General features: G+C 35.7%; 1 protein-coding gene across 1 annotated transcript; it reads left to right on the top strand.

Annotated features, from left to right (window-relative positions):
- The first annotated feature begins 9,910 nt into the window (after positions 1 to 9,910).
- On the top strand, positions 9,911 to 29,165 carry LOC114263945 (uncharacterized). Its single transcript, XM_082906885.1, has 7 exons — positions 9,911 to 10,104; positions 13,288 to 13,432; positions 13,593 to 13,844; positions 26,450 to 26,580; positions 26,643 to 26,715; positions 27,509 to 27,968; positions 28,434 to 29,165. Exons 1-7 carry the CDS (start codon positions 9,911 to 9,913, stop codon positions 28,859 to 28,861), a joined length of 1,683 nt encoding a protein of 560 aa, XP_082763011.1. The 3' UTR covers positions 28,862 to 29,165.
- The last annotated feature ends 42,924 nt before the right edge of the window (positions 29,166 to 72,089 follow it).

A 72,089-nucleotide genomic window follows, 5' to 3' on the forward strand; every position in this document is an offset into this window, starting at 1 on the left:
AGAGTTCTAACTCTTTTACATATAAAGCCCTCAGCTTGAAATTTTACATATACCACCAACAAAATATACAAAAACGGAGCTTTCAACTCCTCAACCTCCCAAGCTATGTCCTTGGAGGTGGCATATCACCTGTACCAGAAAAATGGTGTCCCAAGTAGGGTGAGCCAAAGCCCAATGAAGATATGCTAAACAACATATGAGAATTAATTAAGACATAAGCATCGAATAAATGTGGGATATTCTTAACCAATGCATATACATTCTTTCCAAGACCAATCAATATTAATAACCAATATCTCAATTCATTTCTATTTATCCATTCCGGGTAAATTCATCAACCAAATTCATTATTATCAAATAACCAAAATGAGGCTACAACTCAATGGTTCATAATCCAACAATCCAATACTTCTATTTCTGGCCATTTTACGGAACTACGTCCGAGAGAACCGGTACCCAAATATATACATATGATTTCGGGACTTTCACCTTGGATACTCCGGCCAACTTAATTATCAATAGAGTCCATCTCCTATCTCCTCCCAAACAAAGATACATATACAATGTATTTAAACACGTTGTCATATACAATGACCTATTCAATCACATATTCAATGTTTATACCCAACCGTCATATTCAATGACATATTCCAATTGATTAGTTTCAATTCACCTAATCATCATGCAATTTCTACAACAATCATGGCTATCCTCCACCGATAGCCCAAAATAAATATATATAGACAGATAAATAACTTTATCAACAGATAATTTATCACATTTTCTATAGGTGAGTGATTTATCAATCCAACTGCACTATTTGGTCACAATTTCCTCCAATTTCATAATTCCCAAATCAATTTCATATTTCCACATTCATTTCACTTTTTATACAAAATAGTAATTTAATTCAAATTAGGGCATTTTTCCTTTTCAGCATACATTGGACCCAAGACCAAATTTCATCAATGATACTCAAGTAATAGCATATTCAAGACCTCTCATACCCATAGGTAACCCAAAATAGAAAACCCCTCTTTCAAACATTTCAAATCTCAAACCTTAACTTCACCCAAACTTCCCAAATCCCACCATTTATACTAACAGACAAATATCAAGATTAAAACTCATATTGGAGAGTAGATTATCCCTACCTCAAATGGAGAAGCTCAAAGGAGAAGAAGAAGAAATTTGAAAGTGCTCCAAATCCAAACTTTTTCGGATCCAAAGATAGCCCACGTGATGCTCTAGCTTTTTAACAAAGGGAGTAAGGTAAAATGACCCTAGGTCAAGAGTATTTGTAGAGAGAAGGGGTATTTTAGAGAAAGAGAGGCTGTCGGTTTAGGGTTTTGGAAGAAGAAGAGGTTCAAAAATGATGTAAAACACACTGCTGCGAACTGTTATATGTGAGGCTCGCTCGAGCGAACAATACGAAGCTTCAGGTCTGCCACTCACGCAGATGCACGCTCGGGCGCAAGAGTTTTCCCTCGAGCGAAGGAACACAAAACACAAGGCTCGCTCGAGCACAAGAAGGATCGCTCGAGCGAAGAATACCAACCTTCAAGTCTTCACAAAGATGCAAACACACGCTCGAGCACAAGAGTTCTCGCTCGAGCGAAGAAGCAAATACCTAAGGCTTGCTCGAGCACAAAAACCCTCGCTCGAGCGAAGAAGCCAAATCCTGGGCAGCAACCTTTTGTTCCAACTCACAACCAACCTGTTCCAAACTTACTCAACACATCCCACAACTCAAATACAAAGAATAAAGGATGGAAATAAGGTATAGGCAACGACATACAACCACAGAGCCCAAGTCCGGAATAGAATAAATGACGGGGAAAAATCGGGATCGCTATAACCTCCCCTCCTCAAAGAATTTCGTCCCCGAAATTTTTATACAAGTTTCAAAATTGTGATTATTTAATTCTCAACATGATTATAATTCAACACTTATCATCGTGACCCATCCACCGGTCATTCCATCTCTTCTCAAGAGGACAATTTGCAATATATAGCTCAATATACATTATCAATATGCATTCTTTCGGAATTCAACTAATTTCACTACACATATTCCATATCTCCATAACATATTCAATGTTAATAACATGTTTGCATTTCTAAAACACATTCAACATATACAATGTTAAATTAAACTCGCATTTCCGAGACATATTTAACAATTACAATACTTCCATAGTCCAAAACATATACAATGTTCTTAGAGTTCATCGTTAAAACCATATTTCCAACATATGTTCAAACATTAAGAAACAGGTTCGGATATTTCTCTCGAACCTCCAGTTCACGTTCCCAAGTGGCTTCCTCAACTCCATGATATTTCCACAATACCTTGACCAAGGGGATTGTCTTGCCTCACAAGTCTTGGTCCCATCTATCCAAGACCCTCACCGGTCTCTCCTTATACGAAGCATCCTCATCTACCTCTAAGTTGGTCCAATCCAATAAATGTGATGGATCCGGCTCATATTTCCAAAGCATACTAACATGAAACACGTCATGCACTTCGAAGAGTTACGGCAGCAATGCTAAATGGTAGGCAACCTCCCCAATATGCTCAAGGATCTCAAAAGGGCCAATAAACCGAGGGGACAATTTCCCACGCTTCCCAAACCTCATCAAACCCCGCCTAGGTGATATTTTCAGAAAGACATGATCACCCACCTTGAATGACAAGGGCCTCCTCCTACGGTCGACATAACTCTTTTGGCGACTCTGGGCCGTAACCAACCTCTTACGGATAAGTGCTACTTTCTCCGTCATTTCTCGCACCAACTCCAGGCCCAATAAAGGTGCATCACCCACCTCAGCCCAACACACCGGAGATCTACACAGTCGGCCATACAAGGCCTCAAACAGTGCCATGCCAATATTCGATTGGAAACTGTTATTGTAGGCAAACTCCACTAATGGTAGGTGTCTCTCCTACGACCACTTAAAGTCAAGGACACAGCCTCAAAGCATATCCTCAAGGGTCTGAATAGTGCGCTCGGACTGCCTGTCAGTCTGAGGATGGTAAGCCGTGCTAAAAGTCAATCTAGTGCCCAAGGCACTCTGCAAACTCTGCCACAACCTAACAGTAAAATGTGGATCTCTATCTGAGACAATCGACACTGGGACCCTGTGCAACCTCACTATGTCCCGAATATACAAGTTGGTAACATGATCTACCAAATCTCTTATGCGCATAGGAATAAAGTGCGCTGATTTAGTCAACCGGTCAACCATCACCTACATGGCATCACTACCCTGTTGAGTCCTCGGAAGACCCACGACAAAATCCATCGTGATGTGCTCCCATTTCCACTCAGTTATAGGCAAGGGTTGCAACAGACCCGCTGGCCTCTGATGCTCGGCCTTCACTTGCTGACAAGTAAGGCACTTTGACACGAACATCGCCATATCCTTCTTCATACCCCTTCACAAAAATTGGCGAATCAAATCATGATACATCTTTGTGCCTCCCGGATGCACCACAAGGCGTGAATGGTGAAACTCTCGGGGTACTTCCTCTCGGCAAGACTCTGACACAAACAAGCGGCCTCGATACCTCACACTCAGGTTGGGATACACAGTCAAACCCTTCTCTACCTTCTCACTGGAGATCTTCTCCCGTAGGGATTCTACCTCAAAGTCACCCTTCTGTGCTTCTAGCACTCGATTCACAAGCGTAGGTTGTGCAACCACAGAAAACAAGACTGCAGATTCAACAGACTCACCCAGATGCAAGTCAAATTCACCAAGGGCACCCAACATCTCCCATTCCAGGATAGCAATACAAGCTACATCACTAATGGACTTCCTACTTAGGGCATCGGCCACAACATTGGCCTTCCCTGGATGATAGTGCAACTCGAAATCATAATCTTTCTGTGTAAACAGATACTTTAGACTCTTATGATTCGAGAACACCTCGAATCTCTCACCATACAGATAGTGCCTCCAGATCTTGAAGGAAAATATCACAACTGCTAACTCTAGGTTGTGAGTAGGGTAGTTTTTCTCATGTGTTTTCAATTGACGTAAGCCATAGTCTACTACTTTTCCTTCTTGCATCAATACGCAACCCAAGCCCTCTCGTGAGGCATCACAATATACTGAATAACCCAAACCCCTCTCCGGAATAATCAAGATTGGAGCGGTGGTAAGTCTAACTTTAAGCTCTTGGAATGACTTTTCGCAAGTCTCACTCCACACAAACTTTACCCCTTTCCGAGTCAATCTAGTCAAAGGCGAAGCTAGCCTGGAAAAATATTTTACAAACCGACAGTAATACCCGACCAACCCCCAGAAACTACGGATCTCAAAGACATTCTTAGGTTGTGCCAAATCCTGCACTGCCTCTATCTTGGATGAATCTACGGTCACCCCTTCCCCGGATACCACATGGCCTAAGAATTTAACCTCTCTTAGCCAGAACTCACACTTTCCAAACTTAGCATACAACTTATTGGCTCTAAGCAATTCAAGCACCACTCATAGGTGTCCCTCGTGCTCCTCCTCGGAAGGTGAATAAATCAGAATGTCATCCACAAAGATGACTACGAAACAATCTAAGAATTCTCAAAAAATCCGATTCATCAAATCCATGAACACAGCAGATGCATTGGTAAGCCCTAAAGCCATCACCAGAAACTCATAATGGCCATACCGCATACGAAATGCCATCTTTGGGATATACTCCTCCCTAACCCTCAACTAATGGTAACCAGATCTCAAATCTATCTTAGAGAAATAACGGGATCCTTTCAACTAATCAAACAGATCATCTATACAAGGCATATGATACTTATTCTTAACCGTAACCCGGTTCAACTTTCGATAATCAATGCAAAGTCTCAAAGCCCCATCTTTCTTTTTAGCAAAGAGGGCTAGTGCTCTCCAAGGTGAAGTACTAGGGCGAATAAAACCCTTATCTAGCAATTCTTGGAGTTGAATCTTCAACTCACTCAACTCGACTAGGGCAAAACGATACGGTGCCATGGAAATTGGTGCTATGTCAGGCACTAAGTCAATAGAGAACTCAATCTCTCGATGGGGTGGTAAACTACTAAGATCCTCAGGAAAAACGTCCGAGTACTCACAAACCACTCTTGGCAACTTAGTCTGGGTCTCATCACACTCACTACTTACACAGCTAGCGAGAAGACAACTAAGCTCACTCTGCTCTCGCGGATCATACACTGGTGGTAAACCTCTACCAACCCGATCTCCCAAGAAATGAAAACAATCGCTGTTTAAGGTACCTATAATAACCCTCTGACGATAGCAGTCTATAACAGCCTGATATGACGATAACCAGTGCATACCCAAGATTACATCAAAACCAGACATATCCATCAAAACCAGACAAAAGAAAATGGAAGCCGACGATCGGCGACCTCTATATCACAGCCTCGACAACCTTGTTTCAAAACCATCTCACCCCCAATAGGTGATACAACACACTAACTGCACCAACTCCAATCCCAAAATTAATGCAAATGCAGAAGATATAAAGGAATGGGATGCACCCATATCAATTAACACATTAGCAACCGAGTTACAAAACAAAAAGGTACCTCTCACTACTGATGGAGCAAGTACAAGATTCGGCGCTGTAACAGCATACATGCGCCCTGTAGGTCTCTGATCTACCTACTCACCTCTTGGAGCATGAGACTACTGCATGAACTGAGCCGAAGAGGTTCCCTGGTTGGCCCTCAAGGCCTGAACTGACTGAGCTGGCTAATAACTCTGTGTCTACCTCAAACCAGACGCACCAGATGTGCCACTCAACTACGGGCAAAACCTCTTTAGGTGCCCCGCCTGCCCTGATAACAAGTGAATGGCTGGCCTCTGTTCTGACTCTGGCTCTGAGAATAGGCTGAAGATGATGCTGCACGGTGCCCTCCTCCTCTCTGTGGGCAAGCTGGAGACTTGTGGCCCAACTGACCACATTTGTAACAAGTGATGTCTCCCTGACTGCCTCTCTCAGAACCCGAACTCGGTACTGGAAAGGTAGATCTCGAATGCGCTCCCTGGGACTGCTGAGGGTTAGAACCCCTCTGCCTCTTACCGTCCCCTTGACCATCCTGACTTCTTTTGAAGCCCCTCATCCTCTTCTCCTCTGCATGCATAATGGCCTCCAGATGGGCAGCAGCCTCCACAAGGCATCCATAATCTCTAATCATGGACTCGGCAACTTGAAACATGAGTCCGGTCCTCAATCTCTTCTCGAACTCCAGACAACGGCGTTCCTCAGTCGCTACTAACTCAGGTGCAAACCTAGATAGCTAGAAAAGTTGGCCTCAAACTCTGCCACTGGTGTATTCAGCTGCACCAACTTGGAAAATTGATCCCTCAACTTCTCCCTTACCATAGCAGGCAAGTACTTGTCCTGGAAAGCTTCAACAAAGGTCTCCCAAGTCCCTCCGATGCGCCCCCGCGCATACTTCCACCATTAACCCACGTCTCTCTTCAACTGAAAGGACGCCAAGGTCACTCGCAAACCTCCGTCTTCGATGCCAAGCATCTCAAATGTCTTTGTTATCTGTTCTAACCACTTGTCAGCCTTCAGTGGCTCTTTAGGATCTCCCAAAAACTCATCTGGATTCGACTGGAGGAACTTCCTTTTTAGAAAAGATGGCCCTACCTCAGTTACTTGGGCCTGGAGTTGTTTCTTAGCCCTGAGAATGTCCACGGATTCCCTCAATGCTCCAGCAATTTCACGGGCAAAGGCGCCCATGGCCTGTTGACCAACCGGTTCGGCCACATTGGCCTGACCCGCTCCTTCCTCCTGCGCCGGAATCTCATTCGGTATAGGCATCTCCTGCCTCCTAGGTCTACCACGCCTACCAGCATGACTTCGTTCTGACATCCTAATAAAGGTAACAAAAGAATTAGCACATTCACAAATGTGCCAAAGCTATTTCACTCGCGTCCTAATTCGATGGATAACTGTAATTCACTCTGCTTAAGCACATAATCACATAAACACTTACGAATTTCATTTCAGGATAATGACTGTCCTGCGGCGTTGCTAGAGTTCCAGTTAGAAACGGCAGTGATCAAGTGCCTTTCCAACAGGACTCCCAGAAACCCATGGATCCGATCAACATCCTAGAAACTAAATCCCATGCCCATAGAGTCACATAAACATGTTATCATATAAGCACATAGCATTGCACTTAAGTCTCTAACAAGCGAGACAAACCCATTATGGTACTAACCACTTCCCACGTACCCAAAGTATTCAAATCGGTACGCTCTGATACCAAGTTGTAACGCCCTCAAAATATAGAATAAGACAACCATTCACAAATTTCATAAACATGAGAGAAACAATATCTTTTCATTCATCAGAGTCTTCTTTACAAAATGTATCATGTACACTACATATTCATAAATGTTCTTAACTAAAATCAACAAAATAATGCCCTACGTGCTTAAACCTTTCCAAGTTGTCACTTGGTTACAACAAAAGAAGAGTTCTAACTCTTTTACATATAAAGCCCTCGGCTTGAAATTTTACATATAACACCAACAAAATATACAAAAATGGAGCTTTCAACTCCTCAACCTCCCAAGCTATGTCCTTGGAGGTGACATATCACCTGTATCTGAAAATGGTGTCCCAAGTAGGGTAAGCCAAAGACCAGTAGAGATATGCTAAACAACAAATGAGAATTAATTAAGACATAAGCATCAGATAAATGTGGGATATTCGTAACCAATACATATATATTATGTTCAAGACTAATCAATATTAATAACCAATATCTCAATTCATTTCTATTTATCCATTCCAGGTAAATTCATCAACCAAATTCATTATTATCAGACAACCAAAATGAGGCTACAATTCAATGGTTCATAATTCAACACATTCAACAATCTAACACTTCTATTTCTTGCCATTTTACGGAACTACGTCTGAGGGAATCGGCACCCAAATATATACATATAATTTTGGGACTTTCACCCTAGACACTCCGGTTAACTTAATTATCAATGGAGTCCGTCCCCTATCTCCTCCCAAACAAAGATACATATACAATGTATTTAAACACGTTGCCGTATACAATGACATATTCAATCACATATTCAATGTTTATACCTAACTGTCATATTCAATGACATATTCCAATTGATTAGTTTCAATTCACCTAATCATCATGCGATTTCTATAACAATCATGGCTATCCTCCACCGATAGCCCAAAGCAAATATATCTAGATAAATAAATAACTTTATCAACCGATAATTTATCACATTTTCCATAGATGAGTGATTTATCAATCCAATTGCACCATTTAGTCACAATTTCCTCCAATTTCATAATTCCCAAATCAATTTCATATTTCCACATTCATTTCACCATTTATACGAAATAGTAATTTAATTCAAATTAGGGCATTTTTCCATTTCAACATACATTGGACCCAAGACCAAATTTCACCAATGATACTCAAGTAATAGCATATTCAAGACCTCTCATACCCATAGGTATCCCAAATTAAAAAACCCCTCTTTCAAACATTTCAAATCTCAAACCTTAACTTCACCCAAACTTCGCAAATCCCATCATTTATACCAAATGACAAATATCAAGATTAAAACTCATATTGGAGAGTAGATTATCCCCACCTCAAATGGAGAAGCTCAAAAGAGAAGAAGAAGAAGAAGAAATTTGAAAGTGCCCCAAATCCAAACTTTTTCGAATCCAAAGATAGCCCACGCGATGCTCTAGCTTTTTAACAGAGGGAGTAGGGTAGAATAACCCTAGGTCAAGAGTATTTGTAGAGAGAAGGGGTATTTTAGAGAGAGAGGTTGTTGATTTAGGGTTTTAGAAGAAGAAGAGGTTCAAAAATGGTGTAAAAACACGCTGCTACGAATTGTTATATGCGAGGCTCGCTCGAGCGAAGGACTTGTCGCCCGAGCGACCAGACACAACAAAAGACCTCGCTCAAGCACAAGAAGTGCTGTTCGAGTGAACAATGCAAAGCTTCAGGTCTACCACTCACGCAGATGCACGCTCGAGCGTAAGAGTTCTCACTCAAGCAAAGGAACACAAAACACAAGGCTCGCTCGAGCGCAAGAAGGCTCGCTCGAGCAAAGAATACCAACCTTCAGGTCTTCACAAAGATGTAGACGCACGCTCGAGTGCAAGAGCTCTCACTCGAGCAAGGAAGAAAATACCCAAGGCTCGCTCGAGCGCAAAAAGCCTCGTTCGAGCAAAGAAGCCAAATCTTGGGCAGTAACCTTTTGTTCCAACTCACAACCAACCTGTTCCAAACTTACCCAACACATCCCACAACTCAAATACAAAGAATAAAGGATGGAAATAAGGTATAGACAACGACATACAACCGCAGAGCCCGAGTCCGGAATACAATAAATGACAGAAAAAAATTGAGATCGCTATACTCATACTTTTCTATATTCTAGAACTCTCTAAAGTATTCTAGTATATAATAGTGCTTTCTATACTTCAAAAATATTCTAGAACCTTCCGGAACCTTCTAGATTTCTACAAGCTTCTCTAATGTTATGAAATCTTCCGGATTTCTTTAGATCTTTCTTGAGTCTTCTAGATCTTTCCGGAGTCTTCTACATTATTCAACATATGCACTTAATAGCCTAGATAATTCTAGAAAAGTCAATGATGACTCTTAACAGATTTCATTTTCTGTGAATAAGACTTGTTGTCCAAACAAAGCTCTCTAATATTGTATAGTGCAACAAGCAAAATGGAGAGACACAGAGAGAGAGAAGATAGAGAGAATGGGAATGGAACCCTAAATGGTAACGCTGCCCTTTGAGGGGGGCTAAGGAACTTCAACCACCAACGTCAAATTTACCATTATTGAAAGATTTGGAGCTGTAGAAGCAGAACTCCAAGGTTTAGATGCACATGAAGATAGAGGCAAAGGCGGTAGAAAAGGAGGACGATGAGGAGTCTCCGACGAAGCTCAACACAATCAACATCTATGGTCGTTTCTTGAATGTGTTTCCAAACAAGCTCTGTGGTGGGGATGCGGTGGATCTGACCTCGGCGGATTCATCGGGGATTTGTCCTATTTATTTGCAACTTAGTAACTCGTAATCACATCCTGAAACTTCATCGAAGCAGAACGAGAGAGGGATAAAGATTTAATCAAAGATTCAAAAATGGCCAAATCCAACTGCCTTTTGCCCCATCAGGTCACTGACATGGCCTCTTTCAAACCTAAAAGAGACATGAGAGGAAGAAAAGATCAAAGAAAGAAAGTGCTGAAATCGAAGGAAGAGAAGTGTAGCTATGAGCTCTGCGAATAGTGCTCTGTAGAACGACCATTGAGCGCTTCGTCAAATTGTGGTGTGGAGGAAGATGACGGCGTTGCTTGGGCAATGACTAAGGCTCTCTCTTCAATGAGTCGACAGCGGTAGGCAGCGACGATGGGGGTGCCGGTGGCGACGCGGAGGTAGTAACGGCGGAGACATTGACGGTGGTGGCAAAAACGACGCACCTCGGGTTTAGATCGAGAAGAGAGAGAAACGAATTGTTTGATTTGTCATAGATCGGGCTTCATTAGTATATATATAGATGGGTATTTTGGCCATTTTGTTTCAGATTGTCCTTATGGATAAACTATTCTGCGACTGGTGGTGTTATATGCACCTATTAGCATACTCACTGGTGTACCAACGCTAGCTATGGCATTATTATTGACCCTAATTATTAATCACATTACAAATACTAAAATTCTCTTAAATTATGTCACATCATCAATTGGTACACTAGTTAGTATACTAATTAGTGCATATAGCATTATTCTTCTGCAATTGCACCTTTGGCCCAAAAAAATAATTTTAAACTTTTGGTTGAGCACCCAATAATTAAAGAGTAAAATAAATATTTAAATTATTATTGTCGAACTAGGCTAGAATGCATGCTTAAAGCCCAAGTCCAACTCATTTATTAAATGGGCCTAAGATATCAATCCAGCCTAATCCTTTCGATCAAAATAAGCCACCAAGCCATAAAAAAATAAGGCTAGACATGGCAGGCCAGTGGGCTAACGTCCACTCCTTGTATCAACATAATTAAATGACCATCAAAAACTCCAATCTCTTCAACCATAGAAGCAACCACTTCCCCATTGCAATCTCAAACAATGACCCCAATCCCAGCTTTATTCTCTTTCCTAAATGTTGATTCATCTAAATTCATTTATTGTATTAATTTTTATGCCTATTATTTTAAATTTTTGGAACAATTACAAAAAAAAAAAAAAAAAAGAAGACAACAACAACCAAGGTTTTAGCCTTGTAACAAAATAAAATTTGAATTTTCAATTTTATCAATTTAAACTCTAATATTTTGATTTATTTTCAATCTAAAGCATTCATATATTTTCAATAAGTAAAACTGACAGAAAATGAGTATTTTAGTTATTAAACTCATTATGGTAAATACATTACATGTGTTACAATACCCTTTTCATTGAGTTTAATGACTAAAATATTTATTTTTTCATCGATTTTGCTTAATAAAAATAGACAAATAATTTAGATTAAAAACAATTTAAAAGTTTAGGGTTTAAATTGATAAAATTAAAAATTCAAAAATTATTTTGTTACATGATTGACACATTGGTTTTTTTTTTTTTTTGTAATTTTTCTAAAATTTTTTAATATTATCCTTCTAAATTTTTATTTGTTTTAATTTAATCCAATTAACTATGATGTGAAAAAAAAAAAATTGATGAAAACCAAGAGCATGAGGGAGGAAAATTTCATGAAAAAATTTCAAATTCAGTGGAAGCTTTTTGGAAAAATAATTACAAATAAATAGTAAAGTTTATAAACATTAATAATTAAAATTACAAATTTTTTTCATGAATATATAATAATTTTGTATAATTACCACTGAATAGTAAATTTTGCAAAATTTTGTGAGTAGAATTTATAATACATACTCTTTAAAATATGCAAGTCATGATTTTTTTTTTTCTTTTTTGCGGTGTTAATGTCATAATTAAAGCCCTTTCAGTCTGTTGAATTTTTGAAAATTACTTATCAATAGGAATAATGTAATGGCATGACAGATGTGCTAGTAGTACAGCATGAAGTAGCATGGTAGCGTGGCATTTAAGGAATTAAATCATTGCCAAGAAAAACCAGAAGAGTTGGCTGTTGCAAGTCAGTTAGAGTCAATGCTGAAATTAAGAGATTGAAGACCAAGTTAGAATAGAATTTGTAGGTAGTTCCTAAACAAAGGATCATGGCTGCATCAGAAAGTGGCCATACCAGTATAAAAGAGAAGGTTTCAAAAAAAGGGGGAAAAAATCCAACACAACTCACATATCGTGATTATTAGGTGTAACTTCTATTTTAAGAGTAGTCATATCGTGATTATTAGGTGTAACTTCTATTTTAAGAGTAGTCAACTTAATGATTTTAAAAGTAGATTAGTGATAACTTTTCTCCCTCTTTTTCTTTGTCGATCAATGTATTTTTCAATTCTTTGTTCTTGTTTGAAGTTTATGTAACTTGTAACAAGTGACATTTTACTTAATTAATACAAATTCAATTCTATTTCTACCATATTTCTTGTTTATCGTACCTTCAAAGACGTCTTTAATAAGTTTAAGGCATAGAACTTGATGAGGACAATGACCCACATCGTCTGGGAGGGACTTCCACTTCCACCTTATAAGTGTACTGGCCCCTCCATCTTGTATGAGGCCTTTAAAACCATGAGGAGGGGACGACAAGATCCGTCCCTCAACCCCAAAGCGAACAATATCTACAAGGGCATGCCTAGCCTCTTACAGCCCTACAGATATTCTCCGCTTTGGGGTTGAGAGATGGATCTTGTCGTCCCCCCTCACGATTTTGTTTCTCCTCGACGGAAAAGGCCTCATACAGGGGGGAGGGTAGAGCATGTGGCTGTTTCCACTGACCCGTCTCGCTCACCTTGCATGATACTGTCCACTTCAGGGTTGAGGAACGGATCTTGTAGTCTCCTTTCCTTACGGTTTTAAAGTCCTCATATGAGGAGGAGGGGACTAGTACACTTATAAGGTGGAAGTGAGAGTCCTTCTCAGGTGATGTGGGACATTGTCCTCATCATAAACCTCCAACATACTAGGCCACAACAGTGAAAGAGTTTACCGGACTGCCCTCCTTCTAGTGCCAAATTTGCATACCTAGCCTCTCACGTCCCAGTAGATATTGTCTGCTTTGGGGTTGAGGAACGGATCTTGTTGTCCCCTCCTCACGGTTTTGTTCCTCGTTCAGGGAAAAGGCTTATATAGGGGGGAGGGCAGAGCATGTGACTGTTTCTACTGACTCATCTCGTTCACCTTGCATGATACTGTCCGCTTTGGAGTTAAGAAACGGATCTTGTCGTCTCCTCCTCACAATTTTAAAGGCTTCATACAAGGTAGAGGAGGCTAGTACGCTTATAAGGTGGAAGTGGGAGTCCCATATAGGTGATGTGGGACATTGTCCTCATCAAAACTTAACTCCAAGTCTGATCTATTTTTCTGTCAATTAGCTTCTATCGATTGATGGGCACGCCTAGTGGGACATTTCTAATTTAGAGTAATGGTGAAGAAGAAGTAGACCGACCTTGGTGTACTATCAAGAAAACAGTCGAAGATGTTGGCCTTCTTGGGAACCCCAGTAAGAGGCCTGTCGAAGACAGTTGTTTTTCCACTGGTCTTCTTAAGTATGGGAAAGATAGGGAAGTCATTGGTGACAATCAAGCAATGGATGCTGAGTATGGAGAAGACCAAGTCCTATTAAAGTCTGCAATCCCTAATCATAAATCCAACCTTGGACCAAGTTCATTGGTCATGGCACAACTGCATTCATAACACATTAGCCTAGGATTGGTAGAGGTAGAACCTAATGTCATCATGGTTGGTAGAGGTAGAGGAAAACATGTCGTAGTCAAACAAGAAATGCATCCCATTTTGAAAGTCTAGGATTTAAGAAATCCCGACCTTCAAAAATGCAACGCAATCCTAAAGGATTAACTAGATTAGATTGAAAAGTTGAAGAAATGCATCATTGCAGCCAACATAGAGCTTTCCCAAGAAATTTCTCATTCTTTGGCTACTCCACTGTAACGCCACAACTTCCGGACCGTTAAACACGTACAATAATACAACACCAGTAGGATAGATAACTAAAACATCTTAATATACATATATAACCAGAGTTAATATCACAAATAATTCGTTTACGTTCCATTACAGGATTGGCAAAACATTGCCAAACCAAAAGTCAAAAGGAAAAAAAAAATAACTAGTCTAAGTCTTCAAATGAACCACAGCTCCAACACTTCATCTTATTTGCCTTCGAATTAACCTTCACCATTGTAAACTGGGTCATCACCTGGCATGACATGCCATGAGCTAGGAATGCCCAGTAAAAACACACACACCCGCATTCTTTTATCAACCAATCAACCATACACAGAACAAATCGGGTAACATAACATACAACATTACAATAAGGTTCTATGAATTAGTAGTTAGACTAGACATCTAGAATCCCCCAAAGAGATCCTTCTACCCAACCACAAGGATTGAACACCGAACTATTCAAAACTCCTCCTTTTGCTGCTTTGCAGACCTTACCACCTATGCCCACCTCCCGGTTATTTACCGGTCAGTGACATTGATGGACCTCAAAAGGGACGGCCAAACAAGTGGGCTCGCTTACACCCAAATCGTGCCTAGGGCTCGCTTACACCCTGCACATACCATACCAAATCGTGTCTAGGGCTCGCTTACACCTGACACCACCGCATAGAGTCTGAATACATCCGTGTCAACCTAGGGACTCGCTTAGACTACTTGCGCTAGACTTAACTCATTTGGTTTTAATCTCATTCACATGTATCTTACATAAATCATTCTGAAGCACAAGGGTGAATGTCACCCATTACCAACCCTTTCCATTTCCCATTTATTAGATGTTTTGCCAAGCAAGTTAGTCTCATTCGGTAATTCAGTAATATAAAAGAGCATGAGACAAACATAAGAAAGTAAATATAGCCAATGATAGTCATACATAAGTATGGTAAGGCAAGCAAATAACATTAGGGATGCTTTGAAATACTTAGAGACAAACAACACAATAAAACACCATTTCCAGCAGAGTTCGGTTCTACAGGGCTAACAACAGTGCTTTGGGAAAAATAATTCTAGGTCAAATTAGGGGATGAAATTCCACAAAAATAATAATTAACCTGTCTAGTTTCAATTCCAATTCTCATGATTTGCACAGCGCCTCCAGAAATTCATCTACAAGCTATATTCGAAAACCTGTCCAGATTTGTCACCCTTTGGGAAAACTAGCTTTCCTCTCAATCTACCCAATGATTTTCGTCCAACTAAATTCCATTGAAAAGATGACTCAAAATCCTAAATTTTTGTAGGAGAACCAACCTGAGATGATTTGTCTGGAATTTTATAAAATTGCAAGAAGTTGACTGTTTTTCAAAGACACAGGACCAAATTTTTAAACAAAATATCCAAGCCCTAAAAACACACAATTAGGGGATAATAAAATTACCACAAGCCATAAACACACCAAATAGCCTACACTAAATTCAGATTTGAGAAATAAATAAATTTGATATTTCTTTTAAATTTGAGAAGTTACAGCAGTGCCTAATTTGACAGATTTGCAAGACAATGTCACTAACTCAAACCCACACTTTTATACACACCAAATGCTCTATTTCCCTCTAATATACAACACAAGAGGCATCCAAACAATAGGATGGGATGGTGAAAGAATTGGAGAAGACAAGAGGAAGAGGTGTTCTTACCTTCTTGAATCACTTTTCCTTCTTTTTCTCTTTTTTTCCTTCTTCTCTACTTCCCTTGATCACACTCTCCCTCTCTCACCCTCTCCTTGAACTGCTAAAAACGTGAGAGAGAATTGAGACAATGCTTCTCAATTTTATAGGCCAAGAATTGGATTAAAAGGACCATTATACCCTTCTAACTTAATGCCCAAGCAACTCATAAATATCTAGATATTTTTTTCCGACTAATTTGCTATTAATTTTCTCAACTAAAAATTAAAATAAATAATAAATATATATATATATATTTTTTAAATATTTTTATAGCTATTTATCTGCTCAAATAAATAATAAGGATTCAAAGAATTAGTAAATTTTCAACTAGGCTAAAAAAAATAGAATGTATGAATTAATTTAGAAGTTAGGAGATAAAATAAATAAAAGCCAAGTGTTAGGGTATTTCTAATTATAAAGCGGTGTTCCAGGATTTAATTATAATACAAAATAAAATACATAAAAATTATTCTTTATTGGACCATTTTGTAAAATTTTATGAAATTTGGGACTAAAATGCAATTAATCTAAAGCTTAGGGTTTCAAGTGTAATTACCAAAAATTAGGTTCTCTACAACCTATCCCCCTTAAATAAATTTCTTCCTCGAAATTAAATCGTACCTCACGTCTAAAATAGTTGTGAATAATTTGCACACCTCGCTTTTTCACATTCCCAAGTGAACTCTTCAATATCATGGTGATGCTAGAGTATCTTAAGAAATTGAATTGCCTATCCATAATTGCTACTGGTCCCTCCTCAAAGGTAGTGTCTTCGTTGAGTTGGATTTCTTCCCAGTTGATGATGTGAGAAGGGTGCATTATGTACTTCCGCAACATAGATATGTGGAAAAACATCATATATTCCAACTAATTGCGGGGTAGAGCCAATTTGTACGTAACCTTTCCAATTTTCTAATGTATCTCGAAGGGTCCGATATATCAAGGTGATAATTTTCCTTTCTTTCCAAAACGAATGATACCTCGGCAGGGCTGAATTTTCAAGATAACATCACCAACAATAAAAGTTATAGGTCTTCTTTATCTACATAACTCTTCTGACGATCTTGAGTTTCCACCAATCTTTGTCGAATAAGTTCCACCCTTTTTTTTTTTGTTGTTTCTTAATTTTGTTCCACCAGTATTGGTGTTTTAAGTCTTGGTACACTTTTGTCCCTCTTGTGTGCACTGCAATCAATGAATGATGAAACTTTTTCAGAACTTTTTCTCTAAGCGACTCATCTTATGGCACAAACACGCTGCGTTGATGTCTCAAACTTCCATCCGAGTGAATCGTCCAATTAGGTATAGGATCGCTGGATGCTATTCGCGCTTTTATGCACGTCACGTCCTGATTATACTTCTGTGACTCTATTACCTCGTTCAGTAATTTGGGCATAGCGATTTGAGCACCAAGGTATACCTTCTCGTCATAAGCTTTCATCTATACCTTGAACTCATTAAGTGTTCCGACCATGTTCCATTCCTTGAGTGCCAGGCTAACAATAATCCCCCGGTTCTTGCAACTTAGGGCATCTGTCACCATAATAGCTTTACCAGGATAATAAGATACAACACCGTCTTTGTCTCATCTTCAAGTCCTTCTGTGTGCACAAATATTTCAAGCTCTTATGATCCGTGAGAATCCCAAACTGTTCACCATATTACTGCCATTGCTTTAGCGAAAAACCATCGCTGCCAGCTCTAGATCATGTGTCGAATAATTCCTTTCATGAGGTTTTAGCTGCGTGGAGCCGTAAGCCACTACCTTTCCATTTTGCATTAACACACTACCCAGCTCATCCTTAGACGTATCGTAATACATTGTATATCCTTCGTCTTGCTCCGAAATGATGAGTATTGGGCACTAGTCAATCTTCTCTTGAGTTCTTGAAAGGATCGTTCACATGCTTCAACCTAATCATATTTTACCCCTTTTTGCACTAGACGAGTCATCGACTTGGCCAGTTTTTTTTTTAAAAATCTTGGAAAAAAATGTCAATAATAACCGGCCAACCCTAAGAAACTATGAACTGCAAATACTGAGGTTGGATGCTTCCGATCTAATACTACTTCTACCTTGGCCGAGTCCACTCCAATCCCATACTCAAACACTACGTGTCCCAAAATTTAACTTCCTTCAACCAGAACTGGCAGCAGTTGATTATGCCACCGCATTGTTGTGCTCAGACACTGCTCTCTATTCCCCTTAAATTGGAAACACCTCCCATCAGGTGTGTAAGTTGTCACCCTCTTCTGGTAGCAATCAATCATCGATCAGTGGGCAGATAGGCATTCCATACCTAAGATTATGTCAAAATCGAACATGTCCCTGACCACAAGGTTGCAAATCAAGTGTAAACCTGACACTTCTAATTCGCATTGACACTTCCTTCCAAAGGTGATGCGATACTTAAAGTAGTTTTTAAAGGTTCACATGTAAGACCTAACGATTTGACACATGATATAAAAAAAATGGTGTGCCATAATCCAATAGAGCGTGAACCCAAGAATTGTAGAGTACAATGTTACCTCTAATTACTAACGGGTCTTCGTCCTCTTCGTTTGATCGTAGGGTTTACCTCCTATTCGAACTTTCTTGCATTTTCCCTCTTAATTGACCCAATTGTTCCAAAATCTGGTTTCCAATGCGGCTCAAAATTTCAGCTGCGGGTATTGGTCCATTCTCAGGGTTTCAATTGCATGATACTTCATTCTTATTGCGTTATTGCTCGCGAGTTCATGTGTTATCGCTTGTCTCGGTGTAGCCGTTGGCTCGAGTATGGTTCACTATTTTTTTTTCCCTCGTCATAGTACGGGGTGAGGCGTAAGTTGGAGTCTAATTATGAAGGCAATTCTCAAGAGTAATCAACTAATCTTAAAGTTATGGTTTAATTATCCTACGGTGTTTAAAGCAATAAGATCAGGTAGTAAATAAAAAATATAGGGAAACACACAACACAACTTCACATATATATATATATAGGCAAAATAATAACTACAAGACTTTTAAACTAGATTAATAAAAGGAATGTGAAGTGAAGATGGAAGAATATTATAGTAATTGCGTCAATTGATTCAAGGATCATCTGAAATACGGATGGATTACAATTTACGACTTATATGTGGTAAAGGATATAGAGATAGTGACTAAGTTAGATATTTAACTTAAAACTGTGTCGGCCATCCGCATTTTAAACTAAATATCCAAGATTCATCACCGAATAAAGAAATTCCAATTTTCAGAAAAATTCTCATACGAGATGGCATAATCAAGGCTCAAGGTTGTCAATCTAGCAAATGGTATAATTGAAAAATATAAAGTAAGACTAGATGGTAATGACTTAATCATGAAGTGAACGACATCAAACAAGGTTACAAATATGAAATGAGGGTATGACGATCGATAGAAGACTCATAGAAATAACAGTATCCTCTACTTCTATACTGTATTTAATGTTTAACACGTTGCCCTATTCAAAGTTAAAACCACTTCCCTTCGTAGGTGATCGTCAAAATCTTTTAAAGTCGAAACGCGTAGGTAAGGGTTGAACCTAAGCTCTGATACCATTTTGTAACGCCACAACTTCCGGACCGTTAAACACGTACAATAATACAACACCAGTAGGATAGATAACCAAAACATCTTAACATACATATATAACCAGAGTTAATATCACAAATAATTCGTTTACGTTCCATTGCAGGATTAGCAAAACATTGCCAAACCAAAAGTCAAAAGGAAAAAAAAAACAACTAGTCTAAGTCTTCAAATGAACCACAGCTCCAACACTTCATCTTATTTGCCTTCGAATTAACCTTCACCATTGTAAACTAGGTCATCACCTGGCATGACATGCCATGAGCTAGGAATGCCCAGTAAAAACACACACACCCCCATTCTTTTATCAACCAATCCACCATACACAGAACAAATCAGGTAACATAACATACAACATTACAATAAGGTTCTATGAATTAGTAGTTAGACTAGACATCTAGAATCCCCCAAAGAGATCCTTCTACCCAACCACAAGGATTGAACACCGAACTATTCAAAACTCCTCCTTTTGCTGCTTTGCAGACCTTACCACCTATGCCCACCTCCCGGTTATTTACCGATCAGTGACATTGATGGACCTCAAAAGGGACGGCCAAACAAGTGGGCTCGCTTACACCCAAATCGTGCCTAGGGCTCGCTTACACCCTGCACATACCATACCAAATCGTGTCTAGGGCTCGCTTACACCTGACACCACCGCATAGAGTCTGAATACATCCGTGTCAACCTTGGGACTCGCTTAGACTACTTGTGCAAGACTTAACTCATTTGGTTTTAATCTCATTCACATGTATCTTACATAAATCATTCTGAAGCACAAGGGTGAACGTCACCCATTACTAACCCCTTTCCATTTCCCATTTATTAGATGTTTTGCCAAGCAAGTTAGTCTCATTCGGTAATTTGGTAATATAAAAGAGCATGAGACAAACATAAGAAAGTAAATATAGCCAATGATAGTCATACATAGGTATGGTAAGGCAAGCAAATAACATTAGGGATGCTTTGAAATACTTAGAGACAAACAACACAATAAAACACCATTACCAGCACAGTTCGGTTCTACAGGGCTAACAACAGTGCTTTGGGAAAAATACTTCTAGGTCAAATTAGGGGATGAAATTCCACAAAAATAATAATTAACCTGTCTAGTTTCAATTCCAATTCTCATAATTTGTACAGCACCTCCAGAAATTCATCTACAAGCTATATTCGAAAACCTGTCCAGATTTGTCACCCTTTGGGAAAACTAGCTTTCCTCTCAATCTACCGAATGATTTTCGTCCAACTAAATTCCATTGAAAAGATGACTCAAAATCCTAAATTCTTGTAGGAGAACCAACTTGAGATGATTTTTCTGGAATTTTATAAAATTGCAAGAAGTTAACTGTTTTTCAGAGACTCATGACCAGTTTTTTAAACAAAATATCCAAGCCCTAAAAACACACAATTAGGGGCTAATAAACTTACCACAAGCCCTAAACACACCAAATAGCCTACAATAAATTCAGATTTGAGAAATAAATAAATTTGATATTTCTTTTAAATTTGAGAAGTTACAGCAGTGCCTAATTTGACAGATTTGCAAGACATTGTCACTAACTCAAACCCACACTTTTATACACACCAAATGCTCTATTTCCCTCTAATATGAAACACAAGAGGCATCTAAACAATGGGATGGGATGGTGAAAGAATTGGAGAAGACAAGAGGAAGAGCTGTTCTTATCTTCTTGAATCACTTTTCCTTCTTTTTCTCTTTTTTTCCTTCTTCTCTACTTCCCTTGATCACACTCTCCCTCTCTCACCCTCTCCTTGAGCTGCTAAAAACGTGAGAGAGAATTGAGACAATGCTTCTCAATTTTATAGGCCAAGAATTGGGTTAAAAGGACCATTATACCCTTCTAACTTAATGCCCAAGCAACTCGTAAATATCTAGATATTTTTTCCCACTAATTTGCTATTAATTTTCTCAACTAAAAATTAAAATAAATAATAAAAATATATATATTTTTTAAAATATTTTTATAGCTATTTATCTGCTCAAATAAATAATAAGGATTCAAAGAATTAGTAAATTTGTAACTAGGCTAAAAAAAAATAGAATGTATGAATTAATTTAGAAGTTAGGAGATAAAATAAATAAAAGCCAAGTGTTAGGGTATTTCTAATTATAAAGCGGTGTTCCAAGATTTAATTATAATACAAAATAAAATACATAAAAATTATTCTTTATTGGACCATTTTGTAAAATTTTATGAAATTTGGGACTAAAATGTAATTAACCTAAAGCTTAGGGTTTCAAGTGTAATTACCAAAAATTAGGGTCTCTACATCCACTACGAGAGATAAGGTAGTCCCAATCTGTTTGGGTGAAGGCCATCACCAACATGATAGCTACTTTGGGTGAAATGGTTTTTGTGCCCCCTCCACCAGCTCTAGTTTTACCTACAAGACCAACCAATGTCTTTGTAGAACATAATCCACAAAACAAATCATTTACTACTTTTGAACCACTACTGGAGTTTTTTTAGAAATCTTCCTCTAACAGCCCCATTCTTAAGGGGCGCAAGGTGTTGAACTTGGGGTCAACCTCCTAGGTTTCAGCCATTAGAAATTAGAGACAGCTAGAACTCTCAAAACTTTCAGAATCAAGATCTTCAAAACTAGAACCTTCAGAATCAGTAGAATGCCCAGGGAGTTGGTCCTATGCCTATTCCGAATGGCCGGCCCCACTTACCTTCCCTGTGGTTTCAATAATTACCCTAACCTCCATTGCTTTTGAAATTATTATTAGGATTCTCCCACTGTTACCCTATGTTAGGCTATTGCAGAATTTGTTGATGTCATACTAATGTTATAGATTATAATACCAAAAATGACGAAATTGTCCATTATTTACCTTATCTATTCAAATGAGAAATTTCACTCACCTCCCCTAAAGTTTTGCATATATATTATCAAAGACCCATACACATTTTTGCATTATTTAATAAAATTCTTAAATTTCATGTAATATTAAATAAAGCCTTAAATTGTTAAGGCATTATTAAATCATTTAATGAAAAAAATAATAATAATTTCTATTGATAAAATATTTAAAAATAAACAATCTCTCTAAAATTAATGTTAGATAACATTCTAATAATTTAATATAAGACTTATTTCACACTACATAAATGATGTAAAATTTATCATTTTAAATACTCATTTATTATTTGATTTTTTTTAAAAAAGTTGAAATAAATGGATTTATTTTTTTCCTGACAATTTACATTACTTGTTTATTCGTATGTAAGAAAATATATATTATTTTATATTTTCTCAATCATATTTTATTTTCAAATTTTAACTTTTATCTATGAGTCATTAAACTTCTACTTAATACATATTTAAAAAAGAAAGAATTACATGCAGGTAAAAAGAGAGAAAAAAAATTAACAACACATACAGGTGCAAGTGTGTCTGTAATGGAATACAAATAAAAGACTGTAAATGCAAGTACACTTGCACCTCTCATATGTTGATAAATTTTTTTCCCAATTCTCAATTACATATAATTCTCTTTCTAAAAATGCAGGTTAATATTTTTTTATATGATTTAAAAAATAAAAAAAATAAATATATATTCTCAATCATATATTATTCTATGTCCTTCTCTGTTCAGCATATTGTGCCTGTTTGGCAGAACTTAAAAACAGCTTATTTCAGCTTTCAGCTTAATTTAAGCTATTTTGATCTGTTTGGTTTAGCTTATAGCTTATAGCTTATAGCTTTTTGGAAGTCTGAAATCAGCTTATTCTTTGAGTGGGGCAGGAGATGCTTAATTTATAAGTCAGAAATCAGCTTATGTTCATAGTTATAAGCTATAAGTTGTTTAGGCATAAGGTATAAGCACTTTCCCACAGCTCTACCAAACAGGGCCATTGTTTCCATAGTTTGAAGTGAAGAATTTGCAGGGGAATGGAATCACTTTCGATGAGGCATCTGATTTTTGCAACACACAACAACATGGTTAAAATTGGTGGCATTGGATTGCCAAATAATGGTTAAAATTGCTTATTGATGATGAGATAGATGCATGTGGATCATGTTTGAAGTTTAGGGATTTTTAAGAATTGGGTAAATTACACTTACCTGCCCTCTCCTTTAAGTTTCTGACAATTAACTGTGATTTCAATAATAACACTAATCTCTTTTACTTTTAAACTATTATTAAGATTCTTCACTGCTAATTGTCTGTTAGTTTATTTCACAGAATATGCTTATGCCATGTATTATGAGTCAGAAATCTCAATATTGCCCTTACATATTCAAATAGTAAATTTCACTCATCTCGTTGAGGTTTTACAAAAAGAAAAAACAAAAAATAAAAATAAATAAAAATAAAAAAAATTAACAAAGTCCCATGCATAGTTTAGTAATGTTGAACAAAATTATTAAATTCTATACAATATTTAAAAAAAAAATCTAAATTGTTAAGATATTATAAAAATATTTAACCAAAAAAATATAATTTTCATTGATAAAATACTTTAAAAGAAACCATATCTCTAAAATTAATGTTATTATAGATAATATCTTAATAATTTCGCATAAGTTTTATTTCACACTACATAAACAACATAAAATTTATCATTTGAACTAATGTATTTATTGTCTGAACTTTTTTTTTTAAGTCGGTTAAAACAAATTAACTTCTTTATTTTTTTTTTTAAACAAAATGAACTCCTTGGATCCATGAAGCAATCCTTGAATATTGCATATATTTGTAATTGAATCATGTTTTACTCTATAATTTGGATATGTTTTCATTGCTCTATATTTTGCTCTATAATGTGAGAGAATCTTTTGCCTTTCGTATTCAGCTCATCAATATATATAAATTTATAATAATTAAAAAAAAAACGTTAGAGATTAACGTATTATGTCTTACATGTGTTATTAATCCGTAACAAATATCAATAAATGTGTTCAAACAATAAATAAAAATTCAATCGATTGTAAAAAGGGAATTATTGCTCATTTCATCACATAGAACCAAAACCCTTATAATGACAAGCTTATATATAGTAGAATAACCACCCATTAAGAGCCAACAAATTGATCACCATCAAACGTTATACTAAATTAAATACAATCCTTTTGCAAATTACAAAACAAAATATAAAAGATGAAATTGTGGAGTCTTGATCTTCCCTGGCAAAGGGGTCGCTTGATTTGCAAATATTTACTATGCTTCTGTTATCAGTGTAAACGGTCATGTGTTAGAGGCATTTAACATAAATATTACGACTAAGCAACAAAAATAATTTTTACATAATACTTGTGAGGATTTGAGAATTCAGTCATTGTATTCATCTCAATAGAGGTATATAGCTGTTGGAATGAGTATAAAAAAGGCATTATAGAAATTAGGTGTAATCATAATCAAATGTAATCCTAAATCTAGGCCTAAATATATGTAATAGAATATTTGCAAATGTACAAATAAGGAAATAATCAACAGATAGTTAAGGGGGCTGCCTAACACTATTTATTAATGCTCCACTAAACACTCCCTATCTTAGACTCTTCTATGTGCCCTACCCCTAACCCTGCTTCATGAATAAGTTTTAGACTCAAATCACGTTAGTATATATGATAGCCTTAGTGTTTCCCTTTGCACCAATCAGCAGCCCCTAAGTTATATTTCCAAAGATATGATAATAATAATTAAAGAAATGTAAAAACAACAACAACAACGAAAAATAGGAAGAAGAAATAGAAAATAAATGAAAAATATGCTTCACTTTTCTTCTTTGTTCTTATGATTATACATTCACAACCTAGTCTATTGGACTTACTTACACTAGTCTTTTATATAAATAGTTTGGGAACATACTAAAATAGCTAAAAAGTCACTTCCAAAAAGTCAACTCTTCTCTTTATTTTTTGCACCTCTTTTCGTAAAAAGCCAAAAAGTCAAAAAACCAACTAAAATAACTAGTTCCCAAAACAACCTAAAAACCAAATGATAGTGATTATAATTGTAGGGGTTACTAAGCAGGTAAATACAGGAGATGTGATCTATAACGACCGGTGGAAATCACCAAGCCTTAACTTCTGTTTTCCCGAAGTGTAAACATAGGCTTGTTGTTAGTGCTTTTAAATGGGTGATTTCAAATAGTTTAAGGTTATTGTTTTGTTTCAGATATGTCACCACTATGAGTGTATGCTTTGGAAATTACTACAGTATACAACATGTTGTTGGAGAAATACCAAAACCAAAAAGCATTTATTATATTGCATAACGCATCCGCGTCAATATATTCTAGTGTTTGTCTAAGCGTTTGTTAGGATTTCCGTTAACCAAAACATTTGGAGTCCGTAATCTGGGGGTGTTTGGGTTGGCAATATTTTTAGTGTCTTAGAGTGATTGAGTTCACCACTTTGAGAGATTCTCTTTGAAAAATGTTGCAGCGATTGCATTGCTTGAAAGCTATATGACTCGGTTTGAACCCGTGCATAACATTGTTTGTGTCTCTCTCATTTTTAGGCACTAAGCCATTTCTAGGATTTTACTTAATTGTACTTCAAGTCCCTCATGCTTGATTTGAGCTTGACAAGAGCTCAAGCGCCTGAGATCTTGGAAGCAGGGCTTGATGCGCACTTGACAAGAGCTCGAGTGCTTAAGATGCTGGGGATAGTGCTTGACAAGTGCCTGACCTAGGCTCAAGAAGCTCGAGCATTGTTGGCGTACTTGTGGTTTATTTTGTGACCATTTTGCCCTTGAATTGTCTTAAAATGTCAGATTTCATCATTTCCATATATGATAGATGGTTATACATTTCTGAGATCTATTTTCTCTCTCTCTCTCTACAAGCTTCATAGCTTGTTCATCCAGACTTCATTGATGAATCTTATTTGCTCTGGAATGTAAATCTTTGAAATATGGTTTGAAATGAATTGTTCTACCTAGATCGATTCTATACACATCAAAACTTTCAAACATCTTTTCTTAATCATTGGAGCTGTTGAAGGCAGAGATTGGAGTGAGGAGCTTCGTGATTGCTATTCAATCAATGAAGGTTGACATTGTCAAAGCCATTTTGGACTGGGGATCAAGCTTGTTGAAGCTTGTGGTGAACTCAGTGGTGAACTCAATGGTGAGGTAAACTTGGGTAGGGGTTGTATTTCCTTAAACTTGAGTCTTTTAACTGTCTGATTCATTAGTGGATTTGTTGAGGGTGTTGGGATTGTGGTTTTCATCCCTTGGGAGAGTTATCTCATAGGCTTTCCATTCCACGTAAATTCTTGACTCTCATGATTGATTGCTATGTGTTGATTAAATGACTCAATGGGTGAATTCATGGATTAGATTGTTTAATTTCCATATTGTTAGCTTGATTAATTGATTGGTTAATGATTGTGTTTTTTATTGGCATGAAATCAATTAATCATTTGGGTAATTTCATAATTAGCATCAACTATTAAAATTGGCCTATTCACCTTTTCTAGGCACAATTCCGTTGGTGCTTTGTCATTTCTATTGGCATTCGGTCTTGATCTAGATTTGTTGGATATGTTAAGAAACTTATTGTACTTCAACATTTATCCTTTATTTTTGCATCAAGTCATTGATCCTTTTTTCTTGACCATGTTCTGTGGAATAGAAACTAACTTTAGAGATGTTATCAACCTGAACAACTTTTGCTTTTAAAATCAAAATGGGACCATGTGACAGTTAATGAGCGTGAAAGACTATAATTTATGATGAGAGAACAGTTAATGAGCATGAAAGACTATAATTTATGAAAGAGAGAGAGACAGAGACAGAGAGATGTATGCATAACTCCTTGTCCTTGTATCTTTTGGCTTGAAATTGCTTTTTAACACAACCTAAATCATATTTGATTCATTGACGACCTAGGTATCTATAGCAGGTTACAGTTCTGGACTCCAAAATTCCATGGTTGCGTGGAAATAAAAGGGAACATTCTTGGGGTCACCGTGTTCATCCAAGCACCCCACTATGCTTAATGTAATTAACTAGCATTGGCACATATAAATTATTTATTTCTGTATTTTTCCTATTTTAGATTTTGCAAAATTTGTTGATTTTTTTCATCATTGAATTGCCACTCATTTTCAGTAATATACTACTTTCTGATTCAGATTTTCAGAGCTATGCAAAACCTTCACGTCTATTGCTAGCTACAGAACCTGAAGTTTGTGCAGATTCTTCACTGGAGAAGATACTTACATCTTTCAAAGTGAGGGGATGCAAGTGTTTATACAAAGTCAAGCTACATACAAGTAATATCTATGGATCAGGTCTTAGTGATTTAAATGCTGGCATACTACTTTGTTTGATAGATGAAAATGGTGACTCCATCTTACAAAGGATACCGGCGAGTCTGATTAAAGAACATTCTAATCAATTAGAGGACAAGATTGTTTCTGATGTACTCCATTATCAACGGGGTTCTGTTGGTGAGTTCGCCTTTGAGGGACCTAAACTGGGGCAAGTTGAAGCTCTATGGATCAGTCTTGAATCAGGTTAGTCTCTTCGTGAAGCAATGTGTTTCAAATTTCAATTCAATGCAAGCCAGATATCTAGCTGGTTATAGGCCTAGCTCAGGATAATAGAGAATTCCAGGACTGTCAAACAAACACTTTCAAGGGTCTAAATGCATTTATTATATATATATATATATATATATTGATATATTCTTGAGCTCTATAGGCAATAATTATAAAGGGAAAACAAATAAATAAATAAAAAACCCCAACAAGGTATATCTGCATTGGCAAATCCTTTCAATACCATTAGTTGGATTGCTCTAGTATTGTAGACAATGTGGATTGAACAACCAGCTCCAATTTCAAACACTTTATTTAACAAAGACAAGCCTTGTTGAGAAGTAAGAGATTAGAGTTTAACATAAGTTATCTTGGCCTTTTGAAATTTTAAGCATTCTTTTGTATTTCTCTCTCTCTCTCTCTTCCTTTCACCAATGTCAGGTCAGTGGAGACTAGGAGATGTTAGCTTAATTGTCACTTTCCTGTATCAACCAACATCAAGAGAAAATGGCGGAAAAGAAATTCAATATATTGGTTTTGAATACAGATTTGAGGTTGAGGATACCTTTCTCTGTGAGGGAAGTGACATTTCCATTCCGAAACTGAGGCCTTGCCTAGTTAGAGAGTTTTCTTGGGACAACTTGACCTTGTTAAGTGAGTACCTCTTGCAACCTACATCAATTGTGAGTGACAGTGGAATAACAAATGAAGAAAGCATGAGAGAGTATGCGGATTTGAAGTATTCTTTGTTACTTAATGATAGTTTGCTTGTACTTGTTGGCTCATCAATTGCATTCTTTTCAGTTGGGGAAAATGCTGCATTTGCGTTCTTAGGTTGTGGGATTGGTTTATATCTGTTATTGCTGTAGAGGTCCATTGATGGATTACCAACTTCTGCTGCATCATCAGCATCAATAAACAGAAGAGGGAAATTTTCTCAAATGTTCGGAAGATTTAGGGGTCTAGTTTCAAGCCTAGTATTAGCTTTTGTATTTGCTACTATTGCAGTGTAATATGGTTCTGGAGACAGTGGTGGCATGGTGTTAACACCGAAAGAAGTCGTGTTTGGGATGCTGGGATTTCTTGCATGTAAAGTGGTTGTGGTGTTGGCAGCATTCAAAACCATGCCAATGGGTTTAAAGGAGAACGAGTAACAGTATATATATTTTTTTATGTGTTTATCTATTTTGTGTGTGTGTGTGTCTGTGTGTCTGTGTGTGTGTGAGAGAGAGAGAGAGAGAGAGAGAGAGAGATATCATATTCAAGAAAATGCTCGACTTACCAGCAGTTCTGAGAAGTCAGTTATGGTTGATATTTAAGGTAGTTGTGATATTTAGCTGATCAATTAATTACCTTTCGAAACAAAATGATAATTCAAGTCCACATTAACCGCTTTAGGAATCTGATAATGTATGTTGACCAAAAACTTGTGTGTGTAACAGAATCTTTTGTTTTTTTCTTTTTCTTTTTACTTTTAATAGTTTGAGACCAAGCCATTTTGTATGGTGCCCTTACATGGACCAGAAGCAGGAACTTGTGCAATTCACACTGCAACGAAGTCTTGTTTTTTAAAGGCTTCAAATTCGACATTCTTCTGATAAACAATTCCAGTTACCATCTCGACCATAGCCATCGCCGCAATCTCTTTTCCAGTCACTCCTGATTCCACGACCCTCTTTTGAAATCCCTATGCCAGCAACCTATATCATCTTCTTTGCTTCAAATGGAACCCCCACAGTTGCCTCTCGTGTGTGTGTGTGTGTGAGAGAGAGAGAGAGAGAGAGAGAGAGAGAGAAAAAGAGAGAGAGAGAGAGAGAGGTTTCAGATCTAGAGTTTGGAATAGAAGGAGATGAAAAAGAATAAAGAAAAATGAGAAGAGTTTGGAATAGGAGAAGAAGAAGAAGAAGAAGAAGAAGAAGAAGAAGAAGAAGAATAAAGAAGAATGAGAAGAAGAGAAGGTGGTTGTGGTAGTGGGGAGGGAAGAAGGGGCTCGGATGTTGGCAAAGCGGGTGGCAGCGGAGGCGGGCAGCGACAAGTGGTAATGGATGTGGTCCGGTGAAAGGGATTGAAAAAATGGCGGGTGAAATTAGAAATTAGGGTTTGAATTTTTATGGTTTAAGAGGTTTTTAGTAATTTTAGTTAGGGATAAAATTATAATAAACTTTTTTTGAAAATTTTGGAGCGTAATTAGATAGAAGGGATTTCTGGTGAAACCCCTCTTTTTTGTCTTTTTTCTAGGATAAAAGACAACTTAACTAATCTAGTTTCAAAAAGTCCTTGAGAAAGAGGAGAGTAGCTCAGGAAGGACACACCACAATTTTTCCTCTTTTTTATTGACTATATTGCCCTTTCACACACACACACACACACACACACACACACACACACACACATATATATATATATGTATATACATATATCATATATATGAAAATCTGATCCATATATACACGATCTCATATATTTGAAAATCTAATCAGTGAAGATCTCACAAAAACTCGATCTCAAAATCTAAAGATCTAGCCGTCGACAATCTCACCATGCTTACACCAATGATTTTTCCTTTACTATTTTCGTCAAAGGTTACGTAGCTTTATCTCTGGTCATGTGCCTCGAACATGCACTATCAAGATACCATCTATCGTTACTGAATTTTTTCTTGAAACATACCTACAAAAACTTGATTTTTCTATTGGTACTCATATTTTCTTAGGTTCGTAAAAGTTAGAATTTGACACCTTTGAATTGTCTTTACACTAGGATAGAAAAAGTAGCCATATTAGGCCTCTTAGCCAAGGTCGGTATCCCTCATATGCTCAGTATGAAACTTATTCCTTATGCCCTTCTTTAGCTATTACACTCGTTAGCATGTTATTAAAGGAAAGTCTTATTGTACTGTGATATTCCTATCTATCTCTATCTAGTCAAGGAAAGATCTCTAGTTAGCCCTACTGTTATTGAAACTAGGTGGCTATTAGGAGAATATGATAGACCTATAGATATTATCGTACAAGTACCCTAAAATGATAAACTTAACATTAACAAATGAAATATCAGATTAAGGCCTTTACCCCTGGCCTACTCTAGGCTTTTGTCTAGCTCGCTTTCCTTCTTTCCCAGTCTACCATTGAAAGCAATAGCAAAAGGATTTCTTTTAACAGGACATGAAGGTGAAATATGACATTTTTTACCACAAAAATGATGCGTAAGATGTGAGTGTCTAGAAGATGTATGAATAAAACTATTTTTGAAAGTTTTTCCTTTTGAAAAAGGTTTATACCCAATTCTAGCTCTACCAAAGGTATAATTTTGACTTTTAAGAAGCTTATCTGAAGTGTCTCTTCCTTGAGTGAATTTTGAAAGAATGTTTTTAAATCTTCTATATTTTCGTTTAAAACAACTTTATCCATTTTTTAAAGAATCATTTTCAATTTTGAAATCATTTAATTCCTTTTGTAAAATAAGGGATTCTTTTTATTTTAAAATTTAATTTTCTTCTTTTATTTATTTATATTTTTTTTGTAATACTTCAATTTTATTAGATAAAGATTCTTTTTTTTTTTTGTTGAACTTGAAAGCAATTTTTTAAGAGCAATATTTTTAGTGCCAAGTTTTCGAAATTCATCATGCAATTCTTCAAATACGAATTGTAATTCATCAAAAGAATAAGACTCATTGTTTACCTCATCATCATCTCCAAATTCCATTAGGCATAGGTTGGCAACTTCATGGTTGCTATCATCATTTTCTAAGTCACTTTCGTTGCTATCTCTCCATGCAACAGTCATGGCTCTTCTTTTGTCTTTCTTGTATTGTTTCTTGATTTCCAAACAATTGGCCTTGATGTGATCAGGCTTGTTACACTCATAACAAGTGATTTTAGTTTTCTTATTATTTTTTTTCTTTTGTAAAATATTTTCTATTATATTCTCCTTTGTTAATATCTCATTTGAAAAATCTTCTTTCTCTTTGATTCTTTTTCATAAATTTCTGGAACTTTTTTGTTAAGAATGTTATTTCTTCATCATCAAATTATGAATTATCTTCATAATCCTTTTCATGAGTAGTAGTGGTTTGAAAGCTATTCCCTTCTTTTTCTTGTTGTCTTCTTCTTCATCTTTTTATTTCATGATGAGCTTATGTGTGAGAAAAGATCTCATTAGCTCGTTTAGACTTAGCTTTGATAAGTCCTTGGCTGCTGTGATGGCAATGACTTTTCTCTCCTAACTCTTTGGTAATGTCCTGAGCACTTTCTTACAATTTCAGCATTAGTATATATTTTACCAAGAGAGATAAACCATTTATAATATCAGTAAAACGAGTAAACATTTGAATAACTAAAGAGCTCATAATTATGGACTAACAAGGTAACTTTAGACTCTTTAACTTTGTCTATTCCCTCATGAGTCACTATGAGTTTATCCCAAACTTCTTTTGTTGTCTTATTTGTAGAAATTCTATTGAACTCATTGGCATCCAAGGCATAGTACAACATATTTGTGGCTTTAACATTGGATTAAGCATTCTCATATCAGCTTCTGTGTACTCATCTTCAGGTTTTAGTATCTTTTGGCCTTCTACGGTTTTGATAAGGGGTTTTGGATCATTGCAAATGATTTTTCTAGCATTATAATCGTTAGATTGTATGTGTATGGTCATCTTGGTTTTCCAATAACTAAAGTTTGCACCGCTAAACAATGGTGATCTATTAGATGCTTGCCCCTCAGGTAATGAATAACTAGGAGTTCCATAATCTATTCTAAGACGGTTCAGTAAAAAATACTAGAGTCCTTACTCTGATACCAACTGTTATTCCTGGTAAGCAAACCAAAAGGAGGGTGAATTGGGTTATTAAAAATAATTTCATAATATTAAATATAATAGCCAAAATATTCGAATTTAACAAATAAAAAATAGAAGAATAATAATTAATATAAAAATAAAAGCGATAACGAAAAAAAATCAAACATAGCGATTTATAGTGGTTTGGCACACCGGACCTACGTCCACTCCTCAAGAATCCTCCTCAAGAATTTCTTCACTATTAAAATGAATCAATACACCACCAAAGCTTCACCAAACTTGTGGATTTTACACAAGTCTTACTCTTATCCGTTGAGCCTCACTCAACAATAGATGCCCCACCGTTACAAAATCCTCTCATAAAATAATCAATAAAGATAAGAGGTAATTCAACCTCTTTTATAATGATTCTCTCACAAAGAGTAGATATGAAAGTGTAAAAACAAAGACAACACTTAGATCTAAAAGTGAAAGAGCAGAGTGAAAGTACAATCAAGATTTCTGTGCACAGAAATTTTTTCTCTCAAAGTTCTTGATTTTTCGCCAAACAAAACACTTATATTTATACCTAAAAATCTATTCGTTGGGAAGACAGACACTATCACACCCCAAACCCGGGTATGATCGGTCGTGGCCCACAGGGCCTTAGCCCAAGGCACACGTAAGCCTAAACACGAATCCATAAACACATTGAATAACTATAAAATAGTCCATTAATAAATAATCAAAACTCAATCCAGTGACATGCCACAAGTATAAACGGCAAAACCAACCATAAACAATATCATCCAAAAATAGCCCACATATCAAAATAATCCTAAATGAACCTCAATAAAAATAAAAGTAAATATGCACAAACTTGACATAACAATCTAAAACAAAATAAATCAATGTCCTAAACGTCTATGCAATTGAGTCCCCGCTACGCCATGAGTCCACTCTAAGTCATTCTAGCACCTAGAAATGGTAAACAACTAAGTTAGCTGATAGCTCAGTGAGTAGCAACATGGATAGTATATACAGTTTTGAAAACAGGGATCAATTTCAAAATAAGATATATATCACAGAAACTAGATTGACATACAGTTTGGTAAAGACAATCTGTTTAAAAAGAAAAAGTTCCACAGTTTAACAGTTAAAATACTCATGTCTCTCAAGAACATGATAAATGACACTTTCCACTTAAAACAGATTACAACATGAATACCAATAATTTTCTGGGTACCAAGAAATAACAAGTAACATGTCACACAGTTCTCAAGGCTATAAGCCTCGTTGGATCCAATACCGAACTAAGAGTCATCCTCAGGTCGGCAACCCTGGCCTTTTCTCTAAGATGATCCGATTGAAGGTCACCTAGCCTAACCAAGGTCTTTTCCTTACAATCGTTGAGCACTATAGTCATCACGGCCCAACCCAGATCTGTTCCCTAGTGGCCAGAGTCCCCACCACTACAATAAAATAGGAATACAACAACATTTGTTTAGTAGCGTTTGTTAAAACGCTATAAAATATGAAAAATTTAGGACACGATTTTGTTTTTTACACGCCGGTCATTGGAAAATGGTAGGACAACATTTTTGAAACGTTGGGTTATGGTTAAAACGGTGTAGTTTAGTTTAGAAAAAAGTATTTATTTTTCTTTTAGTTTTCTTTTTTGCTTTGAGTCGTGGGAATCTAAGTCAATCAGAGAGAGAGAGAGAGCGAGGCGACTTGAGAGAGAGAGAGAGAGAGAGACAGAGAGGGATCGACACTTGGTGCTTCGATCTGGATCGATTCTTCATCATTTTGATCTTGAAAAGCTGGTTCTGTATTTGATTTGAGCGTTTATCTTAGTTATTGTTCGAATCTCTGTAATCTAAATCGATTTAGGGCTCGTTCTTCTTTGTGTTTGGGTGCAGCACGGCTCAAGGTAAGGGATTTGTTAAATTCATTGAAGACCTGTGTAGTTTCATGGCTAAAAAGTAAGGATCTGGAATGTATTTACGTTGATGTTTGTAAATTCAATTTCTTCTTCACTCGATTTGGTTGATATCTAGTATTTTTTACTTTTGCTTCTTGTGTTTTGCTTCTTTATTCTAATTTTCGTTCTCTTCCTCTTTATGGTCCATGCATTGGGATGGAGTTCTTGATCACCAGCAAATGGAAAGAATGGAGTGGTGATAGAGAGATGTTGCTGCTGATCGAGAGTTGCATCCAACAACCTCGGTATCACAGAACACTAGTTCAGGGGCTTGAAGCGTGGTGCTGTGTCCTTTGTCAACAACTCAGCCTTCTCAATCTCTGCTTCAAGTAGACCAATTTCAAGATCATTCGATCTCTGCTTCAGTCTATACACCGCCATTGAAGAGCTTAATCAAGTTTGGCCAGGTCAAAAACGAATGTTTCAGTGTCACCGTGATCCAAAAGGTAAGTTAAGATATGTCAAGCACATTTATGCAAACTTAATAAAAATCACATATTTTTTCATCAACATACAATAAATTCTATTTCTTACATAACTTTTTTCATCCTCATAATATGTGGGGAATAGGAGGAAATCGACATGGTAGAGCCAAGGCCAGTAAAGCATAGTCCAAGCCCCACCTCCGAAAGGTCCTATTTCTTGTAGAATTTACATTTCTGTGGATGTGGTTTATGGATAATGACCAGCCATTCCATGCACCTAACCCAAGTGAATTTTCCTTCATTTGCTTTTTTGGTCAATGATGCAACTTGTCTTGCAGCTTGAGGCATCTACATTAGTTTAAAATTCTATTTCCAGTCTGAGTCTCTTCGTCTTCTATACTCATAAAGAATCTATTATATGTCAAACATTCTGTTTGTGCCTGTGGTGCAGTGAATTGGACTCACGACTTAGCTCTGTAGTTCAGTCCGTAGTACCGTCAAGATCGTTGTTAGCAACAACAAAAGGTGGTGCACTCTACGACTACCTGTCTTCATTGGGCCAAATTTCAAGATCAGAAGCCTCCCGTTTATCTGAAAGCATTGACAACACAAAACAAAAAAGGTATGTGCTTGTCTTGTGAGGCTTAAAGTGTAGTGTGAAAATGTCATTGCACAAAATTTGATGGCGCGGATTAAATTTTTCTGAGTAGAGTTGCACAATGACATTACAGGGTACGTGTTGCTCGAAACTACTTGAGTACTGGTACGTTGATGTTTTCTCCCAATGATCTGTCAACGGTTGGTAAATATAATTGCTATGGAAGGGGTTCATCTCAATCCATGGATGCAAGTTGGAGATAATCAAGGAAAACTAACAGTTAGATGCATCAACGATTCAATTAAATTCAATGAAGTGGGTATTGGCTCAACACAGAAAAGCAGCATTCAATGGAGAGAATTTTAGATAGGACCTTTTGCCATAAAAAATGACGGAGGTGGCTATTTATCTTGCCATGTGTTGATGGCCATGCTCCCTCACCAAATGGATGCCAAAATTTTTGGATGAAGAATGAAAAAAAAAAAGTCAACAGAAGCAGGTACATTGAGCCTAACATAGGATAACATTTATTTATTTTCCTCATTGTAGATCTTATGGTTGTTCCTTTGGTTTTTTAGAAATGTAAAACTTCGAAAGTCATTGATTTTTTTTTTTTTTGGGAGGAAAAAGTCAGTGATTGATAATAGAAAATGTTGGATTTTTTTTTAAAAAAAATTATTGGAAAAAAGCATATATCAAAATAAAGAACACTCCAAGGTCAATTCAAGTTTCCAACATGTCTCTCTACAAAAAAATTCCAACATGGTATAACCCTCACCGAAAGTTCTTTACCCAAGTTCATATATATATATATATGTATATATATATGTATGTATTTGTGTAATATAACTGCCTTAATTTATTTTTTATTTATTTATATGTTGATCTAAAGCCCTGCCTAAACAGCTAAGAAATAGTTTTGTATTTGTTCACATTCAGTTTGGTCAAATAAAGACTAGAATTTTAGCTCTTTGATATGTCTCCTTTAATCTCCTGTACTTCTCATTTGATTTTCATTTTGGTAATCTTAGTTTTGCGCTCTTGATTTGTAATTTTTCTTCGGGATTTTTCAATCTCCTTTGATCTTCTTCCATGTAGGGTTTTGTTCTACATCGGGTTATGGCTTTGGATTGCTCTAAATGGCATTTATGAACTTGATTAGTTGAAATCTGTATGTTGGCATCTATATATATAATCAAGTTCTGAAATTTACATAGGGTAAAATTTACATAGGGTAAAACATGCAAAAAAATGTATAGAACTCATGACTCAAAAATAGAGTAGTTTTTAATTTATTTGTGTAATTTCTTTTAAAGTTCTGTGTTTTGTATTTCTGGGAAATTTCTATAGCAAAACATCTACAGGTAACTTATGGATTAAATCATATGTTGCAGTTTGGTTGGACAAGGTGATTTGATTGTGACTCATCTCTAATATTTTTCACATTTCAGTTGTGTGAAATGTTGTCTTCTTTTCTCTTTTTTTTTTGGCAAGAATGCAACTTATATGAACTCAGGAAAAATTGGGAAACTTTTCTCCAAAGTTGAAGAAGTTCGAAATTGATGCTTTGAAGTGTTGTGTATCAATCATATTTGTACTTTTTTTTATACATTTATTCTTTTCTTAGTATTTTAAATTTTGAGATGATGATGGAGTATATGAATTTGGTTGTGATTTTTGTAATTTCAATTTTGATGTGTTTGGTTGAATATATATATATTTTTTGAAGCAGGAGTTAAATATATTTTGGAGAATTTTAACTAGTAGCAAATAAAATATTATTGCTGAATGGTTAAAATTTCATTAGGTTGCATTCTTGCCACCAGGAAAAAAAAAAAGAAAAAAAAGGTGCTTTTAGTGGCGTTTTTTTAAAAAACGCCGCAATAGGGTCCATATGACGTCATTTCGCCGGAAGGAATCACCGACGGTGACTGTAGCATGACGTTTATAAAACGTCGCAATAAGGTCTACAACGGCGTTTTTAAACGTTGCAATAAGGTCTACAACGGCATTTTTTAAACGTCGCAAACATATAACGACGGCTGTATCCACGACGTATAATAAAAACGTCACCACAGGATTTAGCGACGTTTTTAAGACATTTAGCGGCGTTTTTAAAACGCCACTAAAAACTGTATTTCCTGTAGTGCACACACAGTGGAATAATTTTCCTGGACTAAAATATACAGATGGTCCCAATAATCAATACACATCAGTTTCGCAAAACATGGTAGTTCACCATTATAAACATGAGACCAAAACAAATAGTTCACAGTATGCCAAGTTCACACATGTTTCAGAAATAATTTGATTCCATTGATAATATAATAATTTATCAAAACAGTTTAGTCTTGAAACAACAATCAAATTTCCCACCAATTCAGGGTAGGGGAACATTTATAAAAATATGTAGCATGAAACTACTCACCTGAAAATCAAATAATATAATCCTCGAATAGAGTATGAAAGTCCAACTAGTGCCCTGAATCAAGTATGAAGACTGCACATCACTACTAATTTAAAAATGCTAAAGAGAATAATAAACTAAGTACCCCACACTAAAGCGCACTAACACAACTCAACCCTACTCACTGTTACTCTTAAATAATACCAAAGTTAATGTTCTTCAAGGTCTAAAATTACTCAAGACATGGGTTCCAATCAAAACTTAACTAAAAGTAACTTTAAGATAAAACAGAGTTTTAAACAAGTTTTACCAATCTAATCGCTAACTTCGAAAATCACAAAACCCACTCCACACTATTCGAAAAATTCCAAAACCCTCCAGATATCAACTAATATATCCTAAGTTTCAAATCCAATTGGTTTTACTTGATTTTCTTTTCAAAATAATTATTTGCAATTCATTACATCTAAACTGATTGTTTTCTGCAGCACTTTAAAGAAATTAATGGTTCTCTTAGTATACATGAGAAATCAATGCAAGGACAAAAATGTACAAAACTAGACTCATAACCGGTTCTAATGGCACTAATTTGATAATTGTTGGATCTATACCCAAAGAGAACGATGCTTCCGAACTTACTGTTTTAAATTAGTTTTCTGGACAGATTTGAACGCATTAGTTTATATGCATTTTGATTCCCAAAAATTAGAGAAAATTCAAATATGAAATTCAATATGTAATTAATCTACTGTAAAAATTTCAGTTTAAAATTCATCCTCTAACTATGTTTTCTTGATTTTTAAAGTTTGTGATTTTAGGATCAAAATTTCCATCCACCATTGTAACCCAAAACCTCCCATCACCAACCCCTAGCTTCACACCACCGTCCATCATCCACACAAAACAATGACTTCAGGAACTCAATGATTACCATGGTCTAAATTAAAGAAGACAACATACATGCTTATATATAAAAATATTTACCTGCACAACTCCTTTTTCCTTCTTTAATTTCCTTCACAAAAGACACCTTCTTCTCTCTTTTCTCTATATCTCACGGCTGCTGCTAGGGTTGTTTAGAAAAGAATTGATATCTCACCATAGGGTTTTATCCTCCGATAATAAATTTTCAAAATGATTCCTTACTAACTATATTATTATTATTGTTGTTACTATTATTAAGATTATTATCAATAGTCTTTAAAATTGTGGACTTCCATAAAAAATTTATTATAGTTTAAAATTAATTAAAAAATTGTTTGGTAATATTTAATTGCACCTTAAGATTTACAAATAAAATATTTGAAATTTGTAAAATAATTATAATTTAATTATTTACTTAATCTGTATATTCGGGTTCTCACAAACACTCCTCTGCACAACGCTTGAATAAACGGCATGCAGCTAACTTTACTTCTTTTTTCTTTTTTTCTAACTTTCCAGCTTTGCAGCTGGCAAATTCAAACACTTCACCAAGGGATTGATTTGATTATATAAATATAATATAAAACTCAATCATTCTCCTGCAATCAACACCTTTGAATATTATATTATTTATATATATATATAATTATAATATAAATGATATTCAAGAATATATTTTTACAATAAACAACATACATACATGTAACATCATATATATTAAACATAATCAAATAAAAGATTCGCCCTGAGACACCACTTGAGTATGTTTTTTTATCTTTTTAAATTATATTATATATATATATATATATATATATATATAATTTATTCAAATGATGCAAAATTATGGCTCATGATATACTCATCATGTGGGTGTGTCTTACATACAATTAAACTATTAAAAGATGCAAAACAAATTTGAATTTTGTGAAACATGTATCAAAAAGATATAATATATTTTTATATTTTGTTTTAAATTATTATAACATATGTATATTTAAAAAATCACAAATTATCAAATAATATTTGAGACATCATCAAAATTAAACCACATCATTAACAAAATGGGTTTCAGTTGTTGAGATATTTCTACAACAATGAAATCTTCCACCGACTATTAACAACAGTTATCTCTATCAAAATATTCTAAACAGGCAACATTAGAGCATAACTAACAATAATATATAATGACACTCTCAACAAGTTCAACAAGGTATAAAGTGAAGCAATTTCAAATCATTATTCATCTAAATCAATTATTCAAATTCTCATCATTTCATCAAATCACAGTCATACTTACACTCCCGGACCGAGTTCTTTGGTCACGATGTATCGGTGGCCCATATTGGTAGGAGTCAGGATTTTCTAGTTTCTCAAAAAAGATTAGGTGGCGACTCCAAGTCTAGTGATACGATCTTTATTTGGCATTTCAATAGCTTAGTAAATTTTCTACAAATTTACCAGATTTAGACCCTCACTCGTTTCACATTGTACATTATGAACAAGACTGGTGTGAATTGTCGGTGTAAACACCTCATTTTGACTAACCATAAGACTTAGGTGTTTGGATGCTTCTCGATGATAAAAATAGTGTAGTTTGACGAAAGATTGTGTTTGGACCACTGTGGGGCTCGTTGAACATCTTTTTGTTCCATCAAAACCTGCCATTTCAATATCTTTCAAAAAGAGGAGAAATAATGATGCCCATAAATTCAAGTTGACAGATTTTACAAATAAAAAAGGAAAAATTACTATGTAGTCCTATGTAGGGGATCTATTTCCCTTCTAATCCTAATATATTTTTAATAGACTAATAGGTCCACAGTTTTTTAAGTTTTGTACTCGGAGGTCCCGTTTTGTATTTTCTTATTTTTTAAATGACTATATTACCCTTTGTTTTGAGATCTATATATACGTGAAAAATCGAATATTTGCCGCTGCGATCTCGATTTCACTTCGTTATGGCGATCTCATTATGCTGTGAGGTGGATCTAGTTTTGTGATCTGAATCTCTGTGTATAGACGATCTATGCGTACTCTCTCTCTCTCTCTCTCTCCCTCTGTGTGTGTATGTGTGTATGTCTGTGTCTATGTGTCTATGTCTCACTCTGTCTGTATCTGTCGATACATATATGTATGTATATATAGATAAGCAAATTTGCATGATATCTGGTTTGTGTGTTCTTTGTTTTGTGATAAATTTTGTTTGTTTGATACTTATTTTGTGATTTTTGTATGTGATATATTGTAATGATTTTGATTTTGTTGATTTGGTTTGTTGTATAGTGTAATGTGTGTTGAAGTTGTAGTTTGGAATTGTAAATTCTGATGCTTTGATACTGATATGTTGTAACTGTATAATTTTGCAGTTTGGAATTGTGAATTGTGAAGTGTTGGTACGGATATGTTGCAACTGTATAATTTTACAGTTTGGAATCTGTGAACACTTGTTTGCTGGTTTGTGATTTTGTAGTATGGAGGGGTGTTTTATGTTAATGTGCAAATACAATATTTCTTGTGTTGCTATTAAGATTAGTGAGGGATGTAATTATCATGAAGTTGTTGAGAAAATATGTGCGAAGTTCAAGGAGTTGAGTGCTGGTAACTTTTGTTTGTTTTTCTCTATTCCTGGATATTCTAATTGTATTGTTGAATGTGATGATGATTTAGGGAATATGCTGTCAATGGTAGGCTGTAGTGGTTCTCATGTTGTTGATGTTGTTGTGAGTGATAAGAGAATTGTGGAGATTGATGATAATTCTTCTAGGATTGATTTTATAATTTGTAAGAGATCTTTGGTTAACGATTATGATGATTTTGGTGGTTTGTTGCCTAGTTTTTATCCAGAACCAGAGAGAGTTTTGTTGTCTGCTAGTTGAAAGGGGATTATACATAGTGTTGGTCAAGAATTTTAGGGTAGAGTGCCGGCGTTCCGCACTGCATTGGCTAAGTATGCAATTAAGTTTGATTTTGCAGTGAATTATTTGAAGAACGATGCAACAAGAGTAACTGCTAAATGTATGATGAAGTCGTCTACGGGTTGTAAATGGTTTGTGCATAGAAGGGTGTTGATGAATTCTAGTTTTTTTTTTTTACTATGGAAGGGTGTTGCTCGTAGATCTTGTAGCAAAATGGTTGGTTCTAGACTTGTGTCTGATATTGTGTATAATGATATTAGTGATAATTCATTGACTTGCCCTATTGAAGTTAAAAAAAAGTTGAAGAAGCAATAACGTATAGATGTTTCTTATCGGGTTGCATGGTTAGGAGTTGATAAGGCAAGAGGTAGGTAGTTTGGTGATTTGCAACTTCTTTTGACCAACTTCGATGGTACTTGAGACGGGTATGAGAACGAATCCGGGAAGTGTGTTTGAATTAGATGTGGATGAAAGTAGTGGGTGTTTTTGGAGGTTGTTTGTGGCATTTCACGAATGTTTGTATGGCTTTCAATTTTGTCATCCGTTGTTGTTTGTTGATGGTACATTCTTGAAGGGACATTACAAGGGGCATTTGCTTACAACAACATCAAAGGATAGTAATCAAGGTATGTATTTATTTGCAGTTAGAATAGTTTTGGTTTGTCAGTGTGTTATTATATTGTGAGTCTGCTAATTCTTGAAGTTTCATGTTATTTTGTTTGCAGGCCTGTTTCCTTTGGCTTTTGCGATTGTTGATGCTAAAAATCAAGATAATTGGATGTGATTCTTAAGTTAGTTGTTAAAAGCTATTGGTTCAGGCCGGAGATTGACCTTTGTGTCTGACCGTCAACATGGATTGGTAGACGCTCTTTCAGTGGTTTTTCTTAATGCACATCATGCATATTGCTTGAATCATTTGAAGAGAAATTTGATTGACAAATTGGTAGGACCTCATACTAACTATAAGCAGACTTTGATAAAAAAAAATTAGTTAAATGTGCTTATGCACCAACTGTTGCTTCTTTCCAACATTATATAGAGAAATTGAGGCGTATTGCTGGGAATGGTAGAGTTGATAATATGTTGGATGGTTTGCAAAATGATAAGTGGGCCAATGCATTTTTTAAAGGGAAACGAAATGGTGAGATGTCATCTAATGCTGCTGAGTTTTACAATAATTGGATTGGTGGGGCCCGTGAGTTGCCTATTACTTGTATGGTTGATATGACTATGGTTCAAATCATGACTCAATAGAAGAGCTGAATCTAAAAGATAGACTATAAAACTGTGTCTAGTTATGGAAAAGAAGTTGGTGGACTCTTTGAAGCTAGCTAAGTCTTGGGATGTGATTGTTGCTACTGATACTGTGCTTCAGGTTCATTCTTATATTTCTTTTTATGTTGATATTGGTGGACGGACTTGTTCTTGCCATGAATGGCAATTGAATGGTTTTCCTTGTTGTCATGAAGTGCATGCTTTGCGTAGTAGTGGTAGAGATGTGTATGATTTCATTGATCCTTTTCTTCATGTGAATTGTTTTAGAGAGTCCTACAAGGAATCTGTTTATCCAATGCCTTCAAGTGAGAGATTTGACTTTGATGGTGCTGGTAGTTCGATTATCAAACCTCCTATAACGAAGAAGTAGCCCGAACGGAACAAGAAGAAAAGGATACCTTCTAGGGGTGAGAATGTGAGGCAAATCAAGTGTGGGAGGTGCTTGAAATATGGGAATCACAATAAGAAGACGTGCAAGGCTACTATTTGAGGCCATAGTCTATTCTTTTGGATTTGTATTTGAATTTCAGGAATTATGATAATAAAAAATGTGATACTTGGTATTATGGAAGTAACGAATAAAGTTGGTTGCATTATTTTTTCGTTTTTGATGTGTTCTTTAGTTATTGAAGTTGTTTTGTAACTGTTTTGTTTTGTTTTGTGTGGATTTGGTTGGTTTTATTTTTATGGAATGCTAAGAAGGTTGTTGAAAATTTCTTATTGAAACTGCATAATATTGAAATGCAATTTTACTACATGATATATTTATTTCATATTTCATAGTGACAAAACTGTAAAATTTTACAGTTTTATTTTCAATTTTGAAATGCAGTTCATCTATTTATTGAGTCATGAAATTGGATGCATAATTGTGCAGCATAATTTTTGTTTGAGTAATGAAACTGCATAATTTTGCAGCTTTAAGAATTATGAAAAACTTGTTGAAACTGCATATTTTTGTAGTTTGAAGAATTATGAAAAACAACCTGATGAAACTGCATATTTTTGCAGTTTGAAGAATTATTATAAACAACCTTTACTCTATGAAAATTTATGCAACCACAAATGTGACAACAATAATAAGCAAAAGAACACAAACAAGTATAATAAGCATAAGAAGAACAACAACAATAATAATTACAAGAAGAAGAGCAACAACAACATCAATGACAACAATCATTTTCACCATAATAACCACAAGAAGATCAATTCCCAAAAGCATATAATGTACTTTTCACATGTCACATGTTAAAAAAAAAAAAAAAAAAGTTCAAAAATATGTTCACTTGAATATTTGTATTGTAAAGAAGTTTGTTCATTGTTTCTATGGTTTGGTATGTTTTGTCAACATTTGGTAGTGCTCGAGTTTCCAAGATCGGTTCTTATCATTGAGGAATTGACTGATGATTTCTACTCGAAATTTGACCCACTCAGTTGGTCTAAGTGATTTCTGCACAGGTTGCCAGTTGATATATTGGTTAATAACATTACAGACGGCGATTGCACAATCATTCCTACAAAGTTTTAGATGAAGTTAATTAGTTAGATAAATTTGCAAAATTTAGCATATTGGAACATTAGTTTATTGAGTTTGTATCTTACGCATGTGGGGTTTGTTCTGGGTATTCCTCAATTGATACAATTACTGTCTCACACTCTTGAGATGATAGCATGTTTCCTTGATTGCTGAATAATGCTTTATTCCATCTCAGTTGATTTTGTTGCTACAAAATAGTTAGTGGGTGTTTTTGTTAGTTATAGTGATGTGTTGAGATGTTTTGAAAGGAATGGAACTAAATAGGAAATTTTATTTAACTTACAATTTCCTTTGCAATTTCAAAGTGTTTGTTGTGGCAATTTTTTGCTGGCCTCAAAGAGTCATAGTGCCTCCATATCCCATCAGCATTGTCAAAGACCACAATTGTCCAATGGTTGTTGTGGTTGATTGGGAAATGGATATATCTGTTTTTCATTGCTTTTGGAAAATGGCTGTTTATCATTTTTTCTCTCAGTGCTTGATCTTGGTTTTGTAGTGGAGTCTGTAATTTATATATATGTTTGAAATATGTTATAAAACTATGTAGTAAGACATGTTAAGAAAGTAGAAAATTTTACAGTTTGAATAATATTGAAAGGTATGTTAAGTTTTGCTTACATTGATGAGTGTTAAGAAAACATAAGATCTTCCCGCGTATGGATTTCTTGCAAAGGCTAGATCATGTTTCTCAAATTCTTCAATTGATGGTTGGAGTGCCAATTTTATTTCTGAGAAGGTATCAATGACCTGAAACATGTTATATATGAGAATGTGTTAGGTTTGTGGAATAGGTTATTGAATATGAACAGAAACTATAAAATTGTGCAGTTGGAGACCTACATTCCCATATAAGGCTTCTCTGTTGGTCAATCTGCATATATCTGAAAAGTATATGCAATTTTCATCTTCGCTGCAAGACCAGACAGAAGCACTTGATTGTGTGTTGTTGATGAGTTGAATTTGGTCTTGGTCTTTTTTGGATAGGCTATGCCAAACCTTGTTTGTTTTGCGGCATGAAATAGCGAGTGGCTTGTTGTGGATTGATTCTTCCTTGAAATCATCATCACTTTCCAATATTTGAACTTGTGTCTTGTCTTTATTGGCATCCTCTTTTGGGTTGGTTTCAGCAGCATCTTCTTTCTCTTGGCCAATATATTCTTGCATCTTTTCTTTCTGCTGCTGTTTTGCTTCATGAGCACCCTCTTTTTGCTCGGGTTCAGTAGCAGGTTCTTTCTCTGTTTCGATTTCTTCTTTTTTCTTGTCATTCTTCTTCTCTTTTTCTTCATTGGTACCCTCTCTTGGTTTGGGTACATCAGCAGCAGTTTCTGTCTTGTTCCTTGTATCTTCTTTGGCTTTTGTCATTCGTTGGTATTTAAAATCTGGGTTATGTGCTTGTTTTCTTGACTTTTGTTTGATTCTCTTGACTATTGATCTTTGTTGGGGACTGTTAGGTTTTTTTTTTTTTTTTTTTTTTTTTTTTGCGGACATTTCCTTTAATTGATCTTCTTTTCTATGCAATTCAGCCATGAATTTTTATTCCATTTCTTGCATTTGTGCTCTCATGGCTGCTATGAGTTTGTCCTTGCCGTCCTCTTTGGTTGATGTTTGTGCTTGGTCATCACTTATAAAAATGTTGGATTGTGTTTTGGTTAGTTTAATTAAATTTTGCAGTCTGCTTCAGTATTAGACAAGAGTTTACCTTGTGCATAAAATGTGTCAGATTTCTCTTAGAGTTCTTCTTGTTGTTTTGCTTGTTCTTTTTTTTCATGATGTTGTTGTTGCTCTGTCAGTTCTTGTTCATTGACTTCTTGTTGTTGGTTTGTTTGTTTTTCTTCTTGTTCTTGTTGTTGGCCTTCTTTTTCATCAGTGTCTTCTTGTTGATCACCATCTTCTTCTTCTTGTTCTTCTTCTTCATCATTGTTTTACTGTTCATCAGCTTCTTCTTCATCATCTTCTTCTTCTTCTTCAGTCACTTGTTTTTTTTCATCATCACTCTCTTCTTCTTGTTCATCATTTTTTGGTTCTTCTTATGGTTCTTGCTTTCTTTTTCTTTTTTCTTTTTTTCTTCTTCTTGTTATGATTCTGGTTTTGATTGGTGTTCTTTTTCGAGAAAGTCATCCTCATCACTGTCTGGAAGTCTTCTTCTTTTTTTTTTTTGTTGCTTTTGTTTTTTTTTTCTCTTATTGTCCTTTTTGTGGTCATGTTTCTTTGTTGAAGAGACTGTTGATGTGCTTTGATTGATATGCAATAACTGTATTTCTTGTTCAGTTGGGGTTGAAGCACTTTGGTCAAACTGCATTGGAACAATGTGGCATATATCAGTAATACTATAAAATTGGTCAGTTTCATAACATGAGTTGTACTGTTGTTTGAAACTAAAAACTTTTATAGTTTCATAACATGAGTGATGTTAAATAAATTTGTGCGTTTAAACTGTAAGCTTTTACAGTTTCATAACATGAGTGATGTTAAATAAGTGTGTGCTTTGAAACTGCAAACTTTTACAGTTTCATAATATGATTTGTACTGTGAGTAATGTGAGTTAAGTATTGAATATATGTTGTTTGAAACTGAAGAATTTTACAGTTTCATAACATGATTTTTACTATAATTACTATAAAAGGAGTGTTGAATAGATTTGTGCTATGAGAGTATAGAAGAGTTTGAGTACCTTTTCAAAGTCAGCAAGGCTGATGTGTTTCCACTTGGAGTACATTTTGCGAAGGTTCCACTTCATATACCTTAGGAAGCCTTCTTTGTTGGATGGTCGGAGGAGTTTACTGTGCTCACAGTACCAGTACTGCAAAAAAAATTGAAATATGTTAGATAGTTCGAAATAGGTGGATGTTTGATATTTTTGTGTGAAGTAGTTGAGTAATGTGTTTACCAAGAGTAACATGACGCATCCAGAGACATGCCTTGGGTTGTTGTTTGCATTTGCCATTGAATTCATCAGTGTGTTTTTTATTGCCTCAACCCAATTGTACTTCTTGATGTTGTTGAGATTGTCAACATAGTTGAGGAAACTCCAACTGAGTGTATGGCTTGTTGGAGGCATGAGAAGTTTCAAGCACAAGTAAAGGGTGATGACCGTTGCAAGATCTTGACGATCATTGGTTGATTTTCCTTTTTTTGTTTGTTGAAACATTTTGGTTAATGACTTGCCATCCAATCTCTTTACTGATTTGCATCTTCATTTGTAAAATGCAAGCTCAAAATCCTTTGGTCTTGCATAGGATTTTGGTGGTGATGCTGTCTTCTCCACAGTCGATACCAAAAATGAGACTGACATCACTGTTTCTGAGTTTCATTTCCTTTTTACCAAGTATAAATGCCCTTTTTCTTTTGTTGTAGAGTTGTCATTTCTGCCACAATGGAATTATTGCATCTGCACCAAGAGGCCTTCAGTTGTGTTGAGGAGAGAGCATTTATAATGGGCCAAAAAAGGGTTCTTTCCAGCTCTGTCTCTTGGGCTCTTCTGAATTTGACCCCCTTCAACAGTTTGATTACTGTTCCGATGTTGGAACGATAATAAAATTGTTAGACTCTCTTTGCAGGAACTGCTCATTTTTTCCCTTTTGATGGCTTGGTTTTTGTTTTAGGAGTTGATTGGCTTTCTTAGAGCTTTCTTTTTTTGGTTGGAGGAGTTTCTTGTCTTTTTGTTGGCTTTCTTTTGTTTGTTTGTTTGTTTTTTTTTTTTTTTTTTGCGGTTGGAGGTGTGGTTGGTGTTTGTTGTGTGGGTGGGGTCTGTGATGTAGTTCTTGGGCTTTTTTTTGTAGGTAGTGTGGTTGTTTTGTGGGTTTTTTTGATTATTTTTTGTTGTGGTGGTTGGGTTTTTTGTAAAGGGGGATATTTTGGGGGCATTTCAGTGGATACAGGTGAAGAACTGTCAAAAGAGGAGATACTTAAATCACTGATTGGATTTTTGGGCATATGGGCTTGTTTCTTCCAATATCTTCCAATAGCTGTTTCTGAAAAAATGAAAGCGACAACAGGGCATGAGTAATATAGTGACAAAACTATATAATTTTGCAGTTTAATATGAAGTTATATCTATTTGTTATTAATAGTTACAAAACTGTATAATTTGACAATTTGGTTTGTACTTTATAATAAGTTATCTATTTGTTTTGAATAGTGATTAAACTGTGTAATTTTGCAGTTTCATTTGCAGTGTGAATAAATTTAGATATGTTACTTGTAGAGTGATGAAATGAAACTGTCTGATGTTTTAGTTTTTATAAACAGTGTCAACAATAAGAACAACCCATTGTATTTTGTAAACAACAATGATAACAATGAGAAGATTAAGTATTCAACGAAATGTAGCAACAATACGAAGAAGAAAAGCCAATATTTAACAACAAGAAGAAGCAAGAACAACAAGAATAAGAACAAGGAGTTGAATGTGTAAAAACATGGATTTATGTGTAAAACCAGGGGATTAGAATGTTTAAAAACAGGGGACTAGAATGTTTTAAAAGAGGGGATTATATATAAAAGAGGGTTTATACATTTTGAAGTATGTAAAATGTGTTTTACAAGGGTTTTTTTTTTTATGAAAGTGTTATTGAAACGGTATATACAAAATATGAAAGAATAATGTACAAATTTGAATGAAAAATAATAGGTGAAGAGAGATGTTACTTTTTTTCCCCATTGCTATGAATCGAAAGTCAGGAACTATGAAATTTCTTCAGAGTGGTGATGGTTCTTCGTGTTGTTGAGAGTCGCAGATTGGAGAAGATGAACGGCTTGGTGTTGTGTTGGTAAGAGTCAACGATAGAAAAAGATGAACGGGTTTGTTTTGTGGTTAGGGTAGCGTTTCAAAGGGAGTGGAGTCGAACGGTGGAGAGATGGAGGACTGAGAATGCAGAGTCGAGCAGCGGAGACGTGACAGTGTACTGATTAGACTGAGATGATTGTGGATGAAGGTTGCGCGCATGTAAATTGGATGATATATTGTGGGTATTTTCATCTGATTGATAATTTGAGGACTTAATGGAGTATTAAATTTGTTTTGGGGGTAAATGGGGCATGATATGTTGGGCTTGGACCTTTGGGTTAGTTTTCCAATAAAAAACTATTTTCATGATATCAATTGGAGCTTTATTGGGCTTTCTTGTGCAACTAGATAGTCCAAGAGTTGAAGCGTGGACCCACACGTCTAGTAGGTACGCATGTTTTTTAAGCCTTTGTATACCTTTGGTCCATCCACACATCCCACTAAGGGCCGCAAAACGGGTTCACAATCTCACTATGTATGTTCTGCGGCCACCCCACCATTGTATGGGCACATGCATGAAAATGCGGCCGCATGGGGATCTTTGCGTCAGTAGATTCAATTTTCGAAAGATCTTATTACCTTATCGGGAGAGAGACACTTCGAGATGAAGTGTATAGACATTAGGTTTAGCCCTAATATGTAAGTAACAGTTTAATAGATATAAATAACAGTTAGCCAGTAACATTTAAATAGTAATGGTTAAACTATAACTGTAAAACTCAAGGCTACTAGAGTCCACCAAAGAGACTTGTCCTCCTAACCATTAAGATTGGACATCAAACTATTTGGAGCTCCCTCTTTTGCTACTTTGCAAACCTTACCATGGATATCTACAACGATTATATACCTGCAACACCATCGGTAGACCTCAAAAGAGATGGTAAAATATTCAAAAGGCCAAATTACCAGCAATTGACTAAAAGCCACGCTTTGTTTTTTACCTTCAACATTTTAATTTTTTCTCAATTTGTTTTTAAATTTTTTTTTGAAATTAGACAGAAAATGACACATTAATAGTCACATGATATAAAAATATTTTATTTTATATATATATATAATTCACACCTCTGACATAAATTCAAATTTCAATATAATAATATATTTTTTATGATATGTGGTAATTATTGTGATATTTTTTTGTCTAATTTGAACATAAGTTAACTTTGGGAGTAAACTAGAAGAAAGTTAAAATATGAAAGGCTAAAGTAGGAAAAAATAAACTTTAAAGACCAAAATAAAAAAAAATGACCAAATATAAAAGGGCAAAGTGTAATTTACCTTTTATTTTATCTTTGTTTTTTGAGAAATTCTACTTATATCACCAATTTAACTCCTTACACCCCCAAAATTTACTTTTTCATTTTTTATTTTTATAAGGGTGATTCTATTTGCACCACTATTTAACCTCTTTACACCCTCCATCTCATTATACCACTAAAAAAAATGTAATTCTCATTACACCCCAATATATTACCAAAACTAACCCTAAATTAACTATTTCATCTCTTTACACCACTAATTTTGGTAACACGGTGCTAAACAATTTACATTATTCTAGTGTTATGCTGTTGAAAAAAATAGATCTCTCCAACATTTTGTTGCTATACATTTACAAAGACACCTTCCAAACAATGACTTTTTAATTTGTAATATGCCTATTCGGTAATACAATGCTAATTAATTTGAATTACTCCAGTGCTATGTTACTGGAAAAAAAAATTTCCTAGCATTATGTTGCCATCCATTTAGATGATAACAAACCAGGCATTATTTTTTTTCCCAACATTATGTTGCCATCCAATTAGATGATAACAAGAAATTAATTTTGGCCACTTGTGAAGTGCATGTTCAATGATACATTATTATACAAATAGGATTACTCTAGCGTCATGTTGCCAAACTACAGTAGAGTTGTCTAAGCCCCCGTTGCTGTACATTGAAAGATTTACTTTTTCCTTGAAGCGTTCATAAAAAAATTCATAAATCAAACACGCATCCATAAAATCATACATAAAAAAGTATCCATAAAATTATTCATAAAAACATAATGTAACGCCCTCAAAATAATACTTACATATGTAAACAGAACTTAATTCCATTCATCAGAGTATTCCTTACAAATATATTACATGTTGACAACAAAAGTAAATGCCCAATGGCTTACAACTTTCCAAGCCAACACTTGGTTACACAAAAGAGAGTACTAACTCATATCATATAAAGCCCTTGGCTTAAATGTACACGTAATACAACAAAAGATAACAAAATAACAAAGAGTCTTCAACTCCTAGAACCTCCCAAGCTATGTCCTTGGAGGTGGCATATCACCTGGACTTGAAAATGATATCCCATAAAGGGTGAGCCACAGCCTAGCAAAGATATACTAAACCAAATATAAGCAATGACTAAAACAATAGTATTTGATAGATGGTTAATACTTAATAACCAGTTTATATCATCATACAGTTCCATGACAAACATGTCCATGTTATATTTCATTTCTCCTTTACTTAACCCAATCATTTCATAAGCATGGCTCAGAACCAGGCCAATCATTCAGTGAGACTATATCTCAGATTATAACATTTTCATACTTTACAATTTAGAAGAGATCGCAATTCATATTAAAACACTTCCAATACTTCAAATAATACACATATTTGCTGCATTATCACTTCCATTCAATACACATATTTGCTGTATTAACACTTCAATCTGATACACGTATTTGCTGTGTCAATGGAGTCCATCCCCTATCTCCTCCCAACCAGGTTTGAGAGTCCATCCCCTATCTTCCCTCAAACCATGGAGTACATCCCCTATCTCCTCCCACACAATATACATATTCCAAGTATATAAACAATTATCATATACAATGATCAATCAATACACATATTTGATGTATTATTCCAACCATCATATTCAATGACGTAATCAATGTGATTAGTTTCGATTTTCCCTAATCAACATGCAGTGTCTACAACAATCAAGACTATCCTCCACCGATAGCCCAAAGCAATTATTTCTAAATAGATAATAAATGCATCAACAGATATAATATCAACAATTTCATTGGTGAGTGATTAAATTATCCAACCTCACCATTCAACTTTACAATTCTCCAATTCAATTTCATAATCCCACAAATTAATTATTCAAATTAATTTATCACATAACTAGGGCATTTTTTCCTAATTTACAATATCAACCCTAAGGTTCATTTTCATCAATAATACAACAATAATTTCATTTTCTCAGTGTCTTACACACATATGGGTTTTATTATTTGAAAACCCCTCGTTTATAAATTACACAACAACCCCAACTTTTTCCAAAATTACCCAACATCACCAACTAATCAAAATGCCCAAAATTAAAGACAAAACTCATAGGAGGGGGTAGAGTATCCCTACCTCAAAATGAAGAGACCAAAGGAGAAGATGGTGGAAATCCAAAGTGCTCCAAATCCACAAATTTTCAGATTAAAACGTAGCCCAAACAACCCTCTATCTTTCTTACAAAGGGATTAGGGTAGAAACACACCATAAGTAGATCAATCCCTAGAGAGAAAGTGTGTAGAGAGAGAGAGGGAGAGTCGGAACTAGGGTTTCGAAACCAAAAGAGATGAAAAAGTGAAGTGCTTACCCGCTGCTGTCTACTGATATAACACAGGCTCGCTCGAGCGAAGGATTGGTCGCTCGAGTGACCAGACACAAAGAACTCTCGCTCGAGCGTAGAAAGTCTCGCTCGAGCCAAGAATGCGAAGCTTCAGGTCTACAACCCAGAAGCACGCTCGAGCGACAGAATGCTCGCTCGAGCGAAGAAACCCAAAACATAGACCTCACTCGCTCGAGCGAAGAATTGCAACCTTCAGGTCCAGAACCAGACGCAGACGCAAGCTCGAGCGAAGGACTTCCCGCTCGAGCTACCAGATACAAAACTCAACTCTCGCTCGAGCGAAGGAACCCTGGCTCGAGCAAAGGATCTAAAACACAGAGCTTGCTCAAGCGACAACAGCCTCGCTCTAGCGAAGAACCAAAATTTTGGGCAGCAACCATTTGCTCCCAGTCACACCCAACCTGTAACAAACCTGCCTAAAACATCCTATAACTCAAAAATAAGGAATTAAAGGATGACAATAAGATATATACAACAAGCTCCACGGAACCTAAGTCCGGATACAACAACCAAATGGGGAAAGACCAGGATCGCTATACATAAAGTGTACGAACATCCATAAAGTGTCCATAAAATCTGTCATTGTTTGCATTTATGTATCAAACATGTTATCACAATTTGTCTTGGTAATTTGTAGGTAATTTTTCCCTCCTTAATAGAAGTAGACATCTACACTTTTTAGAACCTATCAACCTTAATCGTTCCCCCTTAATCTTCATGTTATCTCTATAGTAACCACTTCTTTTACAAGCAAGTGTAAGTCTTGGTTTTCTGTCATTGCCTCCCGCATCTGATGTCTTTATAACAATGACAAATCCAGCCTTCTTCCCAATGTCAGAAGCCCATTTAATCAATGATTCACGACTACGAAAAATTTAAAGATAATAAATACATTTATACGTCAAATTATTAATAAAACTCAATACAAATTTTTTATAAAAAAAAATTGTATTCATAAAAAAAAAACTTAAAAAATCCCGTCTGTAATAAATTCATGACTAGAGTCCACTAATATTGCAGTACTTGCGTTGTTGCAATGAGTATAATTATAATCCTTCGAGGAAAAAAAATAAAAAATATAAAAAAATGAAACTAAAAATACATGGTAATAAGAAGTCGAACAAATTAAAAAAATTCGGTTTGGGGTTATCGGAAATGTATCTTTTATTCGGTAGTTGGTTACTAGACTTATATTTTTTTTCGGAAATGTGATGCTGGACTATTTTATTTTGTTTGATTTCGAACCACTGAACGAAAGTCGAACACTAGTCCAGAAAAACGAAACAAAAATCTACCAAATAAATAAATAAAACTTACCATTTCACTTTTTTGATGGTTTTTCACCACCATTTCTTCATCCATTGCTTTCTTTAATGATCAAAATACTATGATTCTCACTTTTTGAAAAGAGATGTGTAAGAGAAAAGAAAAATTAAGAAAGGAAAAAGAGGTGTAGGGATTGAAGACCATGGGGTGTAAGGAGATAACAAAATATATTTAATTTTAGTGTTTTGTCCTTAAAGGTAATTTCGCACATGGATAAAATTGGGAGGAAAAAAAAACTCCTATGGAGGTTGTAAAGAGGTAAAATAGTAGTGTAAGTAGAATCACCCTTTTTACAATTTGTATAATTCCTTTATTACCCTTGTGCCTAACCTTCCTCCTCATCCTTACACCCAAAACCTAAAAAACCAAAATCCTAATTCTCTTCCACTATCACCTCGAACCACCATCTTCACCAGCATAAGCACTCCAACCACCTTATTTTCTTTTGCCCCAAACCTAATCTTGATTTCGTTATCCGTTGTCGCCTTTTGCAACTGCCATCACCAACACCACCATGCAATCACCACCCGCTCACTGTCACTGCCATCGAATGGAGTTGTTGTTGAAGAAAGTGCCACTACCACTTTTTGTCTCTACGATCCTCATGATAATGATGATTTGTGGTATGAGAGCTAGGACTGGTGAAATCCATGGCAAAATTGTCTGTGATCTCTGTGATGTTTCTTCTATTGACCCTAAAGGTCATGTTTTACAATGTTTCTCTCTCTTTCTCTCTCTCTCTCTCTCTCTCTCTCTCTCTCTCTCTCTATTTGTAGATATATGTATGTAATGGACTACAAATCTCATTGTTTGTTCCTCAATCAAATTTTTGTCCATCAAAAAACCTAATTGAATTAAATTGAATGATTTGTGATGTTGTTTGGTGATAGGAAAAGTTGAGCTTGATCTTGATGCTATCATTAATTCTTTTCAACTTTATAGTTTTGGTTGCGATTTATGAAAATCTTGATAAGTTACCTCCATATCTATGTTGGGTAAGGTTGGGTTTTTCTTTACTTGTTTGGTTGTAATTGTAAAGAACTGATAAAATTAGGGTAATGGAGTGGTGGCGGAGTGGCGGCGTTGGTAGTGGGCCAGTGGAGGTGGTGGTGATGGGAGAGAATTAGGGTTAGGGCTTTTTAGGTTTTGGGTGTAAGAAGAAGGGGAAGGAGGAAGGTTAGGGATGAAGGTAGTAAAAGAATTATAGAAATTTAAAAAATATAAAATAAAATAAGAGGGTTGCTATTAGCACCTGCCTAAATTCTTTGGACCCCCTATTTCTTTGAGCTCTAACCCTAAATCCTAAATTTCAATAAAATTTCTTTGAACACCCCACTTAATACCAAATTTACCCTTATTCATAATATTATCACACCTAAGACACACCTACCTAATTTTGCACACCCTCTCTCATTCCCTTTTGATGACAGTCCATCTCCTGTTAAAAAGAACATTGATTGTCATTACATCAGTAAACACCATTGCCTCAGTGAAGAGCATATGTCATCGACAGTCCATCATTGAAATTCCTATCAACTGTCAATAAAAGGAGGAATCGACTTGACGATGTCTAAAGAATACCGTCAGAAAACTGGTCAGAAATTCCTGTCCACCATTGTAGAAAACTCGTCGAAAATTCCTCTTAGGTAAACTCCCCAGCTTATCAACATCATTGCCTCTTTTCTTTCTATCACATTTTTACTTTTTTTGGTTTATTTCAGTGTAAAAAGGAGTTTTAAAGGGAAAAACCTTCACGAAAAACACGATCTTGTGTTGAAGATACAAAAATTGAACCGTTTGGTACACTAGTGCCGAAAATAAAGGTTATATTCGATTCAACAGTACCAACTATCTGCATACTGTTCGGAACCCATATATTGAACTAAATGTTTGTGTTCAATAATGTGTCATCGAACATAATCTTAATAGTGGGCAAATCAGTACCGAACAGTTTGAACAAAACAACAATGATTAAAACGATCGATAATGTTAATGTAAGACAGATAAACTTACCACTGGAATGCCAACCTCATCAGAATTGTTGTCATTATCCTCCATTGCTCTATAAGGTGAAATAACTGATGAAAAGTAATACATTGGACTTGAAAAGAGCTTTCTGGTTCAAGGTTTCTGATTTAGGAGGGTTTATGATGGTGATAAAGAGGATATATTCAGGGTTTAAAATGGTTATGAAGAGTAACAAGTTTAGGGTTTATGTTGGTTGGTTATGAAGAGTAACAGGTTTAGGGTTTAGAAAGGTGGAATACATATAGTTAGAGGTAGAGTAACAGGTTTAGGGTTTAGAAAGGTGGAATACATATTGTTAGAAGTGGAGGTGGAGGTGGAGGTGGAGGTGGGGGTCGGTTTACAATATTGTATAGTGTTAGTTCTTATTTGATAAATGAGTGTTCCATTAAATGATCTCTTTTAATGTAATTTGATTTTAGGGTATAATTATAGTACAAGAAAAATTAGAAATTAGGGTGTCCAAAAAATTTAAGCATTTGTTAATAACAGTACTCTAAAAAAAAATTAAATTTTAAAGGTGTAAGGAGTTAAATTGGTGATATAAGTAGAATTTTTCTTATTTTCTTGCATCAATATTAATGAATTTTTATATGTGGCGTGATTATTTAACAGTATGTTTGGGTTTTTAATTTTTATTTATGGGAGAAAATTAAAAAGCTGGAAACCGTGTGGGCTATTTCAATTTTGAACTTACAAAACCATGTGGATTATTCAACGAACACAAGGTTTTGTTGATAAGGATGTCAAAATCAAATGATCAAAAACGTTGCATATGTAACCATCAAATGTTGAGAATTCTAGAAATAATCAAATGTTGAGAATTCACTAATAAAAAAATAAAATAAATAAATAAAAAAACACATTTTAATACTTATCAATTTGAAGATTTAGGGGTGATTTGGGAAGTTGGTTAAAAGCAGACTTTTTAGTTTTTTTTTTTTTTTTGTGGTTTTTTTTTTCTTTTTGTGTGTAAAAAATGTGAAAGGTGATGTGACTCAAAATAGATTAAAAGTTAAAAGCTAGCTTTTAGTTACCTTCCCAAATTGCCCCTTAACTAATATATGATGTAAATATAAAGTAATACAATTTTAATACTTGTTTAGCACACTTGAGGATGCATGACTCACTGGATACGCACTACAACATATAAGAGTTTTAGTGACCAAATGTTTTGGAATTTAAAAGTGAAAATTTTGTTCCAAAAGACATTTAAGAACTAATTTCTATCGTTACGAGGATAGTCGCTAAAAGGACTCCCGAAAAGTCAAAAATAAAGCTTTTAGCGACAAAATTTTGAAAGTATCATTAATAAATAGACTTTTAGAGGCAAAATAATTTGTTCTCAAAAAAGTTTATTTTTTGAGACAAAAATTTGGTCCCAAAAGGATAATAATTCATCATAATGTCTAATTTTTGTTGTTAAAAATATAATAACAACACTTTTCACAACAAAAATATTTGGTCCTTAAAAAATAATGTTGTCCTTAAATTTTGGTCTCTAAAATCTTAATTTTTTGTAGTGACATATGAGAGCATGGCAAATATTTATTTATTTATTTATTTTGCATGATATTTAGTGATTCAAGAAAATATAGGCTTGACTCTTATTTTCGATCTTTTTTCCATGTCTAAAAAGTTAATCCTCCCCTCTTAGTACATGTGTATTGATCTATTCACTATACTAATTGATTCATAGCCAAGTTAATACCTAATTCACTATAGATATGATGAATTCAGAATCAATACCATTATTGTAAAAGTGCTTTTCTCATTAATTCTTTGAAATTACAAGCTAACCAATTCTCATTTTTATTAATTGTCATTCCATTCAAACTCGTCCTTTTTGTATTGCGCGTATCATGTGAGGTGAAATAAAGTCCAACATCATGACAATTATCGGTGTTTGTCTCATTAATTCTTTGAAATTACAAGCTAACCAATTCTCATTTTTATTAATTGTCATTCCATTCAAACTTGTCCTTTTTCTATTGCACATATCTTGTGTTACTAGCAGTTGTGAGAATCTAAATATAAAAATAAAGTAAATAATTAAATAATAATAATTTTACAATCTCAAATATTTCGATGGTGAATCCTAAAATGCAAATTGAATATTATTGGAGGGTCTTTTAATTAATTTTAAAACTTAAAATAAATTTATGGTGGAAATCTCTAATTTAGAGGCAAGATTTACTATAATAATAATAATAATAATAATAATAATAATAATAGACGATAATACTAAGTGGATTGGTGGTTATGTATATAAGGATAACAAAAACCCTAACTCTTGTTATAATTGTTTTCCACAACACTAGCAGCCCTAGCAGCCGTGGGTTATGAAGGAAAGTGAGGGGTGATTCAATCATCAAGATTATTGTTGTAGCCTAGAAGGAGAGCTTTGTGTGTGTTGTGCCTTGTAGCCTTTTAGGTTTTCTTCTCTTCTTTCTTTGTTCTTTTTCCTTATTCTATTGTTATTTAATTCATTGACGGAGAGGTTGTAGGTGTATGTATTTTGTGTGTATATATATATACTATTAAGAAATTTGAGGAGTTAAATTCATGTATAAAGAATGTGTGTAATTCTTTGTTAAAAAATTCTGCGCATAATCACGAACTTTTAAAATCAAGAAACCATATCACAGGGATGAATTTTGAATTGAAATTTTTACAGTAGATTAATTACATATTGAATTGTATAATTGAATTTTTTCATAATTTTTGGGAGTCAAAATCTATATAAACTGATGCGTTCAAATCTGTCCAGCAAACTAATTTAAAACAGTAAATTCGGAAGCATCGTTCTCTTTGCGTATAAATCAAAAAATTATCAAATTAGTGTCATTAGAACCGGTTATGAGTCTAGTTTCTTACATTTTTGGCCTTGCATTGGTTGCTTGTGTATGACCACTAATTTCTTTAAAGTGTTGTAGAAAACAACCTGTTTGGGTGTAATTAATTGTAAATAATTATTTTGATTAGCAAATGAAGTAAAACCAATTAGGTTTGAAACTTAGGATATATTAGTTGATATGTGGAGGGTTTTGAAATTTTTTGAACAACATGAAGTGGGTTTTGTAATTTTCAAAGTTAGCGAATAGATTGGGAAAGCTTGTTTAAAACTCTGTTTTATCTTAAAGTTAATTTTAGTTAAATTTCGATCGGAACCCATATCTTGGGTAATTTTAGACCTTGAAGAACATGAACTTAGGTATTATTTAAGAGTAACGGTGAGTGGGGTTGAGCTATGTTAGTGCCCTTTAGTTTAGGGTATTTAGTTTATTATTCTCTTTAGTATTTTTAAATTAGTAGTGACATGTAGTCTTCATACTTGGTTCAGGGCACTAGTTGGACTTTCATTCTATATTCGAAGATTATATTATTTCGTTTTCAGGTGAGTAGTTTCATGCTACATATTTTTATAAATGTTCCCCCAAGCCAGAACTATTGGAAAATTAAATTGTTATTTCAGGACTAAACTGTTTCGATAAATTATTATATTATCGATGGAATCAAAATATTTCTGAAACATGTGTGAACTTGGCATACTGAAAACTATTTGTTTTGGCCCCATGTTTATAATGGTGAACTACCATATTTTGCAAAACTGATGAGTATTGATTATTGGGACCACCTGTATATTTTAGTCCAGGGAAATTATTCCACTGTGTATGGTGACTCTGGCCACTAGGGAACAGATTCGGGTTGGGCCCTGATGACTCTAGTGCTCAACAGTTGTAAGGAAAAGACCTAGGTTAGGCTAGGTGACCTTCAATCGGATCGTCTTAGAGAAAAGGCCCGGGTTGCCACCCTTAGGATGACTCTTAGTTCGGTATTCGATCTAACGGGACTTATAGCCTTGAGAACTGTGTGGCATGTTACTTGTTATTCTTGGTACCTAGAAAATTATTGGTGTTCATTTTGTAATATGTTTTAAGTAAAAAATGTCATTTATCATGTTCTTGAGAGACATGAGTATTTTAACTATTAAACTGTGAAACCTTCTTTCTGAAACAGATTATTCTTATCAAACTATATGCCAATCTAGTTTCTGTGATATACATATATATATATATATATATATATATATATATCTTATTTTGGAATTGAACCCTATTTTCAAAGCTGTATTTACTATTCATGTTGCTACTCATTGCACTATCAGCTAACTTAGTTGTTTATCATTTCCAGGTGTTAGAAGGACTTAGAGTGGACTCATGGCATAGTGGGGACTCAATTGCATAGACCTTTAGGATATTCATTATTTTGTTTAGATTGTTATGTCAAGTTTGTGCATATTTCTTTTTATTTTTATTGAGGTTCATTTAGGATTATTTTGACATGTGGGTTGTTTATATTCCATAAGTTTAGATGGTATTGATTACGGTTGGTTTTGCTGTTTATACTTGTGACTTGTCACTAGTTTGAGTTTTTATTTATTTATTTTTGGTCTATCATCACATTTATTCTTTGTAATTTTGGGTTCATATTTAGGCTTACGTGTGCCTTGGGCTAAGTCCTTGTGTGCCACGGCCGATCATACCTGAGCTTGGGGTATGACAATTGTGGTATTAGAGCTATAGGTTGATCAAGTTACATGTCTTTCATTTCATCATTTAGACGAGGTCCGAGTCCCTATAATCGCTAGTAGTGTGTGGTTGAGTTAGTTTTGTTTAAATTTGTGTTGAATCTTTCTTGATTTCATTTTGAAGGTTAAGAGTTGGCACCTAGATATCTACACAGATTGTCTTTTCCTTACGAGCCTTTAGATGTTTGTATTACCGTGTCTAGTCCATTAGGGGAAACGTTAGTGTTAGAAGATGTCTGCAGATCTTGTGAGGTAGATTTGGGTGGTGTAGACACCCCATTTTTGACCGCCCTTAAGACTTGGGCGTTACTGAAGGTTTACTTGGTGGAGACAGGTGTGCAGGGGAAATGTTCAGTTTCTTCGGCAAGGAGAGAGGCAAATCCTTCAAAACACTTTGTTTAGGAGTTTGGAGTTGAAGAAGAGAGGAAAGGAGAGGAGAAAACTAATTTGGGAGAAGTTCGGCACGAATCCGGGTAGAAGCGAGTCGAGCAGCCCTCGCTGAATCGGGCTTATCTGTCTGTACGCTTGGAGTTTAGCTATGGGGCCACCACCGTCGGAAAGCTTACTTCCGGGGCTTCATTTTGCACTCAAGAATCTCCTAGAGCCAAGTCCGGGTGGGGGAGATATGATCAGTTGAAGTCGGGCATCATCCCGGTTGGATCGAATCTGCGCGGCTTCACGAAAAAGGGCATAACGTTTTGCACAGGAGGAATTTTGATGCAAGGTTTGTGCCATTGGAAAGCTAACTTCCGGGGCTTCAATTTGGACACCAACCGGCACTTTTTTGACCTCACCGGCCACCTATCGGCACTATATTTATCCGACCGGCAATTTATTGTGCCGACCGGCAATTTATTGTGCCGACCGGCAGGTTAAAGTAGCCGACCGGCCTTTTTTGCTAGCCGATGACCTTTCGGAGCATTCTGCAGATTGAGTGGATTCCAGCTGTGCCAGCTGGAGGGCACAGACTGGATCCTCCATATACGTGTATGGAGGATCTTGGCTCTTGGTTTTGAAGCTTCTAAGAGAAGTCTTACTCCCTTGGCTCTATAAAGGAAGCCCTCTTCTTCCATATGTTAGGTGAGAAGAAGAAAACCAGCTGGAGCATTATACATACAACCCTATATCTATACATTCAACCCTCTCTTCCAAGCTCCAAAGTCCATTATCCTTGGCCATTTACACACCAAGCCATAGCACAACACCACCACTTCCATTTCCAGCAGCTGGAGGCTGTTCTTCAAAGCCTAAGGAGCCACAAACTCAAGCCAAGAAGCCATCAAAGTTTGGTCTTCAAGGGTGAGTAGCATTTCCTCTCTTTTGAGCTTTTTCTTATATCATTTCTTAGCCATATTTGCTTAAGGTTTTAGGCTCCGACCTTAACTGAAACTAGGTCTATTTTGAGCTATTCTACATGTTTGTTGAAGGGCTCAACCCTCTTTGAGAACCCTATCTCACACTTTCTTCATTACCCCTTTGTATGCCATTATTTTGCATGATTCTTTTAGCCTATGTGTGATCTGTTTTCGAGCCTGAGATAAACTGTGAATAGGCTTATTTTGAGCCCTTCTTCAACATTGAAGAAGGGCTCATCCTTGTTTGGGACCTCCATGTACCACTTGCCATTGTAGCCCTCTTTGGCCCCCTTTTTTTGCATAATTTATTAGCCTGTTTTTCTTCTATTTTTGTGGCTTGGTCCGAACTTAAAGTGGCCATATTTTGACCCCCTTGTCATGTTTCATTAAGGGTCTTTGGCTGTTTGATGAATATTTTGTGTACTTCATGTTATAGCCCTCTTGTGGCCTTAATCTTGCATAAATTGTTTGCCATGCTTGTATCTGTTTTCGAGCCTTGTCATCTACTGAAAAACATCATATTTTTGGTCCCTCTTCAGTATTGTAGAAGGGTATTTTTCTGTTTGGGTTTTGCATCTACCACTTGCTTCATTACCTCCCTTGCGGAGCCGTTTTTGTATGCCATTTTAGCCCTATCTTTGCTTGCTGTTTGGCCATGTCATAAACTGTGAAAATGCTTGTCTCAGGGCTGCCTTTCTTCTGTCTTCATGCTCCATGTCCATATTGTGCATGCTTTGTATAGCTGTAGGCCATTGTGTATGCCTAATTTTGCATTTCGGGTCGCATGTCATGCATCGGGTGCCATTTTGCCATGATTCGGGGCTGTTTCGGGTCATGTTTAGCTTCTGAAATTTGCATGCTAGCATATCATCTTGCCATGTCTTGTTAGAGTGGCATTCCGTGCCGTAGGTTCGGTCCTCGATTTGCGTGCACGCGTGCACGTACTTCGAGAGTCCCATTTTCATCCGCCGGCATCCTATGTGAGTGTGGCTGAGGCTCTCTCATGTTAGTGTAAGCCCATATCACATTTTCATGTCATTTACATTGCGTATGTCATCGCCTCGATTTGCGTGCTCGTGTGCACGCATTTCGAGGCACTTCATTTTCATCCATCGGCCTCTTATGTGAGTGTGGCTGAGGCTCTCTCATGTTAGTGTAAGCCCATATCACATTTTCATGTCATTTACATTGCGTATGCCATTGCCTCGGTTTGCGTGCCCGTGTGCACGCATTTCGAGGCACTTCATTTTCATCTTATGGCCACTGATGTGGGTGCGGCTGAGGTCCACTCACATTGGTGTAAGTCCACCTTGCATTGTGTATGCCATGTTTCAAAGCGTTGCGCATGTTATGTTGTTAGCATTGTGTATGTCATGTAGTTGCATAGCATGCTTGTATTCTTGTTTGCATACCTAGGTTGCATTGCATTGGCATGCATGCCTTGCCTCTTGATCATGTGATAGAGGTTGGGCTTTAGTTTGTTTGATTGGTTTGCATTTCATTTGACATGAAAGTTGCATACTTGATTCCTTGGGCCATCATGCATGGAAATGCGTGATTGGTGGTCAGAGAATCGAGGAACATGCCCCTTTGAGTCATTACCATGATAAGGGACATGAATGGTGCATATATGCCTTGAATTGTGCTGCCATGCTTTGCTTTGCACTCTATTGCTGTCAATTGCAGGTTCTGCAGACATTCCTTGCCGACCGACAGTATATATTGCCGACCGGCAATAAACAAGCAGCCGATGGATTCATCTTGTGCCGGTGATTACACCACACTGCCGGTGGCAATTCTACTCAGCCGGTGGCACTCCTCAGTGTCCAAGGAAGCAGTCCTGAGGTTTTGGTAGCCTTCAGAGGAGCAGAGGAAAGAAAACAGAGGCAGCCTATGCATGGCGGCGCATTTCCCAAGGCGATTTACCTATTTTCCTAGATTAGTTAATTTGTTAATGAATTAATTAATTTGTAATATTTAATTAGCTTGCGTAGTTAATTAATTTGTATTATTATTTTGGTCCCTCCGAGTGAGGGCATATTTGTAATAAGTGTGGGTGAGTGTGTGTATGTCTTCCAACCCCCACTTCTTTCTCCCTTTTATTTACCTGCTTATGATGGTAGATTAGGGCACATTTATTTTAGCATACCTTATGCTATGCATGCGTGCATCCATACATTTGTACTGCATGCATTAGGCTCGGTACATCACGCTAACTGCATTCGTACTTCAATTCAAAAATTGACTATGTGATAGTTGATCGCATTTCATATGCCATGCTTAGGTTAGCCGAGCCTGCCTAGATTGCATTTTTGCATGTGATGCATTAGCCATTTTTTAACATGAACTAGGACATGCATGTTTGCTAACTAGTTTACTGTTTTGGCACGGAGTACGATGTAAGTATTTATGCTTTAGCATCTCGCATGCGTGTGAATGTTGCCATGATAGTATGATTACCATGAGGCTAGCTGCTTATGTGATATAACTGCTTGAATGCCTGTGGATGGAGGTTGAATTACCTAAATTGGAATAATGCATTAAAACTGTGAGTTTTAAGCCCACTAGATAGTGGCAAAACCATCTTTTCCAAAAGCCCACTTGAAGGTGGCAAAACCTGCATTTTAGCCTACTTACGAGTAGCAAACCATTTTCAAAACGAACATAAAATGTTTTATTTCCAATTTGGGCGATTCGGTCTATACTTGTTTGCCGCGCGCATAACATAGTAATGCTAGGCTAATAATTGGAATAAGAACACATAACGTTTTCAAAACTGGATATCACGGTTAGTAGAGGCCGGTCTTCGGACCGGGCGAAAGGGGGTGCTCATAGCTGACCTTCCCCAATCGTACCCAAGCTCCCGAGCCGAGACAACTCCGGTGATGACGGACATGTGGCCTTCGGCACCGAGTCAGGGTTTCCTAAATTCTCCCATAAAAAATATTTAGGTGGCGACTCTGTATCTGGCAAAACAGTCCATGTTTGGCACTACTTTTTCAAAAATTTGTTTCTCAAAACGATTTGCCAGATTTGGACTCTTTGGTTCAGATTAAGAACCGTGACACAAATCGAGTCCGAACTGTAGCACGAGGTCCCACGCGGGCGCTGTTACAGGTGGTAGGATTTTTTCCAGTGGATTTGATTTCATTAGAGATGAAGGATTTTGACGTGATTTTGGGAATAGACTGGTTGACGAAGCATCATGCTTCTATTGATTGTTTTAGAATGGGGGTAGTTTTTGCTATACCGGGGCAACTTGAGTTTTTCTTTCAAGGATATAGGAAAGGGTCATCTATTTGTTTTATTTTTTTCCCTTCAGGCTAACCGAATGTTAAGAAAAGAGTGTCATGGTTACTTAGCTTGTGCAGTGGGTATTGAACAGCCAAAATAGAAGTTGGAGGAGTTACCTGTAGTGAGTGAATGTGTTGATGTTTTTCCAGAGGATCTACCTAGTCTTCCTCTAAATCGTGAGGTAGAATTTTCCATTGACATGGTCCCCAATACAACACCTATCTCTAAAGTGCCCTATAGAATGGCATAGTTGGAGTTAAGGGAGTTACGAACTTAGTTATAGGAGTTTCTGGACAAAGGTTTTATTAGGCCTAGCGTCTCACCTTGGGGTGCACTTGTGCTGTTTGTGAAGAAGAATGATGGGTCTATGAGATTGTGTATTGATTATAGAGAACTGAACAAAGTCATAGTGAAGAATAGGTATCCTTTGCCACGCATTGATGACTTATTTGACCAGTTGCAGGGAGCTCAAGTATTCTCTAAGATTAACTTGAGGTTAGGCTATCACCAGTTGAAAGTAAGGGATGAGGATATTCCTAAGACCATTTTTAGAACCCCTTATGGGCATTACAAGTTCTTAGTGATGCCTTTTGGTCTCACAAATGCACCAACCGCATTCATGGATTTGATGAACAGAGTATTTAAACCCCAGTTAGATAAATTTGTGGTAATGTTTATTGATGACATCCTAATTTATTCGAGGAGTAAGGAGGAGCATGAGCAACATTTGAGGGTAGTACTGTAGACGCTTAAGGAGAAGAGACTATGCAAAATTTAAGAAGTGTGAATTTCGATTGAGCAGTGTATCCTTTTTGGGTTATGTGGTGAGTAAATATAGGGTACCTGTAGATCGCACGAAGGTGGGAGCAATTGTTGATTGGCCACAACCTACTTCTGTGAAAGAGGTACGCAGCTTTCTAGGGCTTGCTGGTTATTACAGAAGGTTTGTGGAAGGATTCTCCCGTATTGCTTTGCCACTTACCAGTCTCACTAGGAAAGGGGTAAAGTTTGAGTCAAATGATGATTGTGAGCGTAGCTTCCAAGAGTTTAAACAAAGGTTGACATTAGCTCCAATCCTTGCCTTACCTACAGATGGTGGTGGTTTTGTGATTTATAGTGATGCTTCACGACAAGGTTTAGGATGTGTGCTCATACAGCATGGGAAGGTGATTGCTTATGTGTCACGGTAGTTGAAAGTACATGAGAGAAATTATCGTACACATGACTTGGAGTTAGTAGCTGTGATTTTTACTCTTAAGATCTGGCAACATTATTTGTATAGAGAGTCATGTGAGATTTACACTGATCATAAGAGTTTGAAGTATATTTTCATACAGAAGGAACTAAATTTGAGGCAAAGAAGATGGCTTGAGTTACTAAAAGATTACGATGTGAATATTTTATATCATCCGGGGAAGGCAAATGTGGTTGCAGATGCCTTGAGTAAGAAGGTTACAGTTGGAGATGTAGCTGCTTTGTCTATTGAGAGTTGTTTGGTGGAAGACATGAGATGTTTGAGGCTTGAGGTTGTTATGCCTAGTGATAGGGCTTATTGTAGTCAATAAAAATTCAACCGACCTTGAGAGAACGGATTCATTTAGCTCAGGAGATTGACCTCCAGTGTGAGCGTATTAAAGGAGAGATGGCAGAGGGTAAGCATGTAGACTTTTTGGTTAGTGATAATGGGTTGCTTAGATTTCATAGCCGAATTTTTGTTCCTGTTAGTGGTGATTTGAGGAAGGAAATTATGACGAAGGCACATAGTTCTAGTTGCAACATTCATCCTAGAAGCACTAAGATGTATCAAGATCTTTATGAACATTTTTGGTGGAATGGTATGAAGGGAGATATTGCAGAATTTGTGGCTCAGTGTTTGGTGTGTCAACAAGTTAAAGTAGAACATCAAAACCTACGGGAAACAACCCTTACCTATACCAGAGTGGAAGTGGGATCATGTTACCATGGACTTCGTGTGTGGATTACCTCGTACTAGTAGTAATCATGATGCAGTTAGATTAATCAAGTCAGCACATTTTATTGTAGTACGGATGAACTATTCTCTAGCTCGATTTGCACAGTTGTATGTGAAGGAGATTGTTAGATTGCATGGTGTACCTGTGTCATTAGTGTCAGATCAGGACCCTTGTTTTGTGTCTAAGTTTTGGGGTGCATTACAGTCAGTTATAGGTACTCAGTTAAATTTTAGTTCAGCTTATCACCCTCAGATAGATGGGCAATCAGAGAGGACTATTGGATATGTTGAGGACTTGTGCTTTAGAGTGGAGAGGTAATTGGGATGATTATTTGCCGCTCATGGAGTTTGCGTGTAATAACAGTTATCATTCTAGTTTGGGAGTAACTCCTTATGAGGCTTTGTATAGGAGGAAATATAAGTCTCCTTTGTGTTGGTATGAGGTTGGTGAGAGGCAAATGTTGGGACCTGATTTGTTAGAGGATGCTACACATAAAATTATCACAATCACAGGAGATTATTGACTACTTAGAGTAGACAAAAAAGTTATGTTGATCATCGTAAGAGAGATTTAGAGTTTCATGTGGGGGATATGGTATTCTTGAAAGTATCACCATGGAAAGGAGTCATCAAGTTTGGAAAAAAAGGAAAGTTGAGTCCTAGACACATTGGACCATTTGAGGTATTGGAGAAGGTTGGTGAGATTACGTACCGTGTTGCTTTACCCCCTAGGTTGGTAGGAGTGCATAATGTGTTTCACGTGTCTATATTGAGAAAATATGTGCACAATCCGTCGCATGTGATAGATTATGAACTGCTTCATATTAGAGAGAATCTCACATATGAGGAGATACCTATTCAGATCTTCGATTCAAAAGAGAAAATGTTATGTACAGAGGCCATTAAATTGGTTAAGGTACTGTGGCGTAATCATTTCGTTGAAGAGGCGACTTGGGAACGGGAGGATGAGATGTGCGAGAAGTACCCACATCTATTCTCATGATTTACTCAGGTTAGTTTCGAGGATGAAACTTTTCTTTTAGGGGGAGAGAATGTGAGAACCCAAATATAAAAATAAAGTAAATAATTAAATAATAATAATTTTACAATCTCAAATATTTTGATGGTGAATCCTAAAATGTAAATTAAATATTATTGGAGGGTCTTTTAATTAATTTTAAAACCTAAAATAAATTTATGGTGGAAATCTCTAATTTAGAGGCAAGATTTACTATTAAAATAAATAATAATAATAATAATAATAATAATAATAATAATAATGTTAGATGATAATACTAAAGTAGATTGGTGGTTATGTATATAAGGATAACAAAAACCCTAACTCTTGTTATAATTGTTTTCCACAACACTAGCAGCCCTAGCAGTCGTGGGTTATGAAGGAAAGTGAGGGGTGATTTAATCATCAAGATTATTGTTGTAGCCTAGAAGGAGAGCTTTGTGTGTGTTGTGCCTTGTAGCCTCTTAGGTTTTCTTCTCTTCTTTCTTTGTTCTTTATCCTTATTCTATTGTTATTTAAATCATTGACGGAGAGGTTGTAGGTGTATGTATTTTGTGTGTATATATATATACTATTAAGAAATTTGAGGAGTTAAATTCATGTATAAAGAATGTGTGTAATTCTTTGTTAAAAAATTCTGCGCATAATCACGAACTTTTAAAATCAAGAAACCATATCACAGGGATGAATTTTGAACTGAAATTTTTGCAGTAGATTAATTACATATTGAATTGTATATTAGAATATTCTCATAATTTTTGGGAGTCGAAATCTATATAAACTGATGCGTTCAAATCTGTCCAGAAAACTGATTTAAAACAGTAAGTTCAGAAGCATCATTCTCTTTACGTATAAATCCAAAAATTATCAAATTAATGTCATTTGAACCGGTTACAAGTCTAGTTTCTTATATTTTTGGCCTTGCATTGGTTGCTTGTGTATACTAAGAGGACCATTAATTTCTTTAAAGTGCTGCAGAAAATAACCTGTTTGGGTGTAATTAATTGTAAATAATTATTTGATTAGCAAATCAAGTAAAACTAATTGGGTTTGAAACTTAGGATATGTTAGTTGATATCTGGAGGGTTTTGGAATTTTTCAAACAACGTGGAGTGGGTTTTGTAATTTTCAAAATTAGTAAATAGATTGTGAAAGATTGTTTAAAACTCTATTTTATCTTAAAGTTAATTTTAGTTAAGTTTCGATCGAAACCCATATCTTGGGTAATTTTAGATCTTGAAGAACATGAACTTAGGTATTATTTAAGAGTAACGGTGAGTGGGGTTGAGCTGTGTTATTGCGCTTTAGTGTGGGGTATTTAGTTTATTATTCTCTTTAGTATTTTTAAATTAGTAGTGACGTGTAGTCTTCATACTTGATTCAGGGCACTAGTTGGACTTTCATACTCTATTCGAGGATTATATTATTTCATTTTCAGGTGAGTAGTTTTATATTTTTATAAATGTTCCCCTACCCAGAACTGTTGGAAAATTAAATTGTTGTTTCAGGACTAAACTGTTTTGATAAATTATTATATTATCAATGGAATCAAATTATTTCTGAAACAAGTGTGAACTTGGCATACTGTAAACTTTTTTTTTTTTTGGTCTCATCTTTGTAATGGTGAACTACCATGTTTTGCGAAACTGATGTGCATTGATTATTGGGACCATCTGTATATTTTAGTCTAGGGAAATTATTCCACTGTGTATAGTGACTCTGGCCACTAAGGAACAGATCCAGGTTGGGCCGTGATGACTCTAGTGCTCAACGATTGTAAGTAAAAGACCTAGGTTAGGCTAGGTGATCTTCAATCAGATCATCTTAGAGAAAAGGCCTGGGTTGCTATCCTGAGGATGACTCTTAGTTCGATATTGGACCCAACGAGGCTTATAGCCTTGAGAACCGTGTGGCATGTTACTTGTTATTCTTGGTACCTAGAAAATTATTGGTGTTCATTTTGTAATATGTTTTAAGTGGAAAATGTCATTTATCATGTTCTTGAGAGACATGAGTATTTTAATTATTAAACTGTGGAACTTTCTTTATGAAACAGATTATCCTTATCAAACTGTATGCCAATCTAGTTTTTGTGATATATATATATATATATATATATATATATATATATATATCTTATTTTGGAATTGAACCCTGTTTTCAGAATTGTATTTACTATCCATGTTGCTACTCACTGAGCTATCAGCTAACATAGTTGTTTATTATTTCCATGTGTTAGAAGGACTTAGAGTGGACTCATGGCATAGTGGGGACTCAATTGCATAGACCTCTAGGACATTCATTATTTTGTTTAGATTGTTATGTCAAGTTTGTGCATATTTCTTTTTGTTTTTATTGAGGTTCATTTAGGATTATTTTGATATGTGGGTTGTTTATATTTCATAAGTTTGGATGGTATTGATTACAGTTGGTTTTACTGTTTATACTTGTGACTTGTCACTGGTTTGAGTTTTGATTTATTTATTTTTGGGCTATCATCACATTTATTCTTTGTGATTTTGGGTTCATGTTTAATCTTACTTGTGCCTTAGGCTATGTCGTTGTGGGCCACAGTCAGTCATACCCAAGTTTGGGGTGTGACGGCAGTACTCTAAAAAAATTTGAATTTTAAAGGTGTAAGGAACTAAATTGGTGATATAAGTAGAATTTTCCTTATTTTCTTGCACCAATCTTAATGAATTTTAATGTGTCGTGATACCCTTTAAGGAGAAATTACCGATAAATCCCAAATTAGGAAATGATGATCCATTTAGTCTTGTGTTTTTTCTTATGAACCATTTGGTCCTATTTAATTGGCAAGGAATATTTTCCTTTGATTTGGCATGGGTGGAGTTTACACATTTACTCTTGTTATGATTTTGGTGGATTCTTTTTTTCTCATTTGTGTGTAATGATTGAGAGGGTAAAGTTTTATATTTTCATTTTTGTGTGTTTGATTTTTGTAGAGTGATATACAGTGGATGGGTTTCAATTGCTGATGTTGTTTTCTTGTAACATGAGAATCAATTTTGTTTTGTTTTTTTTGGAAAACATCACAGCGTACAGCATCACACAACAAGCATGTTACGACGTGTCCATCATAAATCACAAACATTATAAAATGAAATACCATACTACAAGACATACACTTATAGTACGCAACATATTTCCACATTGAACATATTGGTATGACACACGGGAAACA

Source organism: Camellia sinensis, chromosome 14 (genome assembly GCF_055761805.1).
Source record: "Camellia sinensis isolate YWXY chromosome 14, ASM5576180v1, whole genome shotgun sequence".
Classification (NCBI taxonomy): domain Eukaryota; kingdom Viridiplantae; phylum Streptophyta; class Magnoliopsida; order Ericales; family Theaceae; genus Camellia; species Camellia sinensis.

Excerpts from the sequence above, each read along its gene's own strand:
- LOC114263945 (XM_082906885.1), top strand. The coding sequence starts at position 9,911 with ATGCACATGAAGATAGAGGCAAAGGCGGTAGAAAAGGAGGACGATGAG. Across the intron at positions 10,105-13,287 it reads TATTTGCAACTTAGTAACTC|GGAAAAGGCTTATATAGGGG; the intron begins GTAATCACATCC and ends TTCCTCGTTCAG. Across the intron at positions 27,969-28,433 it reads ATGGATCAGTCTTGAATCAG|GTCAGTGGAGACTAGGAGAT; the intron begins GTTAGTCTCTTC and ends CACCAATGTCAG.